Here is a 72,089-nt window from a genome sequence, read left to right on the forward strand (position 1 = left end):
AACATGATTACAAAAATGATTGCAGTAATGAATTTTGGTAAGCAGTTGAAAGCTTCATACCTTTTTTTAAACAGCGACTATATTTCAAGGAAAACACGGTAAAAAATTCATCGCCTAGAATATCGTCTGAACTGAAAAGTGATTCAAATTTGGTTCACCCAGGATAATATTAAACAGGTTTTTCAGGTTTTGAGTTTATTCAGGTACTGTGAAAACATGACATTTCCTTTTATCATATAGTTCTATATAGAAAGTGTTTTCTTCTTCTTAATTATAACGATTCTTTTCATTTTGATTTTACATTTACACATCTCTGTAGCCGAGTACTTTAGTACGATCATGTAAATACGGTATCGTTATATTGACATTTGGTGTTATAACATAAAAAATAAGGGGTTCTCAACTTAAATATTAAATTCTCACGAACGATTATTTAAATGAATTCTTTGAAATAATATAGAAATAAGCATTTTCCTTTCGTGTGCTCTAGTTAAACTTCAATGAAAAAATTCACTCATCAGGTAACCACGACATCTAGATATCAACACTTTGCTTTGGTGGAAAACTGTCAACACAATAAATCAAGCTTTAAATCAGTGGGTTTTTCTTATGTAAATGTAGTAGCATTACCTGACTATAATTCAGTTACACTGTTCTGATTATTTGTCACATAATGACATTTTAATATTGAATTGTAAGTTTAGCCTGCCAATAGGAAAAAAAGGTCCTTTGTCTAAACCAATTTTTGCGATCTTGGGGAGAAGTCATACATTGTCCTTACATTTTTAATATAAAAGATACAATACTTACGTTTGCAGCTTATTATTTCTCTTGAATAGAGCTTTTAAATGATATACCATAAGTATGATTTAACGTTTTTTTTTGTTTTTTTTTTTTATTTAACTTGTGCTTGTTATCGCTACTTATGGGTGTGATTTGTGTTAAATAAAGAGTATTAACCTTTACGTGAAATAACGTGAAATAAACCAAAAATGCGCATGGTTCGTGTAGTATATATAAAAATGATGTTTATTAACTCATGCCCGACGCGCCTTCGTGTTGTTCGGTCACTCGGTGATAATTTTTCTTTAATTGAATTCTTCGATTAGTTATTCTATAAGAATCAGAGCAAGCACGCTTAGTCCTCAAAACTAATAAATTTAATTTGAAAATACTTTTGAAATATGAAATTTTAACAATATTCAACTCATTATTATCCTCGTATCAATATATTATATTAAAAGTAATTTTGCTGAAAAGTCAAATGGACAGTTTTCAAAAATTATGTCATAATTTTAATCAATTAAACTTTTTTAAGATATGAATTTAAACAGTGAGGTAAATTTGACCGAGTAACCCAACAACATAAATAACCAAAAGACATGTAGAGGGCAACATACGGCCTTCAAAGATGGACAAGTGTTTATACAACAGGTCAAGGATTATTTAACTTGTCAATATATGGTGATGCAATTTAATTGTAGTAAAGGTCATTAGAGACAAGATCTATCTTTCATCTTCTGTGATTATCTAGCTTGTACATTATAAACGGAAAGAAGAGTATCAAATAAAGTAAGACTTCGGCAATATCTAACCATGTTTTTGAAATGTTCGATTTGCATTTATGAATATATACCATATCTGACCAGAGGTGGGAATGTACTGAACACAGCAGAAAGCATTCAAAACCCGTACGCCTAGCTAATAATAGGACAATATATTTGCCAAAATGACTGACTCTTTTAAAGAGGATATAAGCTTGCGAACAATAGCGGATTTTGACATTTGGAACATCTGTTGTCGATCAACTTGTTCTATTACTCGTATTTCCTACACTTCCACTTACGTTTTGCAAAATAATTACAAAATGCTTGCAGTAATGATTTTTGGCAAACAATTAAAGCTTCATACCTTTTTTTTAAACAGCGATATTACAAGGAAAACACGATAAACAAGAATGTGTCCATTGTACACGGATGCACCACTCGCACTACCATATTCTATGTTCAGTTGACCATGAAAGTGGGGTCAAAACTCTAATTTGCCATTAAAATTAAAAGATCATATCATAGGGAACATGTGTATTAAGTTTCAAGTTGATTGGACTTCAACTTCATCAAAAATTACCTTGACCAAAAACTTTAACCTGAAGCGAAAGACGGACGAACGGACGGACGGACGAACGAACAGACGCACAGACCGAAAAACGTAATGCCCCTAGGTGGGGCATAAAAATTCATGGCCTAGAATATCGTTATAACTAAAGAATGATTCAAATTTAATTGACTGTCCCTCAGGTATCTTTCGTCCCTCTTTTATTCACTAATGATAATATTACACACTGTTTCAGGTATTTTTTTTAAACGTGAAATTTCCTTTGATTATATCAGTCGATATAGGAAGTTTTTTTTCCTCCTTTATTTTATCTGTTATTTTTATTTTGATTGCACTTTGGAACACCATTGTTGCTGATTACTTCATTACGATTATGTAAATACGGTATCGTTTTATTGAAGTATGCTGTTGTGAAATAGAAAATAATAGATTTGCAACTATTTTTTTTAATTCTCACGATCGAGTATTTAAATTACTTCATTGACATAATATAGAAATAGCATTTTTTTTGTGTTAAATGCTAATTTTGTTCAATTTTATGAAATATGTTTTGTATTTTTTTAACTTCAATTTTTGTTTCTATGACATCTTTGTAAAGCCTTAATGTTGTTTCCAAGTTAATTTCTGTTTATAGAATTAAAATTCGTCTCGACTGCTTATTTTTTTTTAATAGAGATCGTTATGACATAGACATGCATAGTAAATGCTGAAAGCCGTTTTTGATCGGCTTTGGCATCTTTTTTCTAGATGCAAGAATCTTATTGATAACTTAAGCTTGGTCTGCTAGTGATTTCTTTGGAGGCTGGCAGCCCAAAATGTCCGTATGCTGGCATCCCGAATTGTCCGGATGGTGACGTCCCGAGTACTATTTTCATATTACTCTATCTTCGGACATCAATGCGCATGATCTATTTTTCTCGTTTCCTTACTGTAAAACAAATAATACTACAATTATGGACTCTGTGGGAACAGTAGGTCAACAAACGCATATCTGCTGTAATGAATATTTGGTGTTCACAACGTTTGTAAAAATTACAAAAAAAAAATGCTTTTGATGTCATTTAAAAAATAAAATATCACTAGAAACTTGAATTTCAACTTTGGTCCTATTTTATTTCTAGTATCACATATACATTTCAAATAGATGCTTTTTGTGTATTTAAAAGAAAAATCGAACAGAGTCCCTACTAGAATGGCACGTATGGCATGTTCTAATAACTAACTACAAATGAAATTAAAATTTTATTTCATATATAGATATCATGGCATTGGTTTTATAGAAAAATTAAATGGTTATGTTTGTTGTCAAATAAGCAATTTACATCATCAGTTTGTATAGGAAACGGGAAATCGGTGCTACAATACTAGAATGAATTTCACAACAGCGTAGAAATGGACACATTGTAATTAAATTTTATCGTGTGTATCACTGGCTGTCGACAACTAATACTTCACGCAACTACAGTGTGTCAGGGGCCTATCAATGGGGATATACATAATTACTATCTTTACACGTGTCTTTTCATAAAATAAAAGTTTTTGCATGAAAGTTTATAGGAATTTGTTTTGAATATATTTATATATTCACAGCAAGATATTTCTTTTGACAGTATGAGTATATTCAGAGGTGATATCATCAAGTAATCGAGAAAAAAAAACGTTATGTTTTTACTTGTACAAACGTCCTGTGGCTCCTTAAGAAAATAAGAAAACATTTATTCGTACGAGTTGATGTGGAGTAACCTACGATCAACTTTCATACTAAGATTATTTTTGTTGATAAAAAGAACCCCGGACCTTCATAAAAAATCATTTTAGTCCTCTGGGCTGCATAATTTTTTGCACGGAACAAATCTGAATTCCCATCGAAGACTCCAACAATCAGATTTTCGTGAACATTTAAATATCGTTCTAACAAAAAATAACTCGTTATATATCAAGAAGCATATGAATCCGGTCTTGTGTGCAAAATTTACCTTGATTGGAGTTAGAGTAGCTTTTTTGGAAACATTGATATTTATTTAAGATTTTGTTATACCTGAACACGTTTAAAAAAAGTTACGGGATCTATATTCTTTTACTACAAATTGAGCAGGTAATTTCAATGAATTTGGTCTTACTCCAACCTATTTTTTTTTTCGGTTATTTGAGGACGCATATTTGAGACCATTCTGCATAAACGTGTTTTTGCAATTGTATTCATGCTGATTTCAAAAGCCTCTTTCATAGCCACACCTCCCTTATTTTAACCGTATCAGGAATGGTCGCCCCTTACAATTTGAAATTGTACTTCTTTTTTTCGGTTTCTGTGTTTTAATATATATCCATGAATTTAATGAGATGTTCACAAAATCTGTTTTGGAATAATAAATCATACAGGTTATCATGTCAACATAACAGTAACAGTGTAATAATAACCTTTAAACTGGGTGCACTCGTTTAATTATTCTAGTATAAAAGGTATTGTAAACATATTTAATTCCTGGATAGATACTGAAACACAAATTAAAAAAAATAATTACAATTCTAAATTAAATCGCTGTGATCGGTCCTTTGTTTTTCAAATCAACTGAACAGCTGCAATAAACGGGTCGGACACATTTCCTTATACGGACATGTATTATTTAGCATCCTTATGCCCCCGTCAATGCATTTACTAGTGTGTGTAAACAAATAAATCTTTATTTTTATTTTGGCGATTGACCAATCCACTGAATGATTTGCAATGCATGATGGACTACTTGTCTATAACTGACACACTACTTAATTTTTCACTTATTGCCAGAAAAGATTTTTTCTAATTTTTTTTCTCTCGATTACTTGGTGATATCACCTCTGAATATACTCATTCCTTCAAAAGAAACTTTTTGCTGTGAGTATATTAATATATTCAAAAGAAATTCCTATAAACTTTCATGCAAAAAAAAATATTGAAGAACGGACAAGTGTTAAATAGTAATTCGGTATATGACATACTGTAATTGCGTGAAATCTTTGTTGTCGACAGCCAGTGACCGACACGATATCATTTAAATAGCAGGTCTCCATGTCCACACTGTTAAGAAATTCATTGACAGATTAAAACAAAAACAAAAAAGCGAAACAAGGTCATGGAAATGTTTATTTGAAAAAGGAAAATTTGGTATGATTGTCAATGAGACAACGTTCTTTTGCTGTTCAAAAGACGTAAATATAAGCAATTACAGGTCACCATACGACCTTCAACAGTGAAAAACCCCATACCGTATCCAAATATTTGTATCTTTAATAGAAATAAGTAAAAGCTGTAATTCATTTGTGATAAAGAAATCCCTAACTTAATGATTTATCAGTTCTACGTAAATTACGATCATAGAAATCTAAATTGCGACTACAGACAAATGCAAAGCGAACAAGGAACATCGCTTTCCAAAGAATAGAAATTAACAATAGGGAAAGAAAAATCGTCTCTTTTGTCGTAAAAATCGTGTATTTAGTATCCCCTGTGAAACTGAAATATTTAAATCTAGAAAACGACAAATATTACTGTCTGCATTACATTTATTTCAAGTAAGTTCCTTCGGTGCATTCCTTGGTAAAATTATAAAATTCTTGTTTATTTAAATCAAAAATATCATTAGGTAACGATCAGTGTTTTTAAGTTTGTCAATTGAATATATTCAGATGGATCTTTACTGAATCTTGCAATAAACTGTGATTCATAACAATACAGGAACAAGTCTGTTATTAAAGGCGCACAATTGGTGCCCATATGAATGCATACAACTATATTGCCGAAACGTACATAGATGTTGTCCAGGAGAAATTATACAGCTTTACTCATCTCATTATAGTTTTAGTAAGTGTACCTAGCATATTTCACATTTTTATATACGAGTTGCAGCAAATAATTCTATTTTTTAAAGGACCATTTAATAAGAAAACTTCTGTTTGATAAGATTGTATGGAACAGTAGTGTACAGAGTTGAAAAGTCATAACTGTCAACCGAATTGGACGGACCATTAAACGCTTGAAATTTATGCAAACCATCCAAAGATATGTTGACTCTCCAAAAATAATTATTTCGAATTTTTTCATATGATTTGTTACTAAAATTAATAACAAGTTCTTCAATCGCAGAGAGGAAACTAGTTAACTGAGCAGAAAAATTATTCGTAGAACACTTACTGGAAGCAGAGATGAAACAAAATATAAAGGTTTTTTTGTGTAGTTTAGGTAGCAAATACATATCTGTGATCTCCAAATTAAATATTTAGAGGATGCCTTAAGCTTTAATGTGGTAGCTGCTTGATTATTTAATATTTGACTCTCTGTGGAGCGCACACCCTTGAATGTAGCATTCATTGTTTCATTCTTGTAAAAATACATGTAATATTTACGTCACACTACCATCACATTGTTGGCTGCTTTGTATGTGGGTAAAAACACAAAACGCTTTGCGAGTTCTTAAATTTGGTTTTTAATCTAGCCAATTAAGAGAGTTGTTGAATGTGTCTGCCAAGTGAAGGGTTTGAATTCACTACTTCAGTGTTGACAGGCTAGTTATAATGTAGATGATGAACTACTTAGACCATTTGTCCACCGATCACCCTTGTCATTAGGAGAATGTAACGTTGACAGTAGACAAATGATGTCTGATAAATGTTTTTTCATCATTTTATTCGGGGCCTTATAAAGCTGCGATAGTGTATAGGGTCATTTCTTGTGTCGAAGACTGTATATTTACCTATAGATGTCTTGGTTTGCTGTGGCGTTAAGTTGCGGTTTCGTTGACGTATATCCAATATTCGTTGACGTATACCCCATATTTCGTTTCATTCATGTTGAACCTAATTACAGAGCTTCGTCAATATTAATAATATATTTTTTAGATAATAAAACTATTTTTACTTGCATAGGTTTATGTTGGGTTTTTTTTTCTTTCTTTTTTATTAAGCAATATCAGTGATGAACATTAAGTTAGACTATAACTATATACAACTGTCATACAAGTTGGATGTTTAGCTAGCTATAAAACCTGCATTAACCCACCATTTACTTCAGAAATGCCTGTACCAAGTCAGGACTATGACAATTGTTTTCGTTCCGTTGGTTGATAAAGGCTAACGCTTGATTTTATTAGGCTTTATGGACATCCCCCTTTTTGAATTAACCTTGGAGTTTAGTATTTTTGTTAATACTTTTGTATTATATGGGCATGTTTACTTGAAATAAGAAACAAGTGTGAAAATGAATATCAATCTTGTATATTGTATAGAAGCTTATGATTATAGAATATAACAAGAAGATCAAACAATTGTATGATCTTTGCTTAAGAATGTATTTCTAATATTTTTTTCTTTCTGTAAAGTTGTTTTCTTCGGGTCTTTCGTCAATAATGGATCGGTTGTAGCTGTCCTTGAACATGAACATTAGTGGGATGCAGACACATATCACACTTAATAGGCACCAATTCTCCCAATCTGTTCCTGAAAGTCACAATTTGAGAACAAAGTAATTTGTGGTTTTTTTATTTCAATACAAGAATATTTTTTTACATGAATGCATTTTCGGCTACTGTATATGACATCTCCTATCAATAGATATAAGAAGATGTGGTATGAGTGCCAATGAGACAACTCTCCATCCAAGTCAAAATTTATAAAAGTAAACCATTATAGGTCTTCAACACGGAGCCTTGGCTCACACCGCACAGCAAGCTTTTAAGGGCCCCAAAAATTACTTGTGTAAAACCATTCAAATGGGAAAACCAACGGTCTAATCTATTTAAAAAACGAGAAACGAGAAACACTTATGAACCACATCAACAAACGACAACTACTGAACATCCGATTCCTGACTTAGGACAGGTGCAAAGAATTGCAGCGGGTTTAAACGTTTTAATGGTACCAAACCTTCACCCTTATCTGAAACAATAGTGTAACATCACAACACAGAGAGACACACTATAAAATATCAATTGAAACGGCTTAACTCAATCAAAAGACATATTAACACAAGCGAACATACACTGAACGAATAATGTGATATCCTACCGTAGTCTATAATCGGTCATATTGTCAATTCGTTCGCTTTTTTTGGTTGTATTTATCTCGTGAATAAACTCCGCTCTGACGTCACTTTTCACATTTCACAGCGTACAAGTATCAGATTCACTTGAAATCAACTCGCTTAAAAAAAATGAGATTCCTAAAGGTATGTATGATTAAAAATAAATAATTATTTCATAAAAGTGCCATTTTCCTTAACCTCTTTTGAAAACAATTATCAACAGGTCTAAAATCGTATTTATAGTGAGAAACAAACCCAGTCCCGGCATCCACCTTTTTGTTTACATATTTTTCCAGGTCAGAACTCATATCCGTTTCCTGTAAGGCCAACCAAATTGTTTTTTACGTCTTTTCAAAATAGCAAGCACCTTACATTATTTTATTAATTTTACGGGAAAATATGTCAAACTGAGACGAGAACATCACAAATTACAACCAAAAAAAATGGTGGAATGTGCATATTAAAACTAACAATAAAATACTTGAAATAGGAAACATCAGCTTGTAAAACGTAAATACAAGGTAGATAATATTTCAAAAAACAAAAATAATTGCATTAAGAACAATTTCTTTAGTTTTATAAAGTAAATTTGACCTAGATACATATCAAATGTTTTACTGAATTTTTCTTCTTTCTGTTTTTTAAACACAAATGGGTCAGTATAATTAATAACTTTTTGTATTATATTTGTAGATCAATCAAGTTCATCAACCAGGGGGAAAGCCAAATACAGGACCTATTCTCCAACTGCATTAACACGTGCATATTCAGCAATAATGGTTGATAAACTATCTATTCGTAGAACTTCAAAGTCTTATGGTGTACCATTTCAAACTCCTAGGGATAGGGTAACTGGAAATGTAGATCCTGAGTGTTGTACAATGGGCAATGCACCTTTTTTTTACATTAGATGAAGAAAGCCTGTTGGTGATACATTTGAAGGAAATGGCTCAACTTGGATATGGATATAACCGACAGGAAGTTGTGGATATAGCAACTGACTATGCAGTTATGCTTGACAAGAAAACTAAAATTGATAAACCTCTAACTCTTACCTGGTTCTACGGAATGCTTGGAAGATGGCCAGATCTCAAAGTTGTAAAACCAAGGGCATTGGAAGTTGCTAGAGCAAAAACTGCCAACAAGGAGAACATTACGAAATACTTCAATGAACTCGAGAAAGCCCTACTTAAATATGATCTAATGGACAAACCCCATTTGATTTATAATGTTGATGATAAGGGTGTAACCATCAACCACAACCCATCAAAGGTAGTGTCAGGAGTGGAGACATCATCACAGGAGGTTACATCTGGAAAGGGTGACACTGTGACTATCTTGGGGTGTGGAAATGCAATTGGCAATGCATTACCCCCTTACTTTGTCTTCCCAGGACAGAGAATGAATGATCAGTTGCTAGAGGGGTCTACACCAGGAACAGTTGGCACTGTCTCAAAGACGGGTTGGTCTAATTCAGAACTATTCATGGATTTCCTCAGCAATCATTTCAAGAAATTTGTTCCAGGTAATGGGCATGTGATGTTATTGTTAGATGGACATAAATCTCATGTTGCTGTTAGCACAATTGAATGGGCAAGGCGTCATAACATTGTTATACAGTTACTTCCAGCACACACCAGCCATCTTTTGCAACCGTTGGATGTAGGTTGTTATGGTCCTCTGCAAAATATATACAACAGCCTTTGTCACAGAACTATCAGAACAAAACAATGTGCACTTACTCGTTATGATGTTTGTAGCATGGCATGCAAAGCTTACGGAAATGCCTTATCAGCCAGTAATTTGCAGTCAGCTTTTAGAAAAACAGGAATTTATCCGTTCACAAAAGACATTATCAATGACTTACCACTGACACCATCAGAGGCATTTATAAGTGACATTGAAAACCATCCTGAGAACACTGTACTAGAGACTGTAGAAGCTGTTAACAGTGCGGTAGTTGTGAGAGAGAATGAGAATGACAGTGTGGTGAGTGAAAGAGAGGAAGTTGAGAGTGATAAGGAGAATGTGGGTGTTCTGAGGGAAGGAGAGATTGGTTTGGAGGTAGCTAGGAGTGTTGTGAGTGATAGAGAGGAAGTTGAGAGTGACAAGGAGAATGAAAGTGTTGTGAGTGTGAGTGGTAGAATGATAGATGTAGTTGGAAGAGATGAAGGGAGTAAGAGTGATTTTTTTGTAAAGAAGGTAGTGGCAATGAAAAGAGTAAAAGGGGAGAAAAAAAAGAAGAGGAATGTGTTAAGCAGGGTTATTAGTGGAAAGACTGTGACGGAGGATGATGTGTTAGAGAGGGTAAAAGAGCATGTGAGTAAGAATCCTGGGAAGAAAGCAAGTGATAGTAGTGTGAATAAAAGCTGTGCAAAAAGTAGTAAGAAAGGCCAGAATGGATCTGTGGAGTGTAAGAGGAAGAGAGAGCAAGAGAAGAAAAAAATTGTAAAATGTAGCAAGAGTGATTCACAGAAGCCAGGAACGAGTGGAGTGGGTAAATGTGTAAGTGATTGGGCAATAGACAGTGAGAGTGAGAGTGAGTCTGAAATAAGAGAGGATGAAAAGTGCTGTGTATGTAAGAAGTTTGTTCCAGAGCAGGTGAGACAGAGTAGTAGTTTGATATTTACTAAGTGGGCACAATGTGAGAAGTGTGAGAGGTGGGTGCATCTTATTTATTGTACAAAAGTGAGAGTTATTAGAAGGGGTGACAGTTTCATGTGTGTGTTTTGTGAGAAAGGTGTAGAGTAATTGGTAAATAAAAATAAAAATCATTTTCTGATTCATTATTGTACTTATTTAACAAAGAAATTGCATTTTGATTTTAATGCCAAAAAATCACCACTGGTGAACTCTCTGAAAATTTCCATTAATTTCGATTTTCATGGTAATAAATGATGTTCCCGGTTAAATCAATTCCCAATTCATTAAAAACAGTTTCAAAGAACTATCGTACAAATAAATAATATAATTGCCTTAGCCTAAAAAAATCACCTAATTGACAATAGAGCAATTTGATTGGGTATAACGATTCAATGCATCACGTGGTTTTGACGCCATTGGAATTTGAACGTAAACAAACCGGGTCAGCTGCTCCAGTATGGAACAACATCGTACATTCAGTGACTGAGAAACAATTATGAGTAACCAAGCTTGACAATACACAGTAATAAAAAAAACAAAGCAAAGTCTACAGAAAAATAAAATAAAAAATGTCCTTAAGTGCACGACTTACCACCATTGCGGGATATATGATACAATGTAAATACGAAATCAATTAAATAAGGAATGAATAATTAAAGTAACATGTTATACCGCTGTAAAGTGTTAAACAATTTCAGAAAAACAACAATAACTTTAAACAAAAATCCTGTATTTACAATAATATTGTATACAGGTAAATGCAAATAATTTTGTTGTTAGGTATACAGTTTAAAAGGACAAAGGAAATATTTTTACAAAATAAATAATTTTCAGTTTATTTGTATATAAGTAGTAAAATTTGCACATTCATAAGTCCGAGGGTTTAACTGAGGTTTTGATATATATGCACCGTGACTTCTCTCGTCCGGCAGCATTTGTTTGGCTGTCCGGAATGTATGAATACGCAGCCACGCCTATGGGAAAGAGGACGTCAAATTCCTATGTCCCCGTTGTAAGATCGTGTCACGTAAAATAAGCCTTGCAAAAACTCTTTAGGGAGAACTAAAAATTAACCTATTCAAAGGTAAAACTTCTATTCCAAAACATTACTCCTCTGTTTTAGAGATGTTTTAGATTGTCATCACTCATACTCTTTCACCCTCTTTGCAGTACCTACTTAACAAGTTTATCTTTTTAATTTGTTTCTTCTGCATATGCATGAAATAGTTGCCAATGGGCGTCATGCAAACAGTAATCATAATTATATAAGGCTGCACACAGCAAATGAACTTTGTTTGATTTAAATTTACACACACTAGGGGGGTACCACTGATTGTAGAATGAAAGCCATCCGCTTCTTAGTAATTCACTCCTGGCGTTGTGGATATCAAACATATATTTGAATTATATATAGCTTGCAATGGTTTCCCTAAAACAAGTTTTTAATTGAAGATAATAGATGAAACAAGTACAAAAATATACCTATTCGACCGGAGTGACCCAACGATCCGTCTCCCTAAGGTGCATGTTTGACCTTATACTCTTTGACCTACTGTTGTAATATGAAAATAAGGAGATGTGGTATGATTGCCAATGAGAAAACTATCCACCAAAGTTCAAATGAAGTTGATGTAAGCAATTATAGGCAACCGTACGGCCTTCAACAATGAGAAAAACCCATACCGTATGGTCGGCTATAAAAGGCCCCGACATGAAAAATATGAAACAATTCAATTTAGAAAACTAACGGCCTCATTTATAACAAACCAATTTACGAAAAACAAATATGACAGACATGAACCAACGACAACCACTGAACAACATGACGCCCATTGGCTCCTGACTTGGGACAGGCACATATAGAATGTGGCGGGGTTAAACATGTTTTGGGAGCGCTCAACCCTCCCCTAACCTGGAACAGTGGTGTAAAAGTACAACATAAGAACAAACTATAAAAATTAGTTGATAAGGATTAACTCATCAGATGAATACAAATAGAAATACATCTAACAAAAACACAGAGTGGACGTGGACGGGTACTTGTTCATCCCAAAAACGAAAAGACACTAAGTACAGATCTGACAGTATTCGCAGTTACTGACAGCTATCTATGTATCTAAGACTAAAATATCAATCAGTACACATCCAACATCCACATGGATTTAGTGTAAAGACGTCATTAACAGTCAGAGAAAAACATGACCTTGTGTAATGCCAAACTATAAGTATCGACAGATTGTAGTACCGTGAAAGTACATATGTGTAATATTTAGTATGGTTTTAATTTACTGATAACAAAATCAATACTTATGCCAATAAAAACAATATTCAAAGATTTAATTACAGTGTTGAATTGGTAACCTTTTAGAATTAGTTTATTTAAAGGATTGATAAGTTTATCCGGATCGAATCTATATTTCCGGGGTCGGTTTACAACATCATCGTAAAATTTAGGATGTACAATTCCGTTTGAAATAAGTTTTCTACAGGTACAGCCAAACTTGCAGACCAAATCTTTGTAACTGTGAAAGAATTTATTAAAGGTTTAAAGTAATTACTGGTAACGAAATCCCTGACTTAATAATTTACTAATAAAACATAGAGTATGCTCATTAAAATCCAAAACTTCACTACAGACATGAGCATAGCGAACTAGTTGGGATATATAAACACCGTAAGACGGTGCCAAAGGAACATCACCGTCCAAAAAGGGAAAATTAACAATAGGGAAAGAAAAAATCATCCCTTAAGTCGTAAATTTTTGTATAGAGTTTCTGGTGTTATACTGAAATATCTAAATCTAGGAAAGGACAGTTATTGCTGTTGATATTAGATTTATTTAAAGTAAGTTCCTTTGGGTAAATTTCAGCAGTATATTTAGAGAATTCTTGATTATTTAACGAAAAAATATCATCAAGATAACGGTAAGTGTTGTTGAATTTATCAATTAAATGGAATTTAGACGGTTCTTTACTGAGTTTGGCCATAAACTGTGATTCATAACAGTAAAAGAACACGTCTGCTATTAAAGGGGCACAATTGGTGCCCATAGGAATACCTACTATCTGTCGATAAACTTTGTATTGCCGAAATGTACATAAATGTTGTCAAGGAGAAAATTTAGTGCCTGGGTCATCTCATCACATCTCCAGTAAGTATATCTAGCATATTTACCTTTCTCATTACAGAAAAAGGCTTTATATGAGTTGCAGCAAATAAATTTGCAACCAGATTTATCAAACGACCATTTAATTAGATAGGAAAACTTTTGTTTGATAAGATTATATGGAAGTGTGGTATAAAGAATGGAAAATTCAAAACTGTCAACCGAATCAAGAGGACCATCAAAAGCACGTAATTTATCTAAAACATCCAAAGAATTTTTACAATCCAAAAATGATTAATTCCACTGTTTTCATATGTTTTATTTCAAAAATTAACGATAAGTTCTTTGATAGTAGTTAAGGAACTCGTTAAAAGAACCGAAAGATTAGTAGTAGAACACTTACTAGAGGCCGAGATGAAACGATATTTTACGGTTTTTTGTGTAAATTATGTAACCAATACATAGTGGGGACCTTCAAATGTTCCGAGGAGGCCTTAAGCTGAGCTGTGGTAGTGACATGATTATTTACTATATGACTCTCGGTGGAGCGTACGGCCTTGAATGTAGTTGAACATGTTGAATGTATAATTTCATTTTTAAGGACTTCCGTGTAGTATTTACGTCATATTGTTGGCTGCTTTGTCGGCCGGTACGAACACAAAACGATTTGATAGTACTTGAATTTTGTTTTTAATCCTAGAAATGGGCGTATTACTTACTCTTTTATTTATTTCTAAATTATTTTCGAAATGTGATATGCGAATATCAACAATACTCATACATTTATTTAAAAAGGAATGTCTTTTTTCCATATAGATCCTCGTAAGCGTTCTACTTAGTACTTTGTTAAATTAAAAGACTTTCTGTTCACCCGACAATAAACTTCATCTACTACGCTCAAGTACAAAATTTTGGAAAGCAAAATAAATAAAAAAGAAGTTTGAGAGCATTACGGCTTGTACAGTTCAGCCGAACCTGTCTAAGACCAACTTTTCAACTGATGTTTATATATAAAAGTAAGAAGATGTGGTATTAATGCCAAATAGACAACGCTTCACCAGAGACCTAATGACATAGCAGTTAACAACTAAAGGTCAGCGCAGTTTGCTAATATGTTATACTATTCCACCATTGTCCCGGGGGGGAGGGGGTGGGTTAGCGCAATCATACAAGTTTAACCCCGCCACATTCTGTAACGGCCTGTCCCAAATCAGGAGCCTGTAATTTAGTGGTTGTCGTTTATTGCTGTATGTCAAATTTGTTTTGTTCATTGTTTAACATTTGTCATTTCGGAGCCTTTTATAGCCGACTATGCGGTATGGGATTTACTCATTGTTGAAGGCCGCACGTTAATCTATAGTTGTTAACTTCTATGTCATTTGGTCTCTGGTGGAGGGTTGTCTCATTGGAAATCATACCATATCTTCTTATTATTATATATGTCTGTAGACAGGTAAAACAGCTTTAGTTTTAGCAAACTATTAATAATTTATCAATCTAGATAAAAAAAAACTCCGAGTGCAGCAAATTGTGTACGACTCAGAGGCGGATTTAGGGGGAGGTGTCAGGGGGCCCAGGTCCCCCTTATAGAGCTTTTAAATCCTGGATCCGCACCTGCGATTGTTTCATTTTATTTTCTAGTTATAATTGAAGGATGTATTTACCTATACTTGGAATCATTTGCAATAGCAAAAATATAAAACTACCAACATTACACATGGTTGTTAGAAACACGTTAGTTAGACCTTCTGACACTGGATAACACACTTCACAGGCCATTTCAAAATATAATGGTGACGCTGCTTGTAAGCATATCGTTCCAAGAATTATGGCAACATACAAGGATACTGAAAAATATGCAAGGTAGTCAAATATAATATTAAAAAGGATATTCTAAGAAATGGGGAAAAAATATTTCAATATTTCGAAATTTTCTTTGATCAGCGTGTCAATTTTATACTCTAAACATATCGGCAGAATGCACGACATAGATGTATAATAATTCATAATATATTTTGTGCATTTATATCATACCCTGATTATCATCTACAATAGTTAAGTTACAATATTAGAAATTCTAAGGTATATCACATTCATCCCTTGACTTCTTGAGACTATGATCCGTTTTCATTATGCTTCATGAGTGTACGTGCTAATGAAGTAAAAAGATACTGACGATGTTTCACGGTTTTCATTCGGTATTTCTAGCATGTATGCCTAACACATTCGTTATTTCTAGCATGTATGCCTAACACATTCGTTATTTCTAGCATGTATGCCTAACACATTCGGTATTTCTAGCATGTATGCCTAACACATTCGTTATTTCTAGCATGTATGCCTAACACATTCGTTATTTCTAGCATGTATGCCTAACACATTCGGTGTTTCTAGCATGTATGCCTAACACATTCGTTATTTCTAGCATGTATGCCTAACACATTCGTTATTTCTAGCATGTATGCCTAACACATTCGTTATTAGTCTCAATGAAGATATCAGAAGTAACTTGATATTCGTAGTTGTCTAGAAAACGTATTAACAACTGTGAAGTTTCATTTGTGACTTTTCAACGTTCTGCAAAAATTTATTATATGAAAAAATTGTTTTTAATTAGTAAACACGGTACATTTTGACAGATTTTCGGAATGAATTTAAAATGTTAGATGATTAATTCATTTAGTAGTTTTTATTGGCTTTCGGAAACTGTTAGTAAACTTAGATCGGGACTGTCCATCTTTTGTTTTAATATAGTTATTAGTTGTTTTTGTGCTTTGTGCCGATTATTTCACGTGTTCGGGTCTTTTATAGCTGAAAATAGGGTTATGGGTTTTGTTTATTGTTGCAGTGTCATTTGAACTCTGTTTGATAGTTGTCTTATTGGCAGGTTATAATTTTCCTCAAATTTCATCCGCAGAGTCGACGGTTACGCATTCTAGTTATCTTTAAAATCTTTTCGATAGACGAAATAGCAAAGGTACCAGGTATCGTTTTGAAGACCTACTTGCTCAGTGTAGCTTTTAGATGAAGAGCGGCAATTAAGCGCTGTATCTTAGCTTTTAGCTTGTCAAGTATGTGTAGGGAAGTTTTTATTTATTAATAAACAATATCCATTTTTCCAACCAATCAACCTCGGTAATAATCTTTATGAAGTTATTCATATGCATTTCTTTCAATTAACTGAATTATTATTATATCATTTTTCGTTGTTATTTCCTTTTGTATTTCTTGTATTTTCTGTGATATATTCAACATCTGTGAGGGAGAAAAGAAAATGCTCATTGCCATAATCATGATCTGGTTATCTGAACATTGCCATAATCATGATCTGGTATCCGAACATTGCCATACTGATGGTCTGGTTATCCGAACATTGCCATACTCATGATCTGGTTATCCGAACATTGCCATAATCATGATCTGGTTATCCGCGAACATTGCCATAATCATGGTCTGGTAATCCGAACATTGCCATACTCATGATCTGGTTATCCGAACATTGCCATAATCATGATCTGGTTATCCAAACATTGCCGTAATCATCATCTAGTTATCCGAACATAACTATTGTACAGCGAAGAAATATTCAATATCCATGAGACAAAAAAGCAACTGTTCGCTGTAATAACCATCTTGTTATTCTGATATAAGTATTGCACAACGAGGAAATATTCAATATTCATGAGACAAAAAAAGCAACCGCTCGCTGTAATATTCTGATATAATTATTGCACTTCAAGGAAGTATTCAATGTATTAACTTAATTGAAAGGATATTTGGTGCATATGGTGATTGTTTCATTGACTACGAAACAGGAAACGTGTTTTAAATAAGCAATTAATTTGATTTTTACCTGTCGAATTAGGAATAATGTCGTTGACTAGAAGTGTAAACCACAAAAATCCGATAAAACTTCCAATATAAATACAGATTAAGAACATGCGCAAATGTTTGTTGAAAATATCAGCGAATCTAGAAAATAAGTTGAAATGGTTTTAAAATGAAGAATTTTAAAACTAAAGAAATACATGTATAACTGACGTTAGTCTTTCAATAAATGTTGATTGGTGCAAATATTCTTTGTCCTTTATTTAGACTTTTTTATGGCTTCCCGTTTGAGGAATGTTTGAATGTTATCCTAGCTATCAAATGTGTGTTAAGGGCATACGATACAGTTACAGGGGAAGTAATGACGTTGCTAACATACATGTTACGACGTCAAACTATGACATATCGGGAAAAGATGCATTTTAGACAGATTTTTATTATTCAAACTAATTTAACTTGAAAACGAGTTCATGGACCCCTCTTTCTAAAAATGACATTTGGCTTGATTATGCATGAAGACTATTTGTGTCAATTTTTATGAATAAATTACCGATGATTTTTTTTTAAATTAAATACATATACAGCAAAAAATGCCTTTCTTTGACTAAAATCATGAAAATGGGATAAAAATGAATAATTTCCAAAGAGTTGTTACATAAATTCAAAGCACACTTATGTAGAGAAGATATTCCAGATGTTTTTACAAAAATCCACTTTTGCGTGCAAACTTTCGTCAAAAATTCACCGTGGGATCAACACTGTATCGTATGCCCTTAACCGACGTCATTGCAGCGTTAAAGCGAAAAGTTTACCTGCTGAAATATACAATAGGCTATTTTCATATTACCAACTTTTGCCTCCAGATTTTATCAGTTTTCGACAGATTACTTACTCTGTGGTAAGACATCCTGGTACTCGGTCAAGTAGGAGCAACCAATAGAAGTAAAATCAAACATATAATCGGTGCAATTTGGGCGGAAAGTTTACTGATTACAAAATATTTTGTCGTATGAAGAAAACATAAAACAGTAAATTTCACCTCTAAATTGTACCAATCATAATCCTGATTTTACTTCTTTAGGTTGCTCTCACACGACCGAGTACCAGGATGTCCTACAACATAGTAGGTAACCTGTCGAAAAATGATAAAATCCGGAGTTAAAAGTCGGTAATATGAAAAAAGTCTATTGCATTGAGTTTTTATTATATGCCAATGAGACGGCAAATCAAATGTCACATCAAATCAAAAGACATAGATTTCCACATAGTCTTCAAAGAATTTGTCGAAATTATAACTCTCTTCTAAGTTGAAAGAAAAGAAGCTTCGTACTTGTTAACTTATGAACTGAAATTAAAAATCTACTTTCTGTAAATTCTACGGAGTCCTGACAAAATAAAATATGTTTGGACAAGGCCCGCCTAAATCTTTCTCATACATTGTATATCTACATTTGTATGATTTTTTCTTGTATACGCTAGATTAACGAATATAAGATAATGGCGACAAAACTTGTGCTTTGAATACGTTTTCGAATAAATAGAAGCTATAAAAAAAACTCTACAAAACAGCTAGCGTCAAATGTGCAATATTCATAATCAGAATTTCATTCGGGAAATAATTATTAAGAACAAGAACTTTTGAAAAGCAAGTTTCTGGGAAAGTAATTTTAATCACAGTAATGAGTACTAAGTACTTTGTCCTATATATATTAATATTTTTTTTCATCTGCTTCTGAAGTATTTTTCCATATACTGTGATTGGATTGTATTCGCCCTTAAACATATTATTTATTCGCTTTACAAATCTTAATGTAACAAAACCATCAAACACATTTTAAATTCATAATTTCTTCTCATCCTTGTAATTTGCTTTAGAAGAATTAATTGCGGTATTATGCTGAAATTAAATGAACCATCGCCATTGATCTTCATCTTAAGAGTGTGGCAAATACAAAGTTTTTCTTTGTTTTCATGTCCATTGACAACTTCCACATTCATATAAAATTGAGAATGGAAATGGGGAATGTGACCATAGAACAGACAACAGCAGAAGGTCACCAACAGGTCTTTAATGCAGCGAGAAATTCCCGCACCCGGAGGCGTCCTTCAGCTGGCCCCTAAACATAAAAATATTAGCGATGGTAGTATTTTTAGATAAGCGATTTTGAAGATTGAGACGTGTAGATACCCTTCGAATATGAATACAAAATTAAAAGGTATCAACATTAACACATCTTTTTGAACAGAATCGATTACAAATATATTGAAAAGAATCTAATGCAAATATATATAAATTTATGAAGGAAAAAATAAACAATAGTAAGTTGGTTGAAGTGCCTTTAAATGTCTAGCGCTTTCATCCATCTATATCCATATATTCTTATTCCAATAATTTGTATATATTATAAATAATTATCCATACCAGAACCAGTCTAATTGCTTATAAAACTTACTGTAAGCTTTTTAAAAAACTTTTGTATGCTGTGACCTATATATAATTGCGTACATGCACGTCGTTTAAACTCGGTTGTCTCATTGGCAGTCATACCACATTTCCTTATTAAATATTTAATACTGGTTTAAAACACTAGTAGTTCTACTACAGAAATTTTAAAAATGACTAACTGGTGCTTTATTCACCTCGATATTATAACACTGGAGAGACATCCAGCTATTATAGATGAAAATCCCAACCACCCAGCTTCCTCCTGCAAATATATATACAAAAGTTAAAGTAAATAATTTTATTGGAAATTACTATTCAAACAAGAATGTGTCCATAGTACACGGATGCCCCACTCGCACTATCATTTTCTATGTTCAGTGGACCGTGAAATTGGGGGTAAAAACTCTAATTTGGCATTAAGATTAGAAAGATCATATCATAGGGAACATGTGTACTAAGTTTCAAGTTGATTGGACTTCAACTTCATCGAAAACTACCTTGACCAAAAACTTTAACCTGAAGCGGGACAGACGGACGGACGGACGAACGAACGGACGCACAGACCATAAAACATTATGCCCCTTCTACTATCGTAGGTGGGGCGTAACAAAATGTTTCATTCGCTATTGTAGAAAGTATACCCTCACTCGTTATAAGAAATTGACGAAATAAAAGAATAATGTGTCTGGGGACACGAATGCCCGTTCAAGCTTTGCAAAGTTAAAAAGAATATAACCCTAGAACGGTAAATGACTCACTGCCCAAATTCGAACTCTTTCTGTGTGTTGTAGTTCTTCGGATTGTGTATGAGTTTCATTAAATTTACACGAGGCAAACTTAAGAAACACCAAGAGCGAAATAAAAAAGACAACAACATGGATAAAAGAAAAAAATACAAATAGGCATGACATTTCTTAAATACTACACATGTGCTCTTGTGTGGTGACTGGCAGTTCCTGATCTACTTATAAGGTGTTAAGTGTTATAACATACCTGACTGAACCCGTGTGTTTTTAAGTTGACATCGAGGACGCCCTGCCAAACATTGAAAACTCCTAAAGAAATACTATAGATCAACGATATCAACCAAAACGGTTTTGATCTGAAATATAATATCTGTTTTAATATATGTTTCAATATATTTTACAATACTGAGAAGTTATTTTAAATGTACTTAAAATAAACAATAAATGTTTTCACGTAATTTGATTACTTGCAATTTTTCATACTAGAGAAAAAAATATCCAATACATAATCAAATGTTTGGATATTGGTTTGTTTTCATATTCACTGTGTATCATCGCCACCGGAAATTGGGTACTAACGAAGCGGAGAGAAATGGGAAAAAAAAGTAAACAAGGTAAGAATTCATTCAATTTAAAGCATTTCTACTGATTTGACGAGGGTACCGCTTAAGAAATGATTTTCTGATATATAATTCTTTAAATTATTAGGCCGATAAGTACAAAATTAAGACAAGATTGTGTGTTATACTCCAAAGCTTGCCACTTAGTACCTGAAAATTTCGAGGTCGATTGTCCTCTGTCGCCCCATTGGCAAGATATTCAACTGTTTTTCATTATTTTTCCAGACACGTTTTTAGATTATGATAGTGTGACATCATATTGACTGAAATCTGTTGTCATAAAGATGTTTTAAAGAATATGGACCAAAACATTGTTTGTTTATTGTACGGCGAATTGCAGGACGTTGTACGGCGAATTGCAAAATAACAACTTTTGTCTGTACGGCGTCTTGCAATATATTGTAATTTAAAGATGAAATTAATCACTGCTTAGATAATATCAAGTGACGAAATTTTGGCTGTATCAAAACTTTACCGGCTTACAAATATACAAAATAAACTAATTATCAAATATTATAAAATATATGCCGTCAATTTCGTTCAGAAGTCGTCGTTGCGTACCTCTATTTGACTTTGTGTTGTTAAAGACAAAAAGGTTTTTTCAACCATATTATCCTAAATAAATTCATATATCGTTATAATACTAACGACTGTTGTCTTATTTGTTGTCAGGGTGAAATTTGGTAAGTTCAATAAAAAAAAACCGACCATTCATCCTTTGTTGGTGCTGGGTTTTTTTAATATAAACAGTGGAGATGTTGTATGATTGCAAATAAGATAACTATCCACCAGGGTCAAATAAAGTGTATGTAAGCAATTATATGCTATCGTTTGGCCTTCAACAACGAAAAATCGTACCTTACAGTCGGCTATAAAAAGCCCCGACATGAAAATTGTGGAAGGATTCAACAAGAAAACTAACGGCCTAACTCATAAAAAACAATTTACGAAATATAACTAATATGATAGAGATGAACCAACGACAACCACCAAACTACAGGCTCGTGGCTTCGGACAGACACATAAAGAATGTGCTGGGTTAAATAGATATAGGAAGATGTGGTATGAGTGCCAATGAGACAACTCTCCATCCAAGTCACAATTTATAAAAATAAACCATTATAGGTCAAGGTACGGTCTTCAACATTGTTTATTGTTTATTTTTCAAATTTTTGAAATGAATAATTTGTTAATTTATAAAAAGAAAAGTGAAGAAAATACTTTGTTTTCATTGAAAATTAGGAGAAATAAATCATGAATTGTGTTTCGAATTAATTTTCTTGTTTCTTATTGAAAATAAGATTGTCTTTTTTTTAGTTTAAGTAAATTCAATCAATCTTTTTATTTACAGGGAAAAAATAATAAAAAAAAAAGTTGCTAAGGCTGTTTGGCCTAAACTTAAATGAGTCGATGGATGGGTAGTGAAAAGGAGTGTATTCGTCCGAATTTTCATTGTTACAGTAGTACATTTTCATGATTACTTTTGTATAATATTTCTCAGTAAATTTTAATGTGATATTGTGCCAATTAAAATTATATAATAAATACAAGTAAGACTTGCATTTGCCTTAAAAGATATAGCAGTACGTGATTATTTGTTTTCAAACACACCTTCTCTGTTTTAAAACTTATAAAGGTATGGATCTCGGCCTATCTGTTTGGTTGAATATAAATGTGAATTCATAGAGTTTCAAAATCAACAGTAAATCATTTTTCTTAATAAGAAGAAAAAAGTGCAACTTAAGCACGCCTGAATGTAAAAAGGTGTACCCGACTTATTCGTTCACGATAAAAATTTACCAATTTCGGTATTTTAACAAAACTGTTTACGAAGGCAAATAAATAAATGAACGGTATCAAATCAACATTTAAATTTACGTTGATTTTTCCAAAAGATTTATGAGTATGTACCATCAGGGTTCAAAATTATTTCAACCTGTCCTTATTAGATGTTATTTCATTATAATTCTTTAAACTTACAAGTCGAAGATGCTAGCTTTTGGAATTGTATTAATAAGTACATAATATTAAGATGACAACCAAAGAAAACTTCATACAAAGTCATCTTTATTCTCAAGTAGAAAGTTTATATAAATAGTTTATGCCGTAGCCACAGCCGGATTTGTATCCCTTGTATCGGATTCTTCTTTCATTCTTTCCAAAAATGATTAATCTAAGGTTAATATTTTTTTTAAATTTAAACAGTGTTAGCCACCGAGCTTGTTCATTTCTTACTATATAGAGATGAAGTTTTGTTTTATAAAATTAATGTTCTTTATTCTAATATATTGGCTGTATCTGCCTTTTACAAATAACACAATAACATTAATTGAAAAAGGAGACGTGCAATGGTTTTCACTGAGAGGACTTTCAAACAAAGTCCAAATGAAATAGATTTGACCAACCATTGGTTACTTTACACTTCACAATGAACAAAACCCATACCGTATAAAAATTGCCTGCTTTATGACAAAATCATAAACAAATATGTCAGGCAGCAACTTACGACAGCCGCTATATTACATGTTCCTGACCAGGGACAGACACATGTATATTGAGGCGGGCTTAAACATGTTTGTGAGCACTCAAACCTCCCTTAACATAGTGCCGTGGTGTAGCAATACAACATTTTTTTTTGCAGAGAATGATAATTCATTTATATTTCATTTTATCTGAAAGTTGAAAGAGAATTCATTCACTTAATGGTTCTAAATATTCAATGCGGAAAAATTCTCCTGCCATTACCTCCTTCCTTCTCTCCACCCACAACCCATCCCCGAAATGTTCATCACGTATATGCGAATGCTGACTAATGTTGTATGGTTAAAACATTTGGTTGAGGCAATCTAAAGTTTGAGAACAGAAACGACAGCTTTAGCTTTTTTTCATTTATAAAAGGGCATAACTCAAGAACGGTAACAGTGACGCTACCCAATTTATAACTTGATCTGTGTTTTGTGATGATAAGCATAAGTTTTAAAACATTTGGTTAAGGCATACTAAAGTTAGAGAACGGAAACCAATTATTGGGACTTTCTGGACGGACGGGAGAGACGGGTCGGACGGACATGGGTAACATTTAACGCTACGTCAGGGCAGAACAATAGGTGAGTAAAACAGTGACATGCATATCCGAAAGTTACAACATTTGCCAGCTTTTGTATATGCCGTTTTCATATTGTATACATCAGGTATGTAAAAGATGTAATAGGACTGTGTTCAAGCCTTATATGGTGTATACATCTTAAATGGTGTCAAGCGAATTGTTTTTTTATCAAATGCATAATTAGATTTTTGAACCTAATACTTTATTTTTTTTAAAAAGACGGCAAATAAATATTTTGAAATTAGCAAGTTGCCATACAGTTGAAAACAAGTTGCCATACAGTAAATTTGTCAACATGAGCAAGTTGCCGTACCCTAGACTTTATTTTTTATGGTCTATATTCTTTAAAAACGTTCATTTTGACAACAAAGTTCAGTAAATATGATGCCACACTATAATAATCTAAAAAAGTGTCTGGAAAAATAATGAAAAACAGTTGAATATCTTGCCAATGGGGCGACAGAGGACGATCGACCTCGAAATTTTCAGGTACTAAGTGGCAAGTTCTTGCGTATAACACAAAATCTTGTCTTAATTTTGTACTTATCGGCCTAATAATTTTAAGAATTATATATCAGGAGATCATTTGTTAAGCGGTACCCTCGTCAAATCAGTAGAAATGCTTTAAATTGAATGAATTCTTACCTTGTTTACTTTTTTTTCCATTTCTCTCCGCTTCGTTAGTACCCAATTTCCGGTGGCGATGATACACAGTGATATTACGTGATTAAATATAGGAAGGGGTTTGGACAGCTTCCGGAATTGATTTCTTGACAAAAAGAGCACACTGTTATTAAAACCAACAGAAAGATGGCAAAAGGAAGTCCAAACTCATAAGTCGAAAACAAATTGACAATACCATGGCAAAAACCGAAAAAACGAACAAAAGAAAAACAACAGTATACAACACACAACATAGATAAACTAAAGACTGAGCAACACGAACCCCACCAAACGGAAATTAACATCAGGTCCCGACCATTTGATATTCTGGGTGGAAGGGGGAGGTTGGCAGAAAAAAGAATCGGGCAGAATATTCGTTTTCACTTGCTGCTAATCAATATTTTATTTTTATCCTGAAAATTATTTGGTTATAATCAAATCGGGCAAGTGTCATTCGGGTTCACCTTTTACATTTAGGTGTGTTTAAGTCTACCATGACCTAAAGTATATCAGTATATCGGTCAGCTTCAGATTCTATTTTTATATATCAAGGCTTAATGTTGATTAAGTAACTTTCAAAATTTAGATTAATAGAAGAACCAAATCAAATATATGGGAATGGTAATGTAATATATAAACCATCCCGAGTATTTTATCGTGAATATAAATTACCTGAAAATGGCGTTCATGCCTACTTTGAAGGCGATTCGTTTTATACCAGCAGTTTTCGATGGGGGTAATGTCGGTTTTGCAGGAAAATATGCAGCGATCAGCAAGAATAAAAACACAGCCCAACCGCATTCTGAAATGAATAATTAACATTACATATATTTATAAAGTACATTCAAAATCTTTTCAATATAGCATATTGTGTATAACATAAGGTATAGGTAGTTAATAAAACGTATGGTATCGATTTCCGAGCGCCTATATGTTTCTGAAATAACCAATCATCATATTCAGATACGCTAGAGACCAAAAGTTTGGAAGCATAAAATCTACAACATATATAGCAAAAATGGCCCGATCAGCAGAAAAGTACGTCTATTGTCAACTTTGACTGAGGAAATTTAAACTTTAGTTTATTACGATTACATACATTATGAACTGGAAACTCCTACTTTTTAAATGTAACATTTTCGTGTGAAGGTATTTCCAAAATTCTTTAAGTTATGTATGTTTAACTTTTCTACAATGTCAGTTTTCATTCATAGGATAAGGTTTTATTCTACATTTAAGATTTTATTTTATTGGCTGTACTACCGATCTTTATACTTATCTTATAAGCCAGATTTCTCTGGAATATTTTATCTGGCTTGATCTTGTTACCTTACTTCAATGCATTCATAAGACAAACTTACGAGTACTCTCAGGTCTATACTTTGTGTCTTTTGTGTTGTGATGGATGTATAAATACCTTGCCACGTCTGGTCTGTGTTTTTGTTAGATGTTTTACTGCTTTGTATCGATCTGAAGCCTTTTCAACTGATTTTTATAGTTTGTTCTTATGTTGTACTGCTAAACAACTGTTCCAGGTTAAGGGCGGGTTGGCGCCTTCAAACATGTTTAACCCCGCAACATTATTTATGTGCCTGTTCCAAGTCAGGAGCCTGTAGTTCAGTGGTTGTCGTTGGTTCATGTCTGTCATATATTTTTTTCGTAATTCGTTTTGTTATGAATTAGGCCGTTAGTTATAGCCGACTATACGGTATTGGTTTTTCTCATTGCTGATATTCGTACGGTTGCCTTAATTGCTTACTTCTACTTCATTTGAACTTTGATGGATAGCTGTCTCATTGGCAATCATACCACACCTCCTTATTATTTAATTAAGGTTAACATACTATTTTTATGTAAATCTTTAAAATGACGCACATAGTACGATTCCGCTTACCAATGTACATCAAAAGCATTATTTGTCCTCGTTCCGTCTTTCTATTTTCTTCTGTCATATCAGAAATGTACATTGTCATATTCATAGATTCTGTCGTATTGTCTGTGTAATTCCTATACAAATATTAGACAGATTACTTATATACAGTAAAAAGTAAACATAAAATCCGTTTATTTGGTGATTATTTTTTTTTTGGGGGGGGGGGAGGGGGGGGTAACGATAAAAGAAAGTGGCAATAATTCCTATTGTTAGAAATCGGTTTCAAATTATTTTAATGATAAAAAAGCAACAGCAAAGATATGTAAAAATCATATACAGTTTATAACTGCAGTATGCTGAACATTCTTTCATCAAATATATTCTCTCTAAAATTATATATTTTAACGGAATATTTAACCAAGTAAAACCTAACAGATCGATAAATCAAAAACTGCAACTATTAATACAATACCAGGTCTATTTTTTGTAGCGAAAATAAAATTAAATGTAGCTATTTGGTTGGAAAAATCATTGGCTTATACCTGTTTGCTGTCTCCTTAAACGACGTGTTTGAGACAACATATGGACCTAAAATAGATATATATTAACAATCTTATTAGTGTAAAATTGATTAACTTATACATAAGCGGAAAAGCTTCTGCTTTGACACAAAATAAAATGAATATGTTTAAAACAAAAGTATTTTAGTTTTAAAAAATCGACCCTTTATTTAGAATTAAATTTTACCGGAATATCATGTTAAAGTTTATGTCTATAAACCACTCATCGCAAATGAGCGATTTAAAAATATATTTTTAACATTTTTTAAAAGCATCATACATTTATAAATGTTGATTATAAGATTTCATTGATTTTACCACAAGTATCAAACTTGAATAGACACAGAGGATACAACTCTTCAATGCATATCATTTTACTAAAGAACATCGATAGTAATTTTGTCATAATCTGCCCGTTAGTTTTTCTTTTTACTTCTTTCACATTTTGTCTTGTCTGGACCTTTTATCGTGAACTCTAAGGTATGGGTTTTGCTCATTGTAAAAACCATACAGTGACCTATAGTTGCTTAATGTTTATATCCGCGTCATTTGGAAACTGTTGGATAGTTGTCTAATTGACAATCATACCACATCTTCGTATCTTACTTAACAGCCTGTTGAACCTGCTCATCATGTGATGTTGTTTTCATTATATAGTATATTTATGTAAAAGACGCAATTTGATATTTTTCGGTGATTTACAGAGATATCACTTGTAAAAATTAAAAGCTGATAAAAGCAATATAATTTTTTAACTAATGTCAATATCCTTTGTATTAAATCACTAACAAGATCGAAGTTTGACATTATAGTTTAGCTAATTTCATATCCAGTTACAATTTACAAGTAAGACAATACCTAACAAAAATGATACTGCAATTCCTATAAGGTTCATACAGAATCCAAGACTTGTAGCAGTTGTCCTCTCGTGCAATGGAAACCATGTTGCAGAAACAAGAGGTGGTCCACCCATGGCAATCGGTCCAGCTAGTCCATTTAAAGATTGTCCTATATTAATGGTCCTGGAATATAAATAGTGTTACAGTAAAATTGATGGGTATGAATAAAAGGAAATGTAGAAAATACGTCAATACGACAGAGACCCAATAACAAAAAAGAAAAGACATGTATAGGTCAACATACTTTGTGTTATTCCAGAGTGGTATTCAACTCTTAACAAAGCAATATACTTGGAAGAATTGATGAAAATTTGTAACGGGTTTTATGCACTGACAAAAAGAAATTATGAATTGATTAAAAACAAAACAATTAATCTATCTTTGTTTTTCTAAAACTAGCCAGCAATATTAAATCAATTCAAGTTCGTATTTTTAGCAACAACAAAATGATTAAAAGCACGATTATGCCTAATTTACGTGTTTGACATTTTCAACATAAAAGTAAAACTGCAAATATATTTTATATACACTATAATTATTTAGTGCTTTAATATCTTCTTTACGTGTTAACAATTCTTCCTAATGAAGCAGACACAATCATCTCCTCTGAAAAACACATAATGGATTCACACCGTATGAATCACGCAAACAACGAACATATATTTCAATGAACTGAAAATGCAAAAAACAAACATGATAAACCTATAATAGATTGTTATCCTACTTCTTTCCTTTATTTTTAAATAAATCATCCTTAAGGGGTTTTAATTATAGTCATGTGTTGTTCATGATGGTCGTGTTTCACATTGTAGGTTTAACGGATACCTATTTTCTATCCTTTTTTCCTTTAATCTGTTTTGGATATCTTTTGATTTTGTTACATTTTATCTGTTGACTTCCAATTATTTATTTATCATTTCTTACCATTTGACATATTCAATTTCCCTTGTAATGCATCGTATTCCAGTCCCTATAACAATCAGAAATGAACAAAGCAGACAGCTAAACCGTAGACCTGAAATAGGAAGGGGCGTCGCCATTAATTTTGTAGCTTCTTGCAGGTGTAATGATGTGCTTTAGATGACAGCTGCGTTAAGCATTATCTCAAATTCCGATTCAGAAACAATCGAAGTAGTCGGACTAACAGTAAATAACATACATGCATGACTATAATGCATACAAGATTTCATGAGGAAAATAAACAGAGTATTAAAAATGTTCATTTGATACTCTTAAATTAAATCCCCAGTTAGGGATCGCTTCTTTAAACAAATCATAACTGATTTACTGGTGGATATATTTCATTTAGCAGTAAATTTTAGCAACGGAAACTGAACTATCTCGTGAATTTGTTATTGCTTGCTATTTTAAGCATATTTAGGCCAAAAATAAATTCATTTCTATAATTAGTAGGTTCTGCAAGGTACTAGTAGGATGACCGGGACAAAAAGGGAGGAATTTGGACTGCTATGCAAGCATTAACTGCATGAGATCGTCCCGGGTCTATCAATATTTGCCTTTTTTCTGTCGAACACGTTATGTTTGGAAGTAAGTGTCTGCTCGGAATCAGATAAATGTGTTAGTGTAAGGTAACATGTTTTCCTGTCCTATCTTATTTTATAAGCAAACACGTTGACAAATACAAAGCAGACAATATATATTTATTCAATATTTGCCACTGGACATAAAATAACTATCAATACAGAAGAAAAGGTGGAAAATTGGAAAAAGATGTACACCACTTCGTGACTTTGTTAAAATAGCGCTGTAGATTACACAAAATCACCGTGTGAAACTACAGAGTAAACATAAAACTTGAAAATGTTTAAAACAGATCTGATTTGAGTGTTTATTGAAAAGATGAAAAGCTTCAGTATTTAATATACTAATTGCTTATTTGATCCTTATTTGATTTGGCTTTTTTTTTGGGGGGGGGGGGGAGGGATGGTACCAGTTAAGGAAGTTGTCGGTTAGAAAATTATCTAAAGTTTCTATCAATGTATATGTATGTCTTGTTTATAATGTCCGGATACTAAAATGACTTATTATAACTTCAACTTAAAGGGGCATTAGCTACGAGATAAAAAAATATATGATATTTTGCTTTGTTCAATCAGTAATGAAAGTGAAATAGTGTATAAATAATTCGCTTTTAGCAGCCAATTTGGTTCAATTTTGTCAAAATAAGCTAAGAAACATGTCTGATGAATTCTTCACTTGCAAGTGAATAATTCGACCTCATTGAATCCATATTCATGTGACCTTCAATTTAACCCCTTAGCTGTACATGAGTAACGCATGTATTCAGCTATTAAAAGGAAACGAATGTCAACATTGAAAGTGAAACAAGGATGAACCATTTGGTTGACTGATTTGATCTACACACAAAATCATGCTTATACAGGTAAAAACGATGACTAACATACTTTTTAACCTACAATATGATATCAAACAGACTAAGAAAAATCCAATTGCACGTGGTCACTATCTGTTTATATTTATATTCATGATTATATAGGGTTATATGACCGTCGGCAGTCTTCGGAGGTCATCTCGATGGTTAATTAGATGGCGTCTAGACAAAACTACACACGAAATGTTGATACATATTATCGAGTCCATGCATTGTGTATTGTTTATTTTAGACTTTTTGTAATTTGGATATACGTTTTAGTATGTTATAAATCAAATATGAGAATTTGAGTCAAATCGCGATCGGTTTACATGAATTTCACAGCTAATGCCCCTTTAAACATTTTATAACATACCTTTCTCATATTGTCTATTTATAGATTATTAACACACTAAGACATACGATGGATTGCGCTATCATTTTATGTCCCTTTTGGTCATATATTTCTTCACAAGTCATGTTTCGGTTCTTATATATCATTTGCCTTGAGCGTTCCTGATGAAGGTAAATCCAGAAAAACGCATCGGACGAAAAAGATCTATACTTATTCACTGCATTTTCATATATAAAAAAATACATAATTGGAATAAAAGGATTCGTTAGGTAAATGAACATGAAATAGCAACCCTTTAAACAGGATATTGAAGTCAATTACATCTAGAAGTAATTATGCAGTTAAAAGCAATGAAAAAGCACCCAAGGTCCTAAATATCCACCAACGTGATAAATATCTTAGAATACATTAGTCCAAATTGAATAAGTAAAAACAACAATTTGGTTTAAAATTGAGAATGGAAATGGGGAATGTGTCAAAGAGACCACAACCTAACCAAAGAGCAGAAAACAGCCCAAGTCCACCAATGGGTCTTCAACACAGCGAGAACTTTTTTATTGTTCTCTGCTTTCTACCTAAAACATGTCAAAAGTCCTTTGTCTAAAGCATGTTTCCTTTCATGGCATTATCCCTATTTCTCTGTAAACATTTTCTCCACCTATTTCCAGAACGTTCCTTTTTGTATTTTCAGTACTGAAAAATTACTGAAATTTTCAGTATTAAAAAATTTTAGTTCTGAAAACACTATTTCTCAGAGATGGATAAGAAATGCACTGATTGATGGTATTATTTACCAGTACATGTAAACGCTATGTAAATTCCTGGTAGTGTATAAATACTTAAAACTGACTAAAAAGTCTAAGCACAAGTCATGTCTTCTTTGACTGTCCATGACTTGAAATTAATGGTAAAAATTAAGTACTAGCATTCACAGTACTTCAAAAGTACAATCAAACTTTCGTACCAAAAAAGTACCATAAAATACAAGTACTACACTTGAAAATTTAGTTACATATTTAGTACTACACAATTAAATAAAAATACCGGGGTAATATGAGTCAATGTTCAGTTCGACTGAAAAAGTACCTAAGCAAAAGTAGCACTTTCAATCAATGTTTCCGTCATGAGGCTAGTATATGTTTAATACAAACGAACTGTTGACTATTTGCACTTAATTGTAGCTTTTCACTGCTACTAATGATCACTACTCATGAAGGGGAAGATCTTGTATTCAGTAGCGGTAGTACAGTCGATTAAGATCAACAAAACTTTTGTGCAAGTCGAAGACATGTCTGGGGAGAAATTTAAACCGAAACGTTTACTCCAATTATAGTTTGTATGGACACATGGCATTTATAATGTGTTGTTTTCATTAATTTGTTTTAATTAATTAACTGTTACGCACATTTTATGTTACACTTATTATTCAGTTTCCTCGTCTTGTCAAAATTGCAACTATCATTACAATATCTCCGCCTTTAGTTAAATACATAAACACAAGACCTTATAAATCACGCCATTGTGTTATTGTGCTATGGCCATTTTTGTATTCTTGTCTTTCATTTGTGCTTAATGTGCTTTGTCTATATGCCATTTTGTTTTTCTTTGTTGACATATTTGATTGTTATTATAGTGATTAAGATTATAACACAATGTTGTCTGCTGTAACCCAATGTTTGACATTTTAACCTATTATGTATGTTTGTTTTGTTCACACATTGTTGTCAATATAATGGAATTGTATGCGACTGTTATACAAGTGAGAGGTTTAGCTAGCTATAAAACCAGGTTTAACCCACCATTTTCTACATAAGGAAATGCGTGTATCAAGTCAGGAATATGACAGTTGTTTTCCATTCGTGTGATGTGTTTGGGCTTTTGATTTTGTCATTTTTCAATTCCACATCCATTCACAGTTCAATTTATTTTTTTTGCAATAAAATGCGGTATTAGGTATTACCGCTTACAAGAATCTTTTAGCATTACTTTTTACGATTTAAATAAACTGAATAGTGTTATGCGTTATTTACTGGGATAACTCCTGCGTCATTGCATATTGTTTTAATATATATGGAAGTGTTCTGCGTAACGTTGGGATACGATATAAGGATGCATTGAGTCCAGAATTCAGAGATATGGTTTTGTAGCATTTATTATGCTCCTTATCCCACTGTATTATGAAATAAACTCTCTTAAGATGAGAACGCTAATTTAAAACAAAAATAGTTTTTTTTTTTCAATTCTCTTCAGAATATTAATATTTAGAGATATGCAGATAATGGTAATATATTATTAACTGTTTTGTTAAAAAAAAGTTTAACAACAATAATTAAATGCTTCCTTGCTTTATCTTCTGAAATGTCCTTCCGTCTTAAGATTTCGGAGAATTCAATTGGTAGTGCGACAGAAGCTGGTTTTATAATCAACAGACCGTATTCAGCGCAAAAGACAGTAAACAATTAGATGCAGTCTGAGATTATTTTTTTCTAGACATCAATAACTTTGCCAAACCTTAATGGAATGTTATGAAACTTTAACAGAAGCTTCTTCAAAGTCAAAGAAACAATTCTAAAGAAAAAGTTAGATTTTTTTTATTCTTACCGTAATTTACTGATAAATGGATTTATTTTTTGGCAGCCAACATTACATTTGCTACTAAGAGAGTAGCAATATAATGCGCGGCACAGGGTTCCGTGGATTTCTTTTTAATACTAGTATTGTATTTCAAATAATATAAACAGAAAGAGTGACTGAGTTAAATACATATGGTCAGGGGATAAAATTATCTCATGCTAAATTTCTTAAAGTTGTTCGGGATGTATAAATACACAGCCACGTCCGGTCGCAATAGAGACGTTAAATCTAATATAGGTACTATCGTGTAGGCAGAGTGTTACATGAACGCTGTCTGTATATAAAAATAACCGTTGCCTAAAATATTTTAGGGTCCTTGGGTTGGTTGTTGCAAGGAAAAATATATTACCCGCATCTATCATACCCTGATAATTTTCCAGCGGCCGTACAAATTTCCCACCCTTCTTTCCTTTGAACAGCCTACATATTGTAATAATTTTTAATTCGTTCTCGTCCTGAGTATACATTAAGCATTTGCCACTTGACATTGAGCAAGGACAAATCTTTAAATTAAATATAGTAAACCTCAACGCTTAAAAAGGGTCGTCTGGAGAGGTATACCAATGTGTAATGCGTTATTGTTCTCTCAAATGGGAAGAAGAACAGAAAACTTTTACATCTAAAAAGTTAATATCATAAAAAATAACCATTTGTCTATCTCGTATATCGAAAATAACTATAAATCAACAATACTATATGTGAATAAATAATTTTAAGTTCGAAGTTGGCGTTTTAATCGGGGAATTATCCCTCGTATGAAAATAAACACGTGGCACAACGGTTTCAAGCATACACACGAGTAAAAAATACGATAGACCAATAGTTGTTCATATGGGGTCGCCACTTTTTTCTCTTTTGAAAGACTTGCATTATTCTTTGTTTTTGAGATTTCAGTGTTTTTACCCTTGAAATCCTTGTTGTACCGAAGGCAATTTCTCGCCACTGATGTTATGAATAAGTAATCAAGGTAACCATGCTTTTAGTGAGTAAACGGGATCGTGTTTTGTCTACATAAGACTCTTCATCCATGCACTCGAATCGAGACAGCCGGACAGTTGGGAGGCAAAATCTACATTAATTTTAGACTTTGAAAATGCACTTTAGATTATGATTTAGGTGATGAAAATACGCAAATCGTAAAATAAATAATTCTTGTTAGTTTGAGTTCAAATTATAATTGCTTTACATAGAGTTTTTATAATGAGTTTAAGATTTTGATTGGCAGACAACTATCAAGTGGTGTTTAAAGACATTTCGCAACTGACTGTATGTGTTCTCCATGACAACATTAAAACAATTGGAAGCAATATTTTTACCCCAAAAATGTTTGATTTGACTCGTAACTAACAGGTTTTAGCATTAAAATGTGATTATAAAAAATGAACTAAAACAGAGATTTTTTTGAGGTAAGCTTGAAAGTATATTTTCTACCGCAGATAAATATCAACAGTACTATGCATAGTTTTTTGCTGCTTATTAAATATGCAGTGGCATTTGTTCGTACATATTTAAGACTAGAATCAATAAACAATAAACCAATTAGGTAGGTTTGTTCCATATGTGCGTAAAAAATGAATCGTAGAAGGGGTTTACCCTGCAGTAGTTTATTTACATTCAACTGTACTCCCGAAAGAGTTTTTGCAAGACTTACTTATGTAGAGTTTGATATAAGAAGATACATCAGACTAAACGTCGGTGTTCCAACCGGACGTATTATATAACAGATGCAAACATTATTAATAGATTTATATATATATTACCTTTATTGTCCACCATCCAGGCCGACGCAAATGCACCGACAATGTACGAAATCGGTCCCCAGTTGGCCAAAAGTGCAATATCGGCATCTTTAAGTGAAAATGCATCTTCACTCGAGTCTGCAATTGGACCCCAAGTATTCCATAAACCACCTTGTGTGAAAGCAAACAATGAAAACAAAAGCAACACGTACCATCGTCTTTTATACACTTTAAGCTTGACGTTCGTCTTTTGATCGGAAATTGTAATATGTCCATTTTCCATTTCGAACGGTAGGTGATATTACCGGTTTAGAAGTCCGAGTTTATTTGCAGATTAAAAAATATTTGTTGTTATCTATATTCGTTGTATCTGTTTATTATCTTAATAGATATGTATCAATTCCATTGTAACTAAACTACAGTTTTATGAAGTCGAGAATAGACAATAATTAAGTTTCAAACTTTAAGGTTATTGAAATATAAATTTCTTTAGTATATATTTCTTGTATATACATTAGTAACTTACGTCAAAAAGAAATTTGGTAATATTTTTCTAAACTCGGATGATCTAGACCCAGAAACCTTGATTGGACACATGTCTGTTGCTCAAGACAATATATATGTTGACCTGTACATTTCTTTTGGTTTCGTTTGGTAAGGTTGCTGTCTCATTGACATATATGTCAAACATCTAATTCATAATTCTGGTGGAATGATCAGCAAGTTAACAGCTGAATGACTTGGTGTCAAAATTTGTAACGGTACACAAACATCGTATGTATACAAGTCATTCAATACATATACAATATATGTACATTGTCGGGAAATATAAAATTTATTTGTACGAGCTTTAGAAACAGGACGGAAACCAAGGCTCGCCGAGCTTTTCTCCTGTTTCGTAGCGAGTATAAATACATTTTGTATTTCCGACAATGTACATATATTGTTTTTATCCTGCAATTTACACCCGGCACTTGAAGCTTTTCTTGTTTGAATCCAAATCATTTTCTCTGATTTATCTGTTTTAACGCGGACCGTTATTTAACAGAATGTACCACAATGCATCTTGGGCTAATACGAGAACTATCACCTAGGAACACGTGATATTTGGTCGAAAAGTATCATTTTGTATCTAATATCGGAATCTCGTGTTTTTATTTTTTATTCATCGAATGTTATACATGTAATGTAGACCTTTGTAATAACAGAAGTATAAACTCTAATATGAACCAAAACAAAATAGATTTATGAGTTTATTGCGTGAACCCCTATTGGACGACCTCCGTAGTCTTTCGGAACGCCGGAAGTCTTTTCGGAACACATCTGTTCTTTCTATGGCCACATTTGTATTCTGAATGCAGATTCTATCAGGAACTACATGCGCAATAGCTTATTAATTTTAAAGTTGATATAGAGATATGTGTTAAGTGTTAATTGAAACTACTCACCGTAGTCATTTTAATTATAGTCGCATATGTTACGAAATTTATTCTGATGCAAGCTGTGCTAATAAGTATTATTTGTTGTATTCTTAAATGTACCATAATTTTTGTATCTGAATTAAAAGTGGAGGGTGGAGTTAACGCGTGGCGTAGCCACAAGTTAACCCCACCCTCCACTTGTAAATCAGATACAAAAATTATGGTACGTTTAAGAATACAACAAATGATTTGTGACTCGGACCGTTCCGAGTCGGCCCGAGTTTTTCTACGACACGTGGCTTTTAAAAAGCTCCGGCAATGAAAATCTTGTTTTTTGGGGCGAAAAATTTTTAAGTGACCACATGGCAAGCTGATGCGGACATTTAACTTGAAGATGGAAGAGCCAGCAGATTGCGGAATGAATGTAGCAGAAATTGACTTTTTGGATGTCGATATGGTTGACGATGTAGATGACTTAACTTTGTCACAAGTTTGCCAGAATGTGGAAAATGAATATTTTGCATTTGAAGGGTTGCAAAACCTGACGTTGACTCAGACATTGCAAAACTACCAGCAAGGTAATATCGCCATAAGTTTCCACTGCCCAATTCTGGTATATATAACGCCCGTCAATTATTTTCAGTAGTTTTGTTCAATTTTAAAAAGCAAAAACCAAAAAATAGCAACACCGGCAGTAATTTTATCATTCTAACCAAACGAACACACCGCTTGACGTGGCATATTACAATATTTATTTGTTACAAATTATGGTTTCATGTCGCCAGTTAATTAATATTAACCTAACAATTCAAATTTACCTATGTAGAAATTAAAGGTATATCCGTTTTAAGACGTATTTTTCCTGAACGAATTTAGGGTGACGAGGGTGCGTTCGAGTGGTTAGATTTTGTTATCATTGCCCACATGAACTCTACCTTTGATTTGTGTGTCACAATATATATATATATTTTAAAGTTTGCAGAATAAATTTGTTAAGTACAATTCAAGGCCCCCTTTCTGGTGCTATAAAGCAGTGGTCAAATTTTTCACGGATGCAATGTTTACTTTCATGCTTAAACATGGAAAAGAACCAAATTAAAATAAATTCTATAAAATAATCATTTTTTTCTTTTAATGAAGTTATTCTAATCGAGGTTTAACACGGATTCATGAATAAGCTATCAGGGAAGTCTTCTCTTGTGCCATTTTATTTGTAGTAAAACATTTTGACTTATCGCTGGGCTCTTGACGAGTGTTTCAAATGGTTAAGTTTTCGTATTTTATGGTGATCCGGAAATTCTTGTCTTGAACAAATATTTGTCTTGTGATATATATATCGAACGTATGTAATAACTGAAGGGGTGGAGCCATAAAACTAGATCATTTGTAACTGTTATGTAACTGACAGTTATATAACTCCACCCCTTCACAAGTGTTCTTGTATTGGAAATTGTAGCACACTCAGAACAAAGGAAATTTTGGCTAAACGTGTCACAATACATATTTTTTATTTTTTTTTTTATTGCCTAATTTTCAAACGACCTTCATCCATTTTCATTTAAATGTGAGTTGCACGCAAATACAAGCTGCTAATATTTACATAACCTATATGCGTAGTTATTTTATTTAGAGTCAAACGTTGATACCAGCTGTGTTCAGATATGAGATAAGATTTCATGTAAACAATGCGATATTTAAAACGATTATGCGTATTTAAGATTCGTTAAAACTGAAACTAAAAAAGAAGTCCATCTAGCATTTCATTTAAGATTATACATCTAGGGAAGATGTACAAAACAAGGAATTTCTTTTTTTTTAATACTGAAATTTAAAGGAAGTCTTTCTTGCACTTGAATAAAATTTTACGTCTAGAAAAGGTGTAAAAAACGAGGATTTTTTAAAAATTTTCGTTTATTTAAAATAAAGTTAAAATTAATTATGAAATTACATTTCGGTTCTTAATTAAAATTGAAAAATAAAATAGTTACAGTAATTTATTTTTGTTTAAATATTGCAACATTATTTCCTTTTTGTTAAAATTACAAATCAGATTGTTATACCTCTGGGTATCCTTTTTCGATATCAAAATGCGAATGAGATAGAAATTAAATTTCAAAAAAAAACAACTGTAATCTTAAATATATTTTAAAAATTACATTTGACTATGCAGATGTAAGATATGAAAATATTTTAAGCAATGAAATGACGACTTAGGAAGATTAATTAAATGTGCCGTGTAAATTACGATCGATAACATCAAAGTTAATCATGCGTGCAATATTAGCAGACTTAACAGGGTGAGCGATAAGATATGAAATGTCTATTTATAGACACCGAGTGATGATAGATGCAGGCAGAGATAAGAAAACGAATTTCTATTTATAGTAATTAAGGTTCATAAAAATATTCATCAAAATATAAAAAACGTTATCTAATTGATTAAAAACTCCAGATCAACTGTTTTCATAATTGTGTAAACTAAATTTTCTTATGAGATTTCGAAATTTAAAATATGAAACTTTAATATTTTATATTGCATCAGCTTTTGTATTTTCTCTAAAATAAAATTGCCATGTTTGTTTAAAATAAATATTATTGGTATAAAATTGCTTTGTTTTTTGCATTTACCATTACTTTGACTTAAACAAAGAAGCAGCAAGAAACATATATGACATATAAATGAAGAATTAGTTTCTTCACTATCAACTAAATTGAAGAAAAAAACATTTTCAATATTGGAAATCATTTTTTTTTCATTCAAAACTGCTTCAATATAAAAATCAGAAGATGTAGTATAAGTGCCAATGACACAACTCCCCATCAAGACACAATGTAGATACAATAAGCAATTATAGGTTACAGTATTATTTTCAATGCAAGCCTTGGCTCTCACTGATCAGTAGGCTACAAAGGGTCCCCAAATGACTAGTTTAAAAAGATTAAAACAAGAGAACAAAAGGATAGAATGTTCAATAAAAAAAAACAATTTAATTGCAGTATTTAGAGTATATTCTAATGGATTTGTCAAATGTCAGAGGGAATATCTTTATAAATAAGAAAATGTGGTAGGAATACCAATGAGACAACTCTCCATCAAGACACAGTGTAGTCAAAGTAAGCAATTATAGGTTACAGTACGGCCTTCAACACAAAGCCTTTGCTCACATCGAACAGCAAACTATTAAGGGCCCCAAAATGACCATTGTAAAACAATTCAAACAGGAAAAACCAACAGTCTAATTTAAATACAAACGAGAACTACAACCACTGAACAACATGCTTCTGACTTAGGACATGTGCATATAAATGCAGCTGGTTTAAACGTTTTTACATGCTAACTTTAAGACAGTAGTGTAACATTACCACTTAAAAGACACCCTTTAGAAATTAATGAAAAAGTCGTGTTCAGATAAAACAGGAACACCTTACAACACTTCATAAATGTGGCCCTTAATCAAACTAATATTTTGGAGATGGTTATTCAGTGGTATTTTCATGTTTGACCATGTTTGTTTTTTTTTTTGTTGTTTTCATTTTTTTTTTTTTTTTTTATTTTCAAGTACTAGGTATAAACTGTTTTGCCTGGGCTATTACTAGCTTTCTTTATGAATGGGTTTTGGTCATGAAGGTGAGGAGTTCTGATACAGTGCAATTCAAATTGGATATATTTACAATTATATTTGCAGGCCATTTTTCATGACACACAAATTAAAATATATGACATCAAAATGAAAAGTGACTAGCGTTTAAAGGTAATTCTGAAACGAATATTTTGGAACATTCAGAAAAAATTCAGCGATATCCCCAAAGTGTGTAAAAGGTTTTAAAAAGTATTTGTTTTTTAACAAAAGAGGTTTACTATCTTAAACTTTAAAAGAGCGAAGCACACAACTTAAAAATGCCAATACTTACTACCCTAAGCATCACAAAAACCTTGCAGAACAGGCATAAGGCTTTTAACAATGATCAAAATCAAGCAATTGTTAAGATAACAATGAAAATATCTCAAATTTCAATAAAAACAGCTTTTAAGGTTCGCGTACTGCATTTCTTTTTTTTAAAGAAAGCAACTTGTTTTATGGATAATGGACACTCGCTTTCCCTATTTTACGAAAATACTGAAAAGTTCAGTAGCCTCCGTTTTTCAAAATCTTAATGCAAGTAATCGTCTACTGCGTTTTTGTGTCGTATGGTTGTTGTTAATTGAACGAATGTCTGCAATCTTTGTTTATTTATTCATGATATTAGAGGCTATGGTTTCAAGTTATTAAAACACTCTTTCCTTAGGACAAAAACAGTTTTTCGTTAATCTGAACAGGGTAAAACAAATTATTTGTGTTATGCAAACAAACTATTTCTATATATTAGCGGGAACAATAATATGCTAAATTGTGCATTTTGTTTAAGGGCATACGATACAGTTTTGATCCCGTAATGAAAATTTCATGAAAATTTGCAAATGGGCTATTTGTTACCTGATTAAATCAAATATGTATTAAAAAATATACCTTCATGTGCTACTTTTTGAGTAACATGAGTTCGAAATTTCAGATATTTGCTCAAAATTCGGATTTGTGGACGTATTTTTCCTTCCGACAGAAATGCAGAACTTTTTTATTTTAAAAGATAAACACAAGCTGTTTTTTGTTAAATCATTTGTAATTTCTGTTTTATATAAGTATTCTATAAATTTATGAAATCTTTTGTTTAGAAATAACTCAAACTCATCAAATGTCCATGAATGTAGAAAAAAACGTCATTTTTTGCTATACATTTATCAAATTTTAAAAAATTGCATTATTGACTTTTTCATGAAAATTGGTACAAATAATCTTCATACGTAATCAAACCGAATGTCATTTTAAAAAAGAGGGGTCCATGAACTCGTTTTCAAGTTAAATCAGTTTGAATGATAAAAATCAGTCGAAAAATACATCTTTTCCCGATATGTCACAGTTTGACGTCGCCAAAATAACATTTTACGTTAGCAACGTCATTACCTCCCCTGTAACTGTATCGTATGCCCTTAAGGTAGTGTACCCGACCTATTAAAGTGTTAAGTCTAAATTCGGTTACAATTGATATATATGTGATTGATAGCTCCTCAACATCCAGAGGTAAATTTCATGCAAACTCAGGACAATAACTTGCTATTGAGGACTACACGCATCCATCCTGCTTTGTACTTGACTGATATGCTGAGTCGGACTTTTAAAGTGCAAGCCTCAGTATCTCAAAAGTTAAAAAAAATGCATGATTTAAGACATATCATCCTACTCGGAAGTAAAATCAGAATTCTTACAAAACCTTTCCATAGACATTTTTTTACCAGTACGATATGTCTGTTTCTCAACTCTCACGTGACTTGTTTTTGTGGTTTAAGATATTTGAATAACATCACAGTCTTCTGATTTGTAAATTTACCGAGTGTGTCCGATTCCCTACTGTGACATGTTGTCTGGATGTAACATTGCATAACGGGTAATACATGCATAGCGGAGACGCTTACAATGTCGACACAATTGGTTTCGTTACGATTCACTCAGGTTTTTGATATTTTGATTTTAATATCAAGATTGATTTACGAGATTTTGATATCGGTTTACTACTTTGGGATGCAATATATTAACAATACTGCATTCCCGGCATGTATCACACATACCTGACTTTTAAAATCACTGTACTTCAAAAACGGTAGTCAACGATAATTATAATAATTCATTTTCTTAGAGACTACAATAGTTGCAGCGAACGGACTTAATGAAATCCTTGCTTATGAGATCCTTGATATGTGCTTTGATCTCTTCAAATTAACTTAGAAATAATCTTTTTTTTTCAGTTGTGAAATCGGTTCTTTGTCGGACAGCCTGGTTTTGTGTTGTATTTCAAAGATCTAATTCATCAGAAATAATATAAAAAAAAAAAATAATGCTTTTATACCATTAATCACATTAAAGTTCTTGTTTTCTCTTTCCCTGTTAAAATAAGTCTAAGACTTCAATGAAATCTAACAACAATGGCCCCAAATTTATTCGTCAATCATCAGCTTTTAAAACTTTTTAGTGGTTGTAATGAAAATTGCAATGTCTGATCTCTGACTATACATAGAAGTTGACTTATAAACTCATTGACTTCATTCCACATGCCAGCAGATTTACGGTAGGCAAAGCACATACGAACTCTTATCGTTGTAGACATTGTATCAGAGTATATTTCCATGATGATTCAACCTGTGGAGAGCGATTTAAAAATGCTTAGTCATTGCGTTTGCTTGAAGATTCTGCGAAGGACACTGATAAAATGTGTAGTCGCATAAATCTCTGAATAGCTGGCTACTTCGGCAAAACATTTTATACCGGCATAATTGAGTGATATCATTTTGTTATATAGTCTACGTAAATCCTTCCTGTATTCTCCTGGAATTTTCTTGTAATGAAAACGATCCTCCGTCTTTACTTGGTTGACGAACAAATGGAATAACCCATCGGTTTCAATATAAAGAAAATATGGCATAAATATTCCATTTTCATCTTGAAGTCACAACTACTCGATATCCCATGAACCAAACTGTCGAAAAAATTGTCATTAACAAAGTCCTATAATGGTAGTAACAATTAAACAAGTGCCCAACATAATTTTAACATGCAACTATTGATTGTTCGAATCTACCAATTGTTTTATTAAATTAGGTAATATTTTACTGCTAGTAGACTGTACCTGATCATTCAATCTGACCGTTAGCCTAAGATTTGCAATGCCTTCTGCTGTGTCCTAGCGTATTACATTTGCGGCCTACCATTTTATATTGTCAAAGTTAAAATGATGATTCTGATTGCAGTGGCAAACTTTTTTTGGTTAAATCAGCAACTGCTTTGGTCAGTTATTATATTGGATGTAAATTGTTTTGCAAACAAAAGTAGTCTTGACTATCTTTGTTCGCTCACCTGACACAAAGGAGTCAAGTGAGCTTTCCTCATCACTTGGTGTCTGTCGTCGTCCCTGAACTTTTAAAAACATTTTCTCTCATTGAAACTACTTGGCCAAAAGAAAACAAACATAAGCCACAGTCATCATTAGGGTATCTAGTTAAAAAATTATGTGTGATGTTCTAAGCTGCCAACCAACATGGCCGACATGACTAAAAAATAAAACATAAGGGTAAAATACAAGTGTTGTCTACTACCTTGAAAACCGCAAAAGATAAGAGAAAATCAGGCAGGTGCAGAAATGTTCAAAATCATGAGATCTAGCTTTTGTTCATGTTTATTCAAACTGTCAGAAAACTTCTAATAAGAGTTATTGCCCTTAAATGGGGACAACCCCCCCTCCCCACCACCCCCACCCCCAACTCCGCCCCCGCCCCCACACACAAACACTCACACTTTTTACCCATAGCGTTTATCCTGAAAACCAGAATACATAGGAAGAAATTTAAGTAATAAAATGATCAGCAAGACAATTTTACATGTATGTCATCATGGTCCAAATCGTAATTCAACTCCTTGCAGTAGGTATTGCCCTGACAAGACGATATTTACCAATTTTTCCGTGTTTGCTTGTTTTCTTAAAAAACTATGATAGAAAGATAGAAACTTTAAAAAGCAAAACTGATGAGCAGGACCAGATATACAATTTATTAAAGTTATCTTTTCCTTATAGGAGTTATTGCCCTTTGGAAATATTTTTAGCGCGTTTTTACATTTGAGGAAAAATTAAATGTATTAGTCATGAATCATATTCTATAACGGCTATTCTCGAAGGAGGAGATATATCCAGGTGAGCGACATATGGTCTTTAGAACCTCTAGTTTCAACAAGTCCTAACATTTATTACGAGTGTTACCATTTACGTTATATGGGCGAAAGCTAGGGCTTTTTTAATCTCATCTAAATGTTTATTTTCAACCACGGTTTTCACATTTCCACCGCAAGAATCTACCAATCGTAATTTCTTTCGAACAATACGTTTATATGAATTAAGACGACAGTAGTTAACAGATGATCAAATCTCGTAAATTGATTCAGAAGATTAATACCGTACGTTGTTGAGTCGATTTTGGAAACCAATGAAAACGTAAGAACTGAGTAATTGAGGCCTTATTCAGATTGAAAACAAATTGCAATACTACTATGTGCAATATCTAAAGCTCCTGGTTGTATTGCATTTACTCCAAAATTTGTTAGGGTTCCGCGGAACCCAGTGTCTCGTCTTCTTTTGCTGTTGTCTATGTAATCTTTTGATTGTAAGAAGCTTCTGTCTAAGTTTGGTAAAAATCCAGGATGGTTTATGAATCTAATAAATGTTTTAAAAACTTTGACTGCAGACTGTATGTAATGTTAACTTTATAAGTAATATACGGAAAAACAGGAAATAAATTTTTTACAAAATTTCTTCTAGATACTAGCTTTTGATCAGAAACAAGCTTCTGTCTAAGTTTGGTAGAAATCCAGGATATTTTAAGAAAGTTATTAAAATTTCAAAAACGTTAGCCACAGAGCGAATATTTGTGGACGCCGCCGACGACGAAATGTAGGATCGCTATGTCTCGCTTTTGCGACAAAAGTCGCAGGCTGGACAAAAATGTTTAAGACATTATATGTGTTTATACTGCTTTCTCAAAACTATGAAGTCTTTCCGGTTACAAACAAAAAATGAGAATCGTTTAACATCAATGACAACATTACGGGAGACGCAAGTTATTTCATCATATAAACAATGACAATCGCCAGTTTATGAAAAAAACTCGTTTCATATTATCTTTAAAAAAAAGAGTCAACAGAGGTTTTTAAAGAAACCATCATAAAAGTGAGGCAAAAGATACCATTGGGACATTTAAACTCATAAGTCGAAAATAAACAAAAAAAGCAATGGCTAAAAAGGAAAAAGACAAATGGACAAACAAACGTACACAAAACACAGCATATAAAACTAAACACTGTTCAATACGAACCCCGCCACAACTGGGGTGATCACAGGTGCTCCGGATGAATAAACAGATCCTGCTAAATATGTGGCATCCGTCGTGTTGTTCATGTTAGTACAAACCCGATAATAGGTCTAATACGGTAGGTCACATTCGGGAAAAAGGGTTGGGATTGTAGTTACCACCTTACAGGAACATATCCGCTATAATCTTTGAAACAGATATTCCATTACGGTAAACCAACTCCTGATGGCGTCCGTAAAACTTACGAAGGTATGATTTCAACTTTTCCAATTGGAACTCTTGGTTAATAAGCTTCCTTGTGAGAAGCAACCCTCTATCAAGGAAATCATGATAGGAAATACAAGCCCAGGATATATCGTATCGACTGGGAGATATATACTCCGTATGCTGGCGCTGTTGGAATGTTGCTACACAGAAATGGAAAGTTTACAATTGGGAAGCTGAAATCATCTTTTTTGTCGTAAAGTCTAGTTTTCAACTGACCCTCATTGTCAATTTCTGGACGCAAGTCAAGATTTGAGGCAGACTTAAATGTATCTGTTGTATTTTTAATCTCAAGTTGAATGGGATAGATGCGTTCAACTTAGAATTATTTAGTGAGATAACACCATCTATATAGCGGAAAGTAAAGAATACTTCCAATTACTTTTTTTTTTCTTCCTAAGAAGTTCCTGTATGAAGTCAGCCTCATATGAATACAGGAACAAGTCGGTAAGAAGAGGGACACAGTTTTTTTCCATGGGAATGCCGATTGTTTGTTGGAAAATACGTCCTCCAAACGTAACAAATATGTTGTCAATCAAGAAATCAATCAACTTGATAATTTTTTGTTTGAACCAGAGTAATTTTTTTTCAAAAGGATTTATCCCTTCCTAATACTTGCATCTAAGTTGGCCATTCTTTTTTATGAAACAGAACTATGACTATCCAGGATGTCCTGTTTAGTTCGAGTTGTGGGGGTATATTTTGAAATTGCAAGTGAATAGTCAAAACCTAATTCATTTATCAAGCAGTCTGTGCAATTTGATTAACTCACAAAAACGATGTTGTTTGGGGCTGTATCTGCGGGTAAAACAACATATTTGTCATGGAGGTAGGTCACATTTTTCATAAATTTCACCATTCCCCTAGCTTAAAATATTTGTATACGCCAGTTTTACCCATGAACAGATAAAAAAAAAAAAATGCGTAACTGCACAATTTATAAACTAGAGATATGTAAGGTGCTGCAGGAGCTATATATCATCGACACTCACCCAGGTTGCCATGCAGAACGGGCAGTTTTTAAGTCTTTTGGTAAGACATGCAGTGTGAAGTGCGTGATCGCAGCATATATTCCTAGTGATAACTTTTGTATCATTTATCGAGACCAATTCCAATATTGGATCAAGACAAATTGCACATGTATCGTTAATATTGAATCAAGTATTCATGTTTGTATAGCTCCTGTTATTTTAAGGTATTGAGGTTTATCTATAGTGTTACTTTTTCGTAGGAATGATACCCATTTTAAGCATATTTGCATAAACTGTTAATCTTTACATACATCGAGTTTTATCCTTTAAGTATGACATGTGTTTCTTTGTTTTGTATCATTGAAATTTATTGAAATGTGATACCCAAATCAAAACAGTCAGTTTCTACAATGCTTTTAACAAAATTCTAAATTTCAGAAAATAATCAAAACAAAGGGATGTAACTAATGCAATATGAATTAACGGATCATGTGCAATAAATAGTTTACTAATTGCATCACAGCTGAAAATTGACCAATCAAATAATAAGATTGTATTTATCTATTTAAATATTGGAGTTGAAGGGGGTCACAAAACCCCGGGTTTTACCGTGTATGATAATACAAATAAAAAAATCAATTTAACAAACTTTAACCCCAGACTGTATCTACTTGCTAACTGTGAAATAAACTTAGTTCATTTATCATAAAAATATTTATCATAAAAATATGGAAAAATGAAAATAAATATTTTCAAACTTTTGCCCTGGATACTGTGTTATGGACATTATAAAGTCTCTGTCCAAATTTCATAAAATTCCATGAAGGTTTGACATAGATTTTGATGACAGAAAATCGTTAACCTTAGACTGAATCTAAATGATAACTAAAAAAAACTAAGTCCATTCATCAGTAAAATATGGAAAAATTAAAATAAATACTTTAAAAATTTTGCTCTGGATACTGTATTTTATTAATAAAAACGTTTCTATCCAAATTTCATAACGTTCCACGAAGGTTTGACAAAGTTATTGATATCTAACCACAGGCTGGACTTAAATGTTGACGCCGACAACGTTATCTAGGATCGCTATTTTTTGCTTTCGCGAAATAAATTTCGTAGTCTCGACAAAAATTAAGAACTGGCATACAGAGATCATAAAATCGTAATACATGCACATGTAATACGAAAAACGAATATCCATACTCGTATGATTTCCAATACAGTGTGAATCAAAAATGTTTTTAAAATCCTACAAAGGAATTTGTTGAATCTAATTTGCTTTGAAAATTTTGCATTATTATATTAATCTCACATAATGTCCCTTTATTTAAGCGATAAATAGACAAAACATAATTTTTTCCGAAAGTTAAATGAGCGTCAGCGACGATTTTTGATATTTCAGTCTTATAAAATAGGAAAGGATTGTTTCTGCCTTAAACCTCTCGAAGCTGGATCATTAAAAAAACCCGAATTGGCAGCAACACCCGATAACTATCAATTTTATTATTTGCATTTTAATCAGGGAAAAAAGACCTTACACAGGTTATTGTATTATGCCTTGAGGCATATTTCATTGAAACTTGGTATCGTCCGGGTTCATTCTTCGAAAGAATGACTTATCGTTCTGAAAGAAAATAACTCTACATAGGTATATTAGAAATAATAAATAGTTTTTTTTTACTCAAATAAAGAATAGATTATCTTTCTTTATACACCAATAAATATTTGTTATACAATTTGTCTTTTTTTTATCTTGTGTGTTACATGTATGAAAATGAACAAGATTTGTTCTTGAAATTGATTTGTTGGAGTTTCCTACTCAAAAACACGAGAAGCTAAATCCCACGAAAAACAACATTTTTTTATGAATTTAATAGTAGGTGATTGTTATTTTTGTTAATCTAAAGTAATTTGCAGTGCTAACAACTCAGCCACCCTTGTAGATTCAGGAAAATACATTAATACTTAAAAATGATCGTAGACCATGTAGACGAGTAATTTGGAATGGTGCTGTAAAATTATGGTGTCTTTATTAGGAAAAGAAATGTTGTCTTTAATTATGCCATCATTTGACAAACAAGACCCCTTAAAGAGCTATCAGTGTCGTAGTTTGCCCTCTGGTATAACCGAGTCAGGGGTTCTGGACTAGCCCCAATGTAGAAGCTATCGTTGTTTTGCAATTTGAACAAGAAGAATCTAAATGAAAATAATAGCGATTGTTTTATTTCATTTCATTATAATGATGTTTATAAACATTACATTATGTTATACTACAGATTTATCAGTTGATTACTGATACCTATATCATTTTCAATGACAATGTTCAGATATATACATAAAATTAAATGTTATCAGAAATATTTACCACCTTTCCAAATCGAATCGCTTCAGTGAACTTCCAAGATGTTTAGTTCTTTACGAATAGAGGGTAATGGATATGGGTTATACGTTAATAACACAGAAAGTCAACAATACAACCAAACTACAAATCATCTAGAGGTCGACATGCGGTCTGAAATAATTGATATATGTCCTTGTACAATAGAAATATGTTCAAAACTGTTCTGAGTCTTTAGAAAGTTATGTGTGATTTAAACCAATACTATCTAATCTACGGTCAACTAAAAGATATCCAAATAACAAAACACTTGAAGTTGTCTAAAAAGATAAGTTTCCGACTTCCTACCAGTATTGCAAGCCAGCTCAAGCACCTATTATATCGATATTTTTCCAAACCTCTAATATGAGTGGCCGTACCTCAGAAGTCAGCACATTTTGAATATATTATCATTTGAGGACCAAAAAGCTTGAGGAAACATTTGACGGCAACCAATATCGGCATCTTCATTTTAAAATTCATCTTTGATTGAGTCTGCAATGGGACCCCAAGTATTCCATAAACCACCTTGTGTGAAGGCAACCAATGAAAACAAAAGTAACACGTACCATCTTCTTTTATACACCTAAGTTTGACGGAAATGTAAATATGTACTTTTTCCATTTAGTAAGGTAGGTGATATTACCGATTTAGAAGTCCGAGTTGATTTGCAGATTCAAAATTATTCTATATTATCTATATTGTATTTATTCATTATCTTGATATATGTGTATCAATTTCATTGTAACTAAACTTCAGTTTTATGCAGTTGAGAATCGACAATGATTAAGTTTCAAACTTTAAGATAATTGAAAGATAAATTTCTTTAGTCTATACTTTTTTTTGTATATATACATTAGTAACTTACTGCGAAAAGAAATTTGGTAATTTCTGTTAAATATCGACAACACTCTTCTTTACTTGGATGATTTACTCATATGAATAAACCTCAAAACTTGATTGAACACAGGTCTGTTGCTCAATATGCTCAAGACTATATGTTAACCGTACATTTCTTTTGGTTATGTTGCTCTCTCATTGAAGTACATGCCAAACACCTAATTCATTATTTTAGAGGAATAAACAGCTGAATGGCTTGGTGTCAAAACTTGTAACGGTACACAAACATCGTATTCTCACAAGTCATCCAATACAAACGAAGCTCATACAAAACTTAAATGAGCAATGCACACATGCACAATTCAAGTTTTTATCTGTTTAATTAAGAAAAAAACATAATCCCAAAAAAGCAAATAGGGTACGTTCCTTTTAATAACCACCTGTATAAAACTAAGATGCATTTGAGTATATTAACTTAAGCTAAAGAGTCGTGAAAGGACAGCAACAAAATATATGGCAACACAAAAACCGCATTTACTCCAGTACTACGAAAGGGTAAGTAGACCCCCCTCTACTTGTCAGTTGCACTTGTTTAACTTGCGTACACCAATTTAAATCCTGGTGTGTATGATGGTTTAATCATATCAGGTCAATTTTAAAATAATTTTCTATATGTACTTTTGATTTCTGGACTGCTTCTCATAATTCTAAAACATGTGGAATTTTTAGTTGTTTATAAACAGGTCTAGACCACTAGAATTCTGACGTCAGAATACAATGCATAGTAATTTTACAAATACATAATGTAAATATGCTCCTGAGAAATTGACTAATTGACAGAATGTACCATAATGCATTGTGGGCTGATATGAGTTTACTATCACATAGAAACGTTGAATTTGATCGAAAAGTAATATTTTGTATCGCATTTCAGAATCTCATGATTGGAATCTCGTAATTGCTGAATTATGAAATTTTATATGTTCCAAAACAATATAGATAAAAAAATTCTTTTTGCAGTAAGTTACTAATGTATATATACAAAACAAAGTATAGACTAAAGAAATTTATCTTTCAATTATCTTAAAGTTTGAAACTTAATCATTGTCGATTCTCGACTGCATAAAACTGAAGTTTAGTTACAATGAAATTGATACACATATATTAAGATAATGAATAAATACAATATAGATAATATAGAATAATTTTGAATCTGCAAATCAACTCGGACTTCTAAATCGGTAATATCTTACTAAATGGAAAAAGGACATATTTACATTTCCATCAAACTTAGGTGTATAAAAGAAGATGGTACGTGTTACTTTTGTTTTCATTGGTTGCCTTTACACAAGGTGGTTTATGGAATACTTGGGGTCCCATTGCAGACTCAAGTGAAGATGAATTTTAAAATGAAGATGCCGATATTGCACTTTTTGCCAACTGGGTATATATTTCGTACATTTTCGGTGCTTTTGCGTCGGCCTATATGGTGAACAATATAGGCCAACCCTGATCCAGAAACATTTTGTATCAAGGGATTTATTATCATCGATGGAAACTTTTAGATACAGAACATTTTGGATCATAGGTTGCCGTCAAATGTTTCCTCAAGCTTTTTGGTCCTCAAATGCACAAACTCATCGTTTTTTTGATAATATATTCAAAATATGCTGACTTTGAAACATACAAAATGGCAATATTTATATTTTTGAATAAAGGTGTATTTCAAAGCCATATTTTGCCTACAGGGAACCTTGTACTTTTAAGTTCCACTGAGGTACGGCCACTCATATTAGAGGTTTTGAAAAATATCGATATAATTGGTGCTTGAGCTGGCTTGCAATACTGGTAGGAAGTCGGAAACTTATCTTTTTAGACAACTTCAAGTGTTTTGTTATTTGGATAACTTTTAGTTGACCGTAGATTAGATAGTATCGGTTTAAATCACACACAACATTCTAAAGACTCAGAACAGTTTTGAACATATTTCTATTGTACAAAGACATATATCAATAATTTCAGACCGCATGTCGACCTCTAGATGATTTGTAGTTTTGTTGTATTGTTGAATATCTGTGTTATTAACGTATAACCCATATCCATTACCCTCTATTCGTAAAGAACTAAACATCTTAAAAGTTCACTGAAGCGATTCGATTTGGAAAGGTGGTAAATGTTTTTGATAACATTTAATTTCATGTATATATCTGAACATTGTCATTGAAAATGATATAGGTATCAGTAATCAACTGATAAATCTGTAGTATAACATAGTGTAATGCATATAAACATCATTATAATGAAATGAAATAAAACAATCGCTATTATTTTCATTTAGATTCGTCTTGTACATATTACAAAACATCGATAGCTTCTACACGGGGGCTAGTCCAGAACCCCTGACTCGTTTAAACCCGAGGGCAAACTACGACACTGATAGCTCTTTAAGAGGTTTAGTTGGTCAAATGATGGCATAATTAAAGACACCATCATTTTACAGCACCATTCCAAATTACTCGTCTAGATAGTCTACGATAATTTTTAAGTATTAATGTATTTTCCTGAATCTACAAGGGTGGTTGAGTTGTTAGCACTGCATATTACTTTAGATTAACAAAAATAACAATCACCTACTATTAAATTCATAAGAAAATGTTGTTTTTCGTGGGATTTATCTTATCGTGTTTTTGAGTAGGAAACTCCAACAAATCAATTTCAACAACAAATCTTGTTCATTTTCATACATGTAACACACAAGATAAAAAAAAGACAAATTGTATAACAAATATTTATTGGTGTATAAAGAAAGATAATCTATTCTTTATTTGAGTAAAAAAAAACTATTTATTATTTCTAATATACCTTTGTGGAGTTATTTTCTTTCAGAACAATAAGTCATTCTTTCGAAGAATGAACCCGGACGATACCAAGTTTCAATTAAATATGCCTCAAGGCATAAAACAATGACCTGTCTAAGGTCTTTTTTCCCTGATTAAAATGCAAATAATAAAATTGATAGTTATCGTGTGTTGTTGCCAATTCGGGTTTTTTTAATGATCCAGCTTCGAGAGGTTTAAGGCAGAAACAATCCTTTCCTATTTTATAAGACTGAAATATCAAAAATCGTCGCTGACGCTCATTTAACGTTCGAAACAAATAATGTTTTGTCTATTTATCGCTTAAATAAAGGGACATTATGTGAGATTAATATAATAATGCAAAACTTTTAAAGCAAGCTAGATTCAACAAATTCCTTTGTAGCATTTTAAAAACATTTTTGATTCACACTGTATTGGAAATCATACGAGTATGGATATTCGTTTTTCGTATTACATGTGCATGTATTACGATTTCGTGATCTCTGTGTGCCAGTTCTTAATTTTTGTCGAGACTGCGAAATTTATTTCGCGAAAGCAAGAAATAGCGATCCTAGATAACGTCGTCGGCGTCAACATTTAAGTCCAGCCTGTGATTAGATTTTGTTTAGACATCAATTACTTTGTCAAACCTTCGTGGAATTTGATGAAATGTGGATAGAAACGTATTTATTAATAAAAAAACAGGATCCAAAGCAAAATGTTGAAAGTATTTATTTTAATTTTTCCATATTTTACTGATGAATGGACTTAGTTTTTTTCAGTTATCATTTAGAGTCAGTCTAAGGATAACGATTTTCTGTCATCAAAATCTATGTCAAACCTTCATGGAATTTTATGAAATTTGGACAGAGACTTTAAAATGTCCATAACACAGTATATATCCAGGGCAAAAGTTTGAAAATATTTATTTTCATTTTTCCATATTTTTATGATAAATGAACTAAGTTTATTTCACAGTTAACAAGTAGATACAGTCTGGGGTTAAAGTTTGTTACACATCAAATACTTTGTCAAACCTTCATAGAATTTTATGAAACTTTAGCAGAAGCTTTATTATGATAAAGAGATAATGTCTGATGCAAAGTTTTGAAAATATATTTTTATTTGCAGTATTTTTATGATAAATGACCTTATTCATTTTTTTACAGTTAAAATTTACAAACAGTCTGTGATAAGAAAAAGTTGACATGGTAAATTTGTAAACCTTCTTGGATTGTTATAAAAAGTGGACAGAAGCTAATCTCTAAGACCAAGAAATAGCATCTAATGAAAAGGTTTGATATATTTAAAAATCTGTATTTTACTCATAAATGGACTCACTGTTTAAGTCAACATTATACTCTTACACTTACAGAAGCAATGGTAGGCGAGACACAGGTTTTCGCGGAACCCTTACGAACTTTTTACATCTATATATATATATATCATTTACTCTATCAAATGACCAAATATTCTTTTTTTCTATAGAATAACTGCCACGTCGGTCTTTCATTTGACCAAAACTGTGCCCATCGGTGTGTTAAACGACAAGATATGCGTTAAAATAGAATGCATTATCTATAACATAATCATATTACAATAAACAAACAAATAAACATAGATAAATGATAAAATCAATTGACCGAATCATTATCTCTATCAGCGTAAACTTTTATTATAAAACTAATTTTAATTACAAATAAAAAAAAAACATTGCATAAACAAATTTTCGAACATCCTGGCACTTTTCATTTCTATGAGTTGAGGTTATCGGGGTTTTGCCTCAAACTCTAAGCGAATTTATAATTTCTAAGTTAATTTTAAACAAAATGGTAGAAGATATCACAAAGATTATAAAACCCATGTCTAATATGATCAGGAGATTTGCAAAATGGATCTCAAATAAAATTTTCGGTAATTCAACAAAAAATAAATTTATTTTTTTATTTGTATTATCATACACGGTAAAACCCGGGGTTTTGTGACCCTCTTCAACTCCAATATTTAAATAGATAAACACAATCTTATTATCTGATTGGTCAATGTTCAGCTGTGATGCAATTAGTAAATTATTCATTGCACATGATCCGTTAATTCATATGGATTTATTGCATTAGTTACATCCCTTTGTTTTGATTATTTTCGGAAATTTAGAATTTTTTTAAAAGCATTGTAGAAACTAACTGTTTTGATTTGGGTATCACATTTTAATAAATTTAAATGATACAAAACAAAGAAACCCATGTCATACTTGAAGGATAAAACTCGATGTATGTAAAGATTAACACTGTTTATGCAAATATACTTAAAACGGGTATCATTCCTACGAAAAAAGTAACACTATAAATAAACCTCAATACCTTTAAATAACAGGAGCTGTACAAAGATGAATACTGGATTCAATAAACTAACTCCTGATAAGTTTATGAACGCTACATGTGCGATTTGTCTTGATCCAATATCTGAGAAATTAGAATTGGGCTCGATAAATGATACAAAAGTTATTACTAGGAATATATGCTGCGATCACGCACTTCACACGGCATGTCTTATAAAAAGACTTAAATACTGTCCGTTCTGCAGGGCAACCTGGGTGAGTGTCGATGATATATAGCTCCTGCAGCAACTTACATATCTCTAGTTTATAAATTGTGCAGTTACGCATTTTTTTTTTTTTTCTGTTCATGGGTAAAACTGGCAAATATTTTAAGCTAGGGGAATGGTGAAATTTATGAAAAATGTGACCTACCTCCACGAAAAATATGTTGTTTTACCCGCAGATACAGCCCCAAACAACATCGTTTTTGTGAGTTGATCAAATTGCACAGACTGCTTGATAAATGAATTAGGTTTTGACTATTCGCTTGCAATTTCAAAATATGCCCCCACAACACTCACTAAACAGGACATCCTGAAAAATCAAAGTTCTATTCCATAAAAAAGAATGGCCAACGTAGATGCAAGTATTAGGGACGGATAAATCCTTCTTGAAAAAAATTACTCTGATTCAAACAAAAAATATCAAGTTGCTTGATTTCTTGATTGACAACATATTTGATACGTTTAGAGGACGTTTTTTCCAACAAACAATCGGCATTCCCATGGGAAAAAAACTGTGTCCCTCTTCTTACCGACTTGTTCCTGTATTCATATGAGGCTGACTTCATACAGGAACTTCTTAGGAAGAAAAAAAAGTAATTGGAAGTATCCTTTAATTTCGGCTAAAAAGATGGTGTTATCTCACTAAATAATTCTATGTTGAACGCATCTATCCCATTGAACTTGAGATTAAAAATACAACAGATACAGTTAAGTCTACCTTAAATCTTGACTTGCGTCCAGAAATTGACAATGAGGGTCAGTTGAAAACAAGACTTTACGACAAAAAAGATGATTTCAGCTTCCCAATTGTAAACTTTCCATTTCTGTGCAGCAACATTCCAACAGCGCCAGCACACGGAGTATATATCACCCAGTCGATACGATATATCCTGGGCTTGTATTTCCTATCATGATTTCCTTGATAGAGGATTGCTGCTTAAAAGGAAGCTAATTAACCAAGAGTTCCAATTGGGGAAGTTGAAATCATACCTTCGTAAGTTTTACCCCAGTTGTGGCGGGGTTCGTGTTGAACAGTGTTTAGTTTTATAGGCTGTGTTTTGTGTACTTTTGTTTGTCCATTTGTCTTTTTCCTTTTTAGCCATTGCTATTTTTATAAGTTAAAAGTTTCATAACATTTGGTTGAGGCAAACTAAAGTTAGAGAACGGAAACGAAAAATTCAGCAATTTTTTCATTTGTAAATGGGCATAACTCTAGAAAGGTAAAAGTGACGCCACCAACATTCAAACTTGATCTGTGTTTTGTGGTAATAAGCATTGTGTATAAGTTTCATAACATTTGGTTTAGGCAAACTAAAGTTAGAGAACGGAAATCAATTTTTGGGACGTTCGTACGTACGTACAGACGGACAAGGGTAAAACTTATTGCCCCCTCCGCTACGGCGGGGGCATAAAAATGCAGGATCTAAGACATATCATCTTACGCGGATGTAAAAGGAAGATGCATAGAAAACATTTCCGTAGACAATTGTTTTGCGAAACAATACGTCAGATTTTTAACTTGCAAATATAAGCGATTTATTTTCGTGGTTTAAGATAATTAAATAACATTACACCCTTCTAATTTGTAAATTTACCGATTGTGTCCTCTTCCCTGTAATGCAATGTTGTCTGAATGTAACATTGCATGACGGTAGTATGTGCATATTGGTAACTCTTACCTATTATGTCTGTTTGTTTTGTTCACACATCTTTGTCAACGTATTGGAATTTTACGCGACTGTCATACAAGTGAGAGGTTAAGCTATAAAACCAGGTTTAATTCACCATTTCTACATAAGAAAATGCCTGTACCAAGTCAGGAATATGATAGTTGTTATCCATTCGTTTGAGCTTTTGATTTTGCCATTTGATTAGGCTTTCCGTTTTGAGTTTTCCTCGGAGTTCGGTATTTTTGAAACCTGGTTTTATAGCTAGCTAAACCTCTCACTTGTATGACAGTGGCATAAAATTCCATTATATTGACAACAATGTTTGAACAAAACAAACAGATATAATAGGTAAAAATGTCAAAAAAAGGGGTACAGCAGTCATCATCAAACATTTAAGTGGTTGTAATAAAAATTGCAATGCCTGCTCTTAAATTAATTTATAAACTAATTGACATCATTCCAAATGGTAGAAGATTTACGGTAAGCAACGCATATACGAATTCGCATCCTTGATGACATTGATAGAAGATTCATATTCTAGAGAGTAATTCAAACAAAAAATAAAATTATTTTGTCGTTTTCAATACGCAGTAAGGAATTATTGCGTAAAAAATATTTATCGAAGATCTGTTGTTGGTGTTTTATTTTGTGATAAGTGTATGCATATTCTATATATTTTCTAATTGTAAATTTGAATAGTCTCACTGTATCTATATCTTTATCATGAAACACTTTAAGATTGCGTGTTTTGAAGATGCATAATCTAGCTACACTCAGAAAAAAGTTCAAAAAATTTGTCATTGCATTTGCTTGATTCTGGGAAGGACACTGGTAAAATTTGCAGTTGCATCAATCTCTAACTAGCTGGCTTCTAACATACCGTCATAACTGATATCACTTTGTTTTATAGTAGTTCATTCCCCAATAATATTCATTCAGATAAAATCTACGTAAATCCTTCCTGTACCCTCCTGAATGTTCTTGTAATTCAACAATCTGTCTTCAGTTGGTTGATCAACAAATGGAATAAACCATCAGTTTTAATATAGACAACATCAAGAACATATAGAATAAATAATCCATTTATAAATACTTGTTTTATTATCCAAAGTTCTCATCTGTATATAAAACTATTAAATTTTAGCATCCCATCACACTGTAAATATCTTTGTTAATATTTGTAAAGTGTTAAACCTATATCCTAAGTGGGAGTGCTCCGATATATAACGTAGGAAAATACCTGTACAGACAGAACAGAACATCTACAAGTCGAAACTACTCGATATCCCATGAAGCAAACATTTATCGTAACAATTATCATTAACAAAGTTCTGTAATGATAGTAACAATAAAACAAGTGCCCAACATCATTTAACATACAACCATTGATTGTTGGAATCTACCAATTGTTTTGTCAAATAAGGTAACATATTACTGCTAGTAGACTGTACCTGATCACTCAATCTGACCATAAGCCTAAAATTTGCAATGCCCTCTGATGTGTTCTAGCGTATTACCCCTGTAGCCTTTTGATTTATATTGCCAAAGTTAGGATCATGATTATGATTTCAGTGGCATTTTGTTTTTATTGTTGTTAAATCAGCAACTGCTTTGGACAGGTTTTATATTGGATGCAAATTGTTCTGTAAACAAACGTAGTCTTGGCTATCTTGTTAGCTCACCTAACCCAAATGAGTCTATTGAGCTTTCCTCATCACTTTGTGTCTATCGTATTCCCTTAACTTTTACAAACATTTCCTCCTCTGAAACTTCTGGACAAATAGAAACCAAACATTGGCCACATTCATCATTAGGGTATCTAGACAACAAAATGTGTACGATGATCCAACTTGCCAACCAACATGACCGACGTGACTAAACAATAGAAGATAAGGGTAAAATACAAGTTTTGTCTATTGCCTTGAACATTTGGCAGGTGCAGAAATGATAAAAATAATGAGATCTAGCTTCTGTACATTTTAAATCAAACTGTCAGAAGACTTTTTATAGGAGTTTTTGCCATTAAATGGGATTTTTTTTCCCTTTTATGCCTCTCATTTTTATTTGAATGAAGTAGAAAGAGAAAACTTTCAATACAAAAACTATGATCAAGACAAGATCTACAAAAAAATTATATGGCCGGAATCATCAGTTGATTCTTAAATGAGTTAATACCAGTTCATGAAAAAAATGTAAATTGTTTTACATGTTGCCCTTATATCTTGAAAACTATGATAGATTGATAAATACTTTAAAATGTAAAAATGATCAGCAAGAAACGATCTAAAATAAGTATAATTGCCGAAATCATTAGTTTAATCCTTATTGGAGTTATTGCTCTTTAATGCCGGCTTTTGTGTTTGTCTTGCATTTTTTTTCCGTTGTGTTGAATTTGCAAACCAGAATACATGGGTAGAAATTTAAGAAGCAAAAATAATCAAAGACAAATTTACTTATATGGCCCAAATCGTAAGTCAATTCCTTGTAGTAGGTATTGTCCTTACATGACGATATTTTTTTCCGTGTTTGCTTGTTATCTATAGAACTATTATAGATAGATAGAAACTTTAAAAAGCAAAACTGATGAGCAGGACCAGACATACAATTTATTAAAGTTATCTTTTCTTTACAGGAGTTATTGCCCTTTGATAATATTTTTTTGCCCGTTTTTGCATTCGTGGAAAAGTTTTAAATATTAGTCATGAATCATATTCTAGACTATAATGGCTATTCTCGAAGGAGGAAATATATCCAGGTTAGCGACACAGGGTTTTTATAGCCTCTAGTTTCTGTTTACGTCACTTGTTTTATCAACGAGTCCTAATATTTCATTACGAGTGTTACCATTTACGTTATATCGGCGAAAGCTAGAACTTAGGACTTTTTTAATCTCATCTAAATGTTTATTTTCAACCACGGTTCTCACATTTCCACCGTAAGAATCTACCAATTGTAATTTCTACTGTTGGAATCCAGCAATACGTTTATCTAAATTAAGGCGACAGTAGTTAACAGATGTTCAAATCTCGTAAATCGATTCAGAAGATTAATACCGTGCGTTGGTGAATCGATTTTGGAAAACGGTGAAAACATAAGAACTAAGTACACGAAGCCTTATTCAGATTGAAACCAAATTGCAATACTACTACTGTGCAATAAGTAACGCTGGTTGTATTGTATTTACTCACAAATGTAATTTAAACATTATATGTAAAGGATGCTTAAGGCCATAAATACAACCGTTTGTTTATACTGTTTCTTTTCCAAACTATGAGGTCTTTCCGGTTTCAATAAAGATAAACTGTTAACACAGAGATATGTCTCGCCTATTTAATATGTTGATAATGTAAATGTTGAAATTAAAATAGCAATACTTCAACATGTAAGTTATGCAAGTATTCAAAATCAATGAACCATGACTGAAGGTACAGGGCTAAACAATCTCCACGGAAATGAGATGTGCCAATGCTTAATACAACTGCAAACCAAATACCATGGACTGTTCATAAGTCATTCCCTTTAAACAAACATAAACCCAAACATTAACTTGTAAACTATGTAAAAGTTTCAAAGTCAATGAACCATAATTAGGGGGTGGGGTTATATAATCTCCATGGGAATATAACTTGCAAATGCCAATACATTTGCATACCGAATATCATTTACTGAACATTAGTGGTTCATCTTAAACTGACCTAATCACAAACTAATACATGTAAACTAAGCAAAAGTTTCAAAGTCAATAGACAATGACGGAGGGGTAGGGACCAAATATTCCCCATGGAAATGAGATGTGCTAATGGTTATACAACTGCATACCAAATATCATTCACCTACAACTAACAGTTCCCCTTAAACTGACCTAATCACAAACTAATACATGAAAACTAAGCAAGTTTCAACGTCAATTAGACCATGAATGAAGGAGCGGGGCCAAATAATTTCCATGGAAATGATATATGCCAATGCTTATACAACTGCATACTAAATATCATTGACCTACCACTAGTGGTTCCCCATAAACTGACCTAATCACAAACTAATACATGTAAACTAAGCAGTTTCAAAGTCAATAGACCTTGACTGAGGGGGCTGGGCCAAGTAATCTCCATGGTAATGAAATGTGCCAATGCTAATACAACTGCATACCAAATATCATTGACCTACCACTAGTGGTTCCCCATAAACTGACCTAATCACAAACTAATACATGTAAACTAATCAAAGTTTCAAAGTCAATAGACCTCGACTAAGGGGCGGGGCCAAATAATCTCCATGGTAATGAGATGTGCCAATGCTAATACAACTGCATACCAAATATCATTGACCTACCACTAGTGGTTAACCATGAACTAGACCTAATCGCAAACTAATACATTGTTGACGCCGCCGCCGACGCCGGAAACAGCATACCTATGTCTCGCTTTTTGACTCCGTCAAGGCGAGACAAAAATAAGAATCGTTTAATATAAATGACAACATTACGGGAGACGTAGGTTATTTCCTCATATAAACAATGACAATCGCCAGTTTACGAGAAAAAAGGTGAACGTAACTTAGACCCCGTTTCATGATACCTCGATATATATTATCTTTAAAAAAAACAGTCAAATGTTGTGTTTTTTTTTTTTTTGGAAACCATCATAAATTTTACCATACCTCTCTCCAAAAATATTTGTATATGCTCCAGTTATACCCACGAACATAAAAAAAAAAAAAAAACGCAACTGTACAAACTATAAACTAAAGCTGTTCAAGTTTGCATTTATATTCAAGTATTTTAATATTTAGGTTGATTTTCAACATAGATATTCAAGTGGCTGCGGGAGCTAATCATATATCATCGACACTGACCAAGGTTGCCCTGCAATATGGACAGGATTAAAGTCTTTTTGTAAGACATGCGGCGTGAAGTGCATGATCGCAGCATATATTTCTAATGGCGATCTTTGTTTCATTTATTGATCCAAATTCTAATTTCTCAGATATTGGATCTAAACAAATAGCACATATATCATTGATAATCTTATCATTATTTAGTTAATTGAATCCAGTATTCATGTTTATACAGCTCCTGTTATTTTAAGGTATTGAGGTTTATCTATAGTGTTACTTTTTCATGGGAATGATACCCGTTTTATAGTATATTTGCATAAACTGTCTTAATCTTTACATACATCAAGCTTTATCCTTTAGGTATCAAATATGTTTCTTTGTTTTGTATCATTAAAATGTATTGAAATGTGATATATAAATAAAAAAGTCAGGTTCAAAAATGTTTTTAACAAAATTTTAAATTTCAGAAAAACAATCAAAACAAAGGGATGTAAGTTAACTAGTGAAATAAATTCATTTGAATAAATCAAGGATTTGTATAGTCTTAATATACAAATCCTTGTCTTACTATACAAATCCTTGAATAAATGGATCATGTGCAATAAAGACAATGTTTTTATTTTCAATTAATATGACTTTTATAATAAAAGTTTACGCTAATAGAGATTATGAATCAGTCAATTGATTATATCATTTATCTAGATTTATTTGTTTGTTTATTTTAATATGATTATGAAATTATAAATAGCTTGTTTCATTCTAACTTTTCATTCTAACTCAAATAAAGAATAGAGTTATCTTTCTTTATACACCAATAACTGTTTGTTATACAATGTTAGTCTAGGTTGCAGTGTTGTAATTGACTGCTCCATAGGCTTACATGCAAAACAGCTGATCATTGAAATTTTTTTCATGTACATATCATGTATGTAGTAATGTGAAATTGTGATATAATCTGGAAAAAAGTGCATCATGCCACTAAGAATAAAAATTTATGAAACCCTGAAGTCAAAACTGATTTTTCTACTTACTGTTTCTACTTTCTGTTTGCTTTTATTACTAGGCCACACTACTTACAGTAAACATATCCTTCCACTTTCCTGGTTTGATATCCCCAAAAAGATGCAACATCTTTTAAAAATCTAAACATATGTTCCAATTCAGCATAAACTTTTAATCAAAAAGAAAAAATTTGTAATGACATGCCTTAAAAAAATAAATCATTTTATTTCGTTTCATTTAGTAGCCATATTTGAACATAAAAAATGCTATAAAAAGAATTCTTTAGTTGTATTTTTAAATATAATCCCATTATTATAGGAGTACCCTTTTCTGAAACAAGGCAAAATTTGGAAATAAGTCATGCCTTTCAAATGATCTGTAAATCTCATTCTAGTTTATCTTTATGAATGTTTACTAATTATTCGGATACTGTGAAGCTAGGGGAGAATTCTTATTTATTCTTTTCCTTCACTTTGATCGAACCACATACAATATTTTACCCCTCCCCCTTTTTTCCATGAAATCTATCCTCCTGCGTCTCCTGTTTTAGTCAAATTGAAAAACTATCCCAAAACTTTTTCATAATGAAGAGTTTTTTGCAATACAAATTTTTAAAGACAAGAAAGACTATACCCTTCTCTTTTTAGACTATATATGTCTTTATACATGCCTACTATATCATGGTTTTTAGGCTTTACTTCACATCCCCATGCATATAAAATTTGCAATAAAATCTTAGAATAAACAAAATGAATACTCAAGTTGGTGTTTTTGGTAAGAATATTGATTACTTGTCACACCTAAGCACAAAATCCTTGTCATCATAGATAGTATTAGAAAAATTCTACTTTTTAATCAAATTTTTAATTCAAATGTCGAATTTTCAATTAACAATGCAGTGCCACAGACAGGAAAAGAAGTCACAGACTCTTGGAAAGTGAAAATTTTGTGAAAGTCTTTTCACCAAAAGTTCATTTTATATATATTCTACCTAAATGTCAACAATTGAGCCATAAAAAAAAAACCTAAAGAAAAAAATGAGTTTTGTGTGAAGCTGTCTATTCAACTTTACAATGATTTTCAATGAAACTACTCAACTAGAATTTTCATCACAAGAAGACGTTTTTTGTATGGTGTCTTGCATTAATAATCATAATTATTACATAATTTCAGTTTTTTCAGTTTAACTTGATACCCCATGATTTTTATTTCTTAGAAAGAACTTAAATCATGACGTTTTGTCATTCTGGGCACACGAAAGTCCACATGAGCTACATATGCAAAAATTTCCCTATGCAGGTTGCAGTCTTGTAATTGACTGCTCCATAAGGCTTACATGCAACAGCTGATCTATGAAATTTTTTAAAAATAAAATGCTACATAGAATTTTTTTTTCATGTACATATCATGTATATAGTAATGTGAAATTGTGATTTAATCGAAAAAAAAGTGCATCATGCCACGAAGAATAAAAAGTTATGAAACCCTGAAGTCAAAACTAATTTTTTCTACTTTCTGTTTGCTTTTTTTACTAGGCCGCACCATTTACAGTAAACATGATATCCTTCCACTTTCCTGGTTTAATATCCCAAAAAAGGTGCAATTTTTTTTTAATCTAAATATATATTTCATTTCAGCATAAACTTTTAATCAAAAAGAAATAAAAGAACAGAGTTCCAATGTCCCCCGCATTGCACATATTTTATATTTCCAAGGGGCATAACTCTTTTAAAAAAAGTTGATCGGCCACCATTATAGAATTTGTCCGAGATATTGCTGATATTAACCTATAGTATAAGTTTTATAAAAATCTGGCAAGAATTGTACCCGAGAGAAAGCTCTAAGGAGGCCATTTTCCATAAATTTAATATTTCCAAGGGGTATAACTCATTCAAAAATAGTTGATCAGCCACCATTATAGAACTTGTCCGAGATATTGCTGATATTAACCTGTAGTATAAGTTTTATAAAAATCTGGCAAGAATTGTACCAATGAGAGCAGTAACGAGGCCATTTTCCATAAATTTAATATTTCCAAGGGGTAGAACTCTTTTAAAAGAAGTCTATTGGCCACCATTATAGAACTTGTCCGAGTTATTGCTGATATTAACATATAGTATAAGTTTTATAAAAATCTGGCAAGAATTGTACTTGTGAGAGCGCTAACAAGACCGGATGAATGGACAGACAGACAAACGGATGCCCTGTATTTCAATGTCTCCTGCAACACGTTATGCGGGGGACAAAAATTGAGTCCAGAAAAAATTCAGAAAAAAATGGACTATTTTATTTCACTCCATGTTTTGACATGCACTGGAAACTGGAGTTGTTATACAAGACTGGTACCTCTAGTGATTTGTCTTTTTTATCTTCATAATCAGTATTTGAGTGTTACATGAATATGAAAATGAAAATAGCCCTTTATTGATTTGGTGTTAAAAGCGATTTTACTAGATTTTTTTACTTAGACCACTCGGCCATGGAGGCCCCTATTTGAGATACATATTATATTTTCTATTTTGCCAGCGCCGGTAAAATAGCAACTGCCATAATATAATAATTTATCACTCCTGAAATTACAATAAAAAATGTGGAGGTTAATCATGAGACATCAGATAATACACGCCTAGGTAAGTCTTGCTTTTCCGACTTTGTCAGCGCAAGACAAAAAGCATTATATTAACCCCTAGTACTAAAACAGGTACATGTAATAATACTGAACCAACTACCTTTCCATTTTTCCTGGATTGCGGATGGTGAAAGTAATGAAAATCAATCTTATTTTATTAACAGATATATTGACAAACATTTAAGATTATTTATCAATATGCCCAAATATGTTTCACTTATTTGGCTTCCCATGTATTTTTATACTGTCAATTCAAAAAATTATTGCGATATTTTTATTAATGCCATAAATGCAACAATATCAAGTTGGCAATAATTAAAACTTGCATTCATAATTTCAGAAGTATTTTTTCCTTTATACAATTTTTGTAATCTCATCAATAGGATTTCACATTTTTGCCTGAGGTATAGGATTCACAATGCCCACATTAATTTCTGAATTTACAGTATCCTTGGTTTTCTAACCTGTTAATTTAGAAAAGTGCTTTCAACTAAGATTATTAAATTATATTTCCAGTAACACCACCATGCATAAATCTGGGCCCCAGGGCAAATCCAATTTTAACAGTAATGATGTAGTGCTCAATATTAGCTGTTCTGCACATGGCCTTATAAGATCATGGTACCATCATACTACCATGGTGCTATATTTTCTTCTATGGTGCTATCTCGGTATATTTCATATAAAAAGTATCATAAATATGGTGTTATGATTTTTGGGGACACAATGCTATTTCAAAACTTACAGATTTTCTTTAATTGACAGAACAGAATATTATACAAATTATTTTCTAAAGATAATTTTGTTGAAATGACAGTTTATCTTTGATAATTTTTAATAAATTGATAATTTTGCATTGAAATTACATTATATGAATACCATTTAAGCTTTATATGAAAACACCTCTACCAGGTGAAAGAAAGGCCAGCAACGGATGAAAAACAAAATACTAATAAATATTGCCTTTTCTATACTTTATTTACAGGTATTTAAATATAATATGTACAAGGTTTTAGGTGTTTAATCAATTTTTAGAGATTATATTCTATTCTATGTTTTTGCTTGATTTAATTTAAAAAGCATATTCAAATCATATCCAATTTGTGTACCGGTAGGTCATTTTATACATTGAAAGTTTGAAGTATATTATTTATTTTTCAAGTGTCAAAATAAAAAATGCATGTATCTAATCCTTTTTTCAAAGACCATCAAGATATATCAAAAGGGTTCCAACATCAGGCAATTATATCTTTTTCCCCTGTTGCACTTCTCCTAAAATGTCATATGATTAATAAAACTGATCATAAGTTATACTGAACTTTTTATTATGTACAAGTATCTTTTTAAAACTTGTAAGATTTTTTAATAAAGAGTTGCTTGTTTTAACTCATTCTATAATCAGATTTGCATATCTACAAACTGAGCATGCAATGTGTATCTTGTTGTTTCCATATCAAGATATTAGAAAATAAGTTCTTGTAATTCTAAGCTATTTTATAATAGGTGTACTGAATGTAACCTTTAAACTTTGAACTTTGCACCTCTGTTTTACATCAATGTAATAAATATGTTAACAAATGCTGAATAACAACAAAAAGTTTCTTGTTATTCAAAATATCTGTATGAGAACAAGTTTCCATTTTGATGTTTCTGGCAAAGTTTCTGCTCAGTAATCAGCACTTCCTGTTGCTAGGTAGTCACGGCGACCGATACCCTGTGCCTGTTTAGTCTGTAAGGCCTCCAGTTTAGGACAGTCTGTAATACGATGACCAAGACCTCCGCAGTATGAACAACCAACTTCACCTGTAAAAAGATAATATATACTGCAAATTCAGAAATAAATGTGTGCATTTATAATTGCAAATCCTTGACAACTGGCAAAAATAAGAAATATAATTAATGCAATATCAAAAAGGAAAATCACTTTTGAGACTATGAATGCGAGTTTTAATTATTGCAAACCTGATACTGTCGCATTTTTTGCATTGATAAAAACATTGCAATAATTTCTGAACTTAAAGTACATAAATGTCAAAAATGTAACCAGGTTAATTATCATTTTCTAATACAGGCCATGCATACCAATTATCATTGAATTACTACTAATGGTTCCCGCTTAACTGGCCTAATCACAAACTAATACATGACTGAGGGGTCGGGGCCAAATAATCTCCATGGAAATGATATGTGCCAATGCTAATACAACTGCATACCAAATATCATTGATCTACCACTAGTGGTTCACCATAAACTAGACCTAATCACAAACTAATACATTGTTGACGCCGCCGACACCGGAAACAGCATACCTATGTCTCGCTTTTTGACTCTGTCAAGGCAAGACAAAAAGGATAACTGTAATCACCAAAAATATTGGACAACAGTCCCATCATATCTTCTTATAAAAGCATTTCTTATCATATATGCTATCAATACACAATATAATACTTTACCTCCAATATCCAGAAATTTCTCATTTTCTGACTCCATGTTTGCTAAGAATGGTGGGACTTTTTGTTTTGCCTCGATCAATAAATGTTTCAAATCCAACAGTACTGACTCCTCTGAAAAAATGAAAGTATATACTATATAAAATCTTGAATAAAAAGAAATTTAAAAGGTTTTTGGAATATTATTTTATACTGGTAATTCAAACATATAGTGAACAGCAGTTGATAAATTGTAGCTGTTTAGCTCTTACCATTTCCAAAATATGAGGTGCTTAAAACTGACTTTTAATTTAAAAATTTCTATCAAGGTTTTATTTTTTTCTGGTCTCTCTTCCCAATTCTGATGAAATTCCCTGTCTGTGTTTTTTATTTGAATTAAGAATTACAGATTTGAAATGATAGTGGTTAATAAATTGCTTCGCTGAGCACAGCTGGATACGACCACAGATGTCCAACCCTGAAAAGTTGGGCCAAAATGGACACAATATTCACGCTTGATACAGGTCTGAATTTGGATTGTAACTAAATTTTTGACACATAATTTATTTTACCCCGGTTTTTTGCTTTTGTGCAATACACTATGCTGTTGAATATCAACCCCCCAAAAAAAATATTTGAAGAAATTTTCTTTTAATTTCTGAAATCTGAAATGACCTCAAGACAATCATCATTTCTTAATACATAATTTACAAGCAGTGTAAGGAAGGTAATCAAACAGTGTTCTTTAATTTGAATTGGATTACCCCCCTTACACTGCTTTTAAATTGTCTCAATTGTCCTTTAACCAGAAAAACCCTTGTTTTTCCCCTTTTTTTGCCCCTAATTACATAATGGTTTGAGCCACAACACCCCAAAGTCAATCCTAACCATCCCTTTGTTGTATGGAAGTATGTGGTATAATTTCAGAGAGATTCATACACTTTAACACAAGTTATTGTCTAGAAACTACAAAAATGCTTATTTGGGCCCCTTTTTTTGCCCCTAATTCCTAAACAGTTGGGACCATAACCCCCAAAATCAATTCCAACCTTCCTTTAGTGGTTATAAACCTTGTGTTAAAATTTTATTGATTTCTATTTACTTATACTAAAGTTATTATCCAGAAACCATCTGTTTTCGGACGACGCTGTGGACGACGACGACAACGTGATACCAATATACGACCAAAAATTTTTTAATTTTTGCGGTCGTATAAAAAGTGCTAGAATTTACCAAAGCCCAGAGTACTGGTTTTGATGGATTAATATATGTTGCATGCTCCAAACAGATTTTAAAGAAAAACCAGTTAAAGATTTTTTTTGTCTATTTTCAAAAGCTAGAAGGGTCTAAATTAACAAAAAGTTACACTCTTTGTAGAACTTAGCATACCCTCCCACTTAATTCAAAGTATCAGCAAACAGGAAGTAGGCATCTGACAGATCAGAACAGTGATCACAAGGTACAACCCATCTTTATTCAGCTGCTGACCAAATACTTTAAAATTACTTATTCAGTAGAACTGGAGAAATGTGTGATGAAAATTTGAAGTTCATTCAATATATTGAAATATTCATTGTATTGGCAAACAGGAAGTAGGAGTAAGACAGATCAGAATAAATTGCTTCGCCGAGCGCAGCTGGATACGACTTCAGAGGTCCAACCCTGAACAGTTGGGGCAAAAAAAGACACAATATTCGCACTTGATACAGGTCTGAATTTGGATTGTAATTCATTATTTGACACATAATAGGTTTCTGACACAGAATAACTGTAGTCAAAGAACTTAGAATTGGTTATATGATTTGAATTTATATTCAATTTTTTGCTTTTGTGCAATACACTATGCTGTTGCGAATTGACCTCTCCCCCCCCCCCCCCCCCCCCCCCTTTTTTTCAAAAAAAAAAGATTTGAAGGATTTTCTTTTTGATTTCTGAAATCTTGAGGAGAAGAAATTGTCCAAACACCCCCACCCCCCACCACCAACTTTATTTTACCCCCCCCCCCCCCAATTTTTTTTTATCCTCCCCCCACCCCCTTTTTCCAAAAAAAAATTCTTTCCCTCAGTCATGGTCATAATTTCAATTCAAATTTCCAATGGAGTTTGCAACCATAATAACCCATTTAAATACATCATAAAAGTCTTAAAATAGAAAATGACATACATAATCATAGCTAAAATTAATTTACCTTAATCAGCATTTTTAAAATTATTAAAATAGTAACTTCCTAAAATGAATTGACAGCTAATCACCTCAAGACAATACAAAAATTCTTTATACATAATTTGAAAGCAGTGTAAGGGAGGTAATTCAAAGTTGTGTTTGAATTACCTTCCTTACACTGTAATTTGTACTTAAGTTATTGTCCATTAACCAGGAGACCCTTGTCTTTTCTCACTTTTTTGCCCCTAATTCCTAAATAGTTTGAGCCATAACCCCCCAAAGCCAATCCTAACCATCCCTTTGTGGTATGGAAACTTGTGGTATAATTTCAGAGAGATCCATACACTGTTCCACAAGTTATTGTCATGAAACTAGAAAAATGCTTATTTGGGCCCCTTTTTGGCCCCTAATTCCTAACCAGTTGGGACCATAACCCCCAAAATCAATCCCAACCTTCCTTTTGTGGTTATAAACCTTATGTTTAAATTTCATAGATTTCTATTTACTAATACTAAAGTTATTGTCCGGAAACCAAATGTCTTTGGACGACGACGACGTGATACCAATATAAGACCGCAAAATTTTTTGTGGTCGTATAAAAAATGTTCATATATTCCTGTAAAGCTGCTGACCAAATATTAAGTTATTCTGTTCAGTAGTACCAACAAGTACTGTGCTAAACATTATCACATGAAAAATGAAGTGACAGATAATGATGATGGATGTTTCCTTAACGTCCAGCGGCAAATTAAATGCATATTCAGGACAAGACCATATTAATATTATATGAATATTAACCCTGCTTTGTAATAGACAAACACGCTTAGTCAGATTTTTAACTAGCTAGTTCACAAGGTAACAGTCCGCAGGAAGACATGTCACTCTATCCGTACACATTATTCTGATTCTGAGCCAACCAGTCTTTGCTCTTACTCCTTAATCCCAGGTGCTTAGCAGAAAAGCAGAAAATGCCAATTTTAAAGTCATTGGTTTGACACAGCAGGGGTTCAAATCAATGACCTCCTGCACTAGAGGCAAACACACTACCACGATTCCACAGAGGCCGTTACAGAAATGTACAGTAAGGATGTTAAAAACATCAACAACATAAACAACACCATGTAATACTATGACCACAAAAATATGTAGTTATGAAGATGTTACCATGTCATCCACTTGAGATGGTTAAATATATGTAAAGTGAATTGACAAAAGTTGAAAGATGTTAACTTTTAAAATTTTAACAGTATTTGTTAGTATCATTTGCCTTTTACCATGTAAAGTTGGAAATTTTGGCAAGG

At 32.5% G+C, this 72,089-nt stretch overlaps 2 protein-coding genes across 2 annotated transcripts in view; both read right to left on the minus strand.

The window, feature by feature from the left end:
* Positions 1 to 7,441: 7,441 nt before the first annotated feature.
* Positions 7,442 to 36,060, minus strand: LOC127715944 (solute carrier family 49 member 4-like). The gene is made up of 9 exons (XM_052222050.1): positions 35,799 to 36,060; positions 29,582 to 29,672; positions 28,617 to 28,780; positions 27,741 to 27,786; positions 21,184 to 21,292; positions 20,385 to 20,452; positions 17,770 to 17,888; positions 15,581 to 15,763; positions 7,442 to 7,584 (listed from the first exon to the last, which is right to left on the minus strand). Exons 1-9 carry the CDS (start codon positions 36,058 to 36,060, stop codon positions 7,442 to 7,444), a joined length of 1,185 nt encoding a protein of 394 aa, XP_052078010.1.
* A 31,440-nt stretch (positions 36,061 to 67,500) lies between these two features.
* The window catches only part of LOC127714124 (probable ATP-dependent RNA helicase DDX41), a 21,951-nt gene continuing 17,362 nt past the window's right edge, over positions 67,501 to 72,089 (minus strand). Inside the window, exons 14-15 of the mRNA XM_052220096.1 lie at positions 68,650 to 68,760; positions 67,501 to 67,999 (exon numbers count right to left, since the gene is read on the minus strand). Coding sequence (XP_052076056.1) covers positions 67,863 to 67,999; positions 68,650 to 68,760 — 248 coding nt within the window. The 3' untranslated portion in view covers positions 67,501 to 67,862. The remainder of the gene's footprint in view (positions 68,000 to 68,649; positions 68,761 to 72,089) is intronic.

This window comes from Mytilus californianus, unplaced genomic scaffold, assembly GCF_021869535.1.
Source record: "Mytilus californianus isolate M0D057914Y unplaced genomic scaffold, xbMytCali1.0.p SCAF_9, whole genome shotgun sequence".
NCBI lineage: Eukaryota > Metazoa > Mollusca > Bivalvia > Mytilida > Mytilidae > Mytilus > Mytilus californianus.

What these genes read in the sequence shown, in the direction of transcription:
- LOC127715944 (XM_052222050.1), bottom strand. Translation starts at nt 36,060, where the DNA reads ATGGAAAATGGACATATTACAATTTCCGATCAAAAGACGAACGTCAAG. An exon ending in TTTAAGGAGACAGCAAACAG is followed by an intron (nt 21,293 to 27,740) that starts GTATAAGCCAAT and finishes ATTATATTTCAG; the next exon opens with ATCAAAACCGTTTTGGTTGA. An exon ending in TCCAGTGTTATAATATCGAG is followed by an intron (nt 17,889 to 20,384) that starts GTGAATAAAGCA and finishes CTTATTTTCTAG; the next exon opens with ATTCGCTGATATTTTCAACA.